At 48.9% G+C, this 70,590-nt stretch overlaps 2 protein-coding genes across 2 annotated transcripts; both read right to left on the reverse strand.

Moving 5' to 3' along the window:
- Positions 1-13,364: 13,364 nt before the first annotated feature.
- Positions 13,365-17,010, reverse strand: Cfc1b (cripto, FRL-1, cryptic family 1B). The gene is made up of 6 exons (XM_045148652.1): positions 16,942-17,010; positions 16,728-16,777; positions 16,475-16,627; positions 15,799-15,898; positions 15,565-15,674; positions 13,365-13,646 (listed from the first exon to the last, which is right to left on the reverse strand). Exons 1-6 carry the CDS (start codon positions 16,962-16,964, stop codon positions 13,540-13,542), a joined length of 543 nt encoding a protein of 180 aa, XP_045004587.1. The 5' UTR covers positions 16,965-17,010; the 3' UTR covers positions 13,365-13,539.
- A 17,891-nt stretch (positions 17,011-34,901) lies between these two features.
- LOC101599608 (serine protease 40-like) lies at positions 34,902-50,559 on the reverse strand. The gene is made up of 5 exons (XM_004668147.2): positions 50,347-50,559; positions 49,539-49,701; positions 47,109-47,383; positions 43,848-44,017; positions 34,902-36,276 (listed from the first exon to the last, which is right to left on the reverse strand). The coding sequence occupies exons 1-5, from the start codon at positions 50,543-50,545 to the stop codon at positions 35,908-35,910; spliced, it is 1,176 nt and encodes a 391-aa protein (XP_004668204.2). The 5' UTR covers positions 50,546-50,559; the 3' UTR covers positions 34,902-35,907.
- Between the last annotated feature and the right edge of the window lie 20,031 nt (positions 50,560-70,590).

Here is a 70,590-nt window from a genome sequence, read left to right on the forward strand (position 1 = left end):
TGGACTGGAGAATCAAACCGGGATCCTTAGGCTTTGCACGCAAATGCTTTAACCACTAAGCCATTTCCCCAGCCCCTATTTTTTCCCCTTATTTATTAGAGACAAAGAGAGATATATATAGAGAGAGAATTGGCGTGCTAGGGCCTCTAGGAACTGCAAAGCAACTTCAGACACATGAGCCACCATGTGCATCTGGCTTATGTGGGACCTGGAGACTCAAACCTGGGTCCTTGGGCTTCACAGGCAAGCACCTCAACTGCTGAGCCATCTCTCCAGCCCCATGAACATGTTTTAGTAAACTTTAAGAACATAGAGCATTTGTTAGTGCACACGAGTGGCCTGCACCTGAGTTTCTGATAGAGCGGTAAGAAACTAGCTGCCGCTTGAAGGGTACTTAAACAAAGGCGCATTTGGGCCGTCAGGAGACCCAGCTACCAGGATATAGCTTCAGTTTCCCTGGTTACCACCATCTGATTCCCTGCCTATCCGGTCTCACTATCTATTATCCATAGCCCGCATCAGCCTGCCATTCCTTGCCTCACCCAGGACACCATAAGAAAGACTCTGGAGCTCACTTCCTCTTTGCTCCTGTTACCACCACCTGAGCAAACACACCACTTCCTACTGTGCTGTGCCTTGTGTGACGCGGTCCCTCCCACCACCACCACCACACCCACACTCCTGGAAAGGGAAGGAATAAAGAGCTTTCAGTGGCATTAGCATCTGTGTGCCACCTCATTGCTCAGCCACATCCACAAAGAAAGAACCCAGCAGGAGTATTTTAACTGTCTGAAGGCCACCTGGCTGGACATTGAGGAAAAGCCCACAGTGCACGCACTCGTCCAGGAGCAGCAGAAGTCCTTTTCGCCCATAGGAAATCAAGATTTCATTCTGTTAAGGCCTTCAACTGATGTAGGGAGACTTGCCCCATTCAGGAGAGAACTCCACTTTACTCAAAGTCTATCAATGTACAAGTTAATTTCACCTAAAAAAAAAAAAATACCCGCCAGGTGTGATGGTGCGCACCTTTAATCCCAGCACTCAGGAGGCAGAGGTAGGAGGATTGCCATGAGGTTGAGGCCACCCTGAGACTACATAGTGAATTCCAGGTCAGCCTGGGCCAGAGAGAGACCCTACCTCGAAAAACCAAAAAAATCAAAACATACCCTCACTGACACATCCGTGGTAATGTTTGACCCAATGTCGGGCACCTCGTCATGCAGTCAAGCTGACGCAGATGTGAGCATCTCGGCAGTTTTGTGGGGAGACACTCCCCACGGTGACCCCAGGGAGCTCCACCCTCAGGGTGAGAGCATTCTATCATGGCATGCCCTCTGAAGGAAGGCTGCCCCCAGCAGAAGAGGAGGAGGCAGAAAACGATGGAAACTCACACTTAAGGTAGGACTGGTCAGGGTGGAGGCAGGGCTGGGGTCAGCAGGCAACCTTAAATTGTGAATGTGGTCTCAGGTGACCTCACATCCACAGGCACCTCAAACCCCGGGCAGAAACCAGACCCAAGCAGCTCTAGGGGAGGGTGCATTCGTTCTAGGTTCCAGGGAATCCACAAAGAGTAATTGGCTTTTCCATGGAGAAGAATAACCACCAAGGGCTGAAGAGATGGCTTAGCAGTTAAGTGCTTGCCTGTGAAGCCTAAGGACCCTGGTTCGAGGCTCGATTCCCCAGGACCCACGTTAGTCAGATGCACAAGGAGGCGCATGAGTCTGGAGTTCATTTGCAGTGGCTGGAGGCCCTGGAACGCCCATTCTCTCTATCTGCCTCTTTCTCTGTCTGTAGCTCTCAAATAAATAAAAATGAACAAAATAATTTTTTTAACTTAAAAAAAATGAATAACCACCAAAACATGGGAAGAAAATAAGCAAGAACCAGAAGAAAGCTGAGCATGGTGGTATACACCTGGATGCCCAGCATTCTCCATGCTAAGGCAGAATTGGGAGTCTCAGGCCAGCCTACACTGTATAGCAAGATCATGCTTCAAAAACAAACAGCAGAAAGCCGGGCGTGGTGGCGCCACCTTTAATCCCAGCACTCGGGAGGCAGAGGTAGGAGGATCTCCGAGACCACCCTGAGACTACATAGTAAATTCCAGGTCCTCCTGGGCTAGAGTGAGACTCTACCTCAAAAAAAAAAAAAAAAAAAAAAAAAGAGAGAGAGAGAGAGAGGCAGAAGAGAAAGTAGAAACAGGCAGTATTTCAAGTTTGTAGATGCCAGTGACTAAAACTCCCCTGCTTATCTCCTTCGTTTATTGTTTTTTACTAAATTAGAACCCCTGGCTAGAAGCTGGGCTTGGAGGCATATACCTTTAGTAGTCCCAGCACTTGGGAGGGTGAGGTAGGAGGGTCATCATGAGTCTATGTCCAGCCTGGAGCTACAGAGTGAGCTTCGAGGCAGCCTGGACTGAAGTGAGAGACTGCTTGGGAGGAGGAGGAGGACTCCTGGCTAGGAGTGTCTCTTCCAGCACAGCTCTCTGGATCCACTGCCAGAGAACATGAAAAAAACTAAAAGCTACATGTGTAAAAAGCTGAAGTTGGTCTGGAGAGATGGCTTTGCAGTTAATATATTTGCCTGCAAAGCCTAATGACCTGGGTTGGATTCCCCAGTGCCCACGTAAAGCCAGTGCACAAAGTGGCATGTGTCTGGAGTTTGTTTGCAGCTGCTAGAGACCATGGTGTGTCCATTCTTTCTCTCTCTCTTTCTCTCTCTCCCCTCCAACAAATATGTAAATAAATAATTTTTTAAAAAGCTGAAGTTTCCCATAAACGGTCCTGGGAGCATACAAGTGAAAAAAAATTATTCAAGAAGAATTATTGGGCTGGAAAAGTTGCTTAAGTGGTTAAGGCACTTGCCTGTAAAGCCAAAGGACCCAGGTTCAATTCCCCAGGACCCACATAAGCAAGCTGCGCAAGGTGGTGCAGGCATCTGGAGTTCATTTGCAGCAGCTGGAGCTAGTGCCCCCATTCTCTCTCTCTCCCTCTCTCTCTCTCTCTCCCTCTCCCTCTCCCTCTTTCTCACTCTCAAATAAATAAATAAAAATAAAACATTTTTTTAAATTATTAATTTGCTGGGCATGGTGGCACCTTTAATCCCAGCACTTACGAGGCAGAGATAGAGGATCACTGTGAATTCAAGGTCATCCCGGGATTACATAGTGAATTCTAGGTCAGCTTAGGCTACAGTGAGGCCCTACCTTGAAAAACCAAAAAAATTGAAATAAAATTAATTGGTTGGGGATGTAACTTGATGGTATAGCTCTAGCCCAGCATTTATGAGGCCCTAAGTTCAATTCCCACCATAGTAAAGTGTAAAGGAAGGAAATAGGAAGGAAGGAGGGGAGAGCGGAAGGAAAGGAAGAAGGAAGGGAAGAGGAAGCAAGGACCTTGTAAAACTTGGAACTTCTTGTCCATGGAATAGGAAGCTTCCATCCTTGCAGCAGTGGGCTAGCTCCTCACATAAAAAGCTAGCCTGGGGCTGGAGAGATGGCATAGCGGTTAAGCGCTTGCCTGTGAAGCCTAAGGACCCCGGTTCGAGGCTCGGTTCCCCAGGTCCCAAGTTAGCCAGATGCACAAGGGGGTGCACGCATCTGGAGTTCGTTTGCAGAGGCTGGAAGCCCTGGCATGCCCATTCTCTCTCTCTCCCTCTATCTGTCTTTCTCTCTGTGTCTGTCGCTCTCAAATAAATAAATAAAAATAAAAAAAATTTTTTAAAAAGCTAGCCTGTCCTTCCATGCCTCTCGCCTCTTCTCCCCTTAGAGATCCCGTGTGTGTGTGTGTGTGTGTGTGTGTGCGCACTGTATGCATGTGTGTGGAAGCCAGAATAGAAAGTCAAATATTCTCCTCTATTGCCTTAGTTTTTGCTTCCTTGAGATGGAATCTCTCACTGAACCTGGAGCTGCTGTTTTTTAGCGACACTAGCTGGCCAGCAAGAACCAGTGATTCTCCCATTTCTGCTTCCCTCCTTAGCAGTGGGGCTACAGGTGATGGTACTAGGGGTTGGACTTGGGTCCAATGCTTGTGCAGCAAGCAAGGCCAGTCATGGGTCAATAAAGTTCTGTTCAATTGCTGAGCCAGGTTCAATTCCCTAGTCCCCATGTAAAGCCAGATGCACAAGGCAGTGACTGAAGTTTTATTTGCAACAGCAAAAGGCTCTAGCTCACCCATCTTCTCTCTCTCTCTCTCTCTCTCTCTCTCTCTCTCTTTCTCTCTCTCTCTTTCTCTCTCTCTCTGTCTTTGCAAATAAATAAAAAAAATTAAATTTTTTGTCTATTTTTATTTATTTGAAAGTGAAGGACAGAGAGAGAGGGAGAAAGAGGCAGATAGAGAGAGAGGACAGGATGGACACGTGTGCGCCCCCTTGTGCATCTGGCTAACGTGGGTCCTGGAGAATCAAGCCTCGAACTGGGGTCCTTAGGCTTTATAGGCAAGCACTTAATCACTAAGCCATCTCTCCAGCCCTCTACCTTCATTTTGTATAGATCTCCTTGATTTTTTTAAAAAATGTATTTTAAAATATTTTATTTATTTATTTGAGAGAGAAAGAAAGAGTATTGGTACACCAGGGCCACTGCAAATGAAGTCCAGATGCATGTGTCACTTTGGGCATCTGGCATTGTGTAGGTACTGGGGAGTTGAACCCTGGCCATCAGACTTTGTAAGCAAGTGCCCTTAACCACTAAGCCATCTTCCCAGCCACCACTCCCCCGCAAAAAAAAATAAGTTTCTTTGCAAGCAGAGAAAGAATAGGTGTCTTAGCCGGGCATGGTGGCGCATGCCTTTAATCCCAGCACTCACTCGGGAGGCAGAGGTAGGAGGATTGCCTTGAGTTCAAAGCCACCCTGAGACTCCACAGTGAATTCCAGGTCAGCCTGGGCTACACTGAGACCCTACCTCGAAAAACCAAAAAAAAAAAAAAAAAAAAAAAAAAAGAATAGGTGTGAAAATGCCACTGTGTATATCTGGATTTACACAGGTACTAGGGAATCATACCCAGTGTGGTTGGTGGTGCAATCAAGTGCCTTTACCTGCTGAACCATCTCCCCAGCCTCAGATCTCCTTTATTGCTTAAATTTTTGGTCAGATTCCTGCAGAGTTCTGCATGTAGGCAAGCTAATCACTTTAGGAGTGAAAGAATGTTTGCCTCCAAACTGGCAAGACAGGTCTGATCAACCCAGAACTTACCTATCCTATGTTACCTTTTCTCAAGTGTGAAGACACAAAGATAAGCGTAACCAGGGAACTTGCTGTATATTATCAACTGACAGCTTTTACAATATCCTGTTCCTTCACCCTCACCCCTTCCAGCAGCACCCAAAAACTTCCAGCCAGTACTCCAAACCTACTGGAAACAGTGAGCCTTGCAGTCAGACCAGCCCAGGGTTTCAGTCCTCCTAAATGGGAGGGACTACCTCAGGATGGGACCCCTGAAGGACCCCCCACTTCCAGAAACAGTCTTTGATAGAGGAACATCTGGGGAAGCAAATGAACATTGCCATGAGCAGAAGCAATTTCCTTGACGCAGGTAAGTCTCTCTGTGGTCAATCCCAGAATGAGGATCAACTGATCAGCCTGGCCAGAGCTGCTGAGCTGCACCCACCTCTCACCCCAACCTAGGGGAACCCTGCTTAAACCTAAAGCTCATGTTGGTACCCCCAGACTGGCCTGAGGATGCTGGCTTCCCAGTGTGACTCTACATATAGTAAGTTCCTTTTCTAATCTCACCAAAACGTGTGCTTACATTCTTGGAAGCGAGTGATGCGACCTGATCGATGGGGACTCCTCAAAGTCAGGCCCCCTATCTATGGCTTGGGCTCCTGGTGACAGTGCCCTCCTCTCCTTCCTCTGAACCTTTTCCAAGTTTGAATATGGACCCCCACCTCGGCCACCAATGCCTCTCTCCCACAGAGTCCACTGGTGTTATCTCTTAAATTCTTCTTGTTTGTTTGTTTGTTTGTTTTTGCTTTTGCTTTTGTTTTTCAAGATAGGGTCTCACTCTAGCCTAGGCTGACCTGGAACTCACTATGCAGTCTCAGGGTGGCCTCAAACTCACGGAGATCCTCCTACCTCCGCCTCCCGAGGGCTGGGATTACAGCCGCCGCGCCCGGCTCCTCTGAAATTCTTAGCGCGTCCTATCTACGGGTGTCGCCTGCTTTCACATTTCATCAGTGACAGCAAGAACAGAGCGGGATTTCTGGGACAAGCAGCTCATGGGCAGGGAGTGCTAAAGCAAATGAGGGACAGGTTTTTGTGTTGTTTGTGGGGAAAATATTAAAACCCAGAGGACAAACCACATCTATTGAAAGTACCGTGCTTTACACAATTCACAAACTCAAGCCGTAAATTCGCTCATGTGACTAATTTGAAAGCCTTAAAAGTAGCCAAGGCTGACTGTTCTCCAGGCTTCACACGTTCCTTCCTGCAATAAAGGTTCTTGCCATGCTCTGGGACTGCTTGAGACCTCGCTTCCATCCCAGCATCACATGTCTCACTGCGTCTGATTCCAACAGTCCCAGGACCATCAGCAAACAAACTACTGCATTAAAAAAGACATTCAGGGCTGGAGAAATGGCTTAGGGGTTAAGCGCTTGCCTGTGAAGCCTAAGGACCCCGGTTCGAGGCTCGGTTCCCCAGGTCCCACGTTAGCCAGATGCACAAGGGGGCGCACGTGTCTGGAGTTCGTTTGCAGAGGCCGGAAGCCCTGGCGCGCCCATTCTCCCTCTCTCCCTTTATCTGTCTTTCTCTCTGTGTCTGTCGCTCTCAAATAAATAAATAAATAAAAATTTAAAAAAAAAAGACATTCATAAACTGGGCGTGGTGGCACACGCCTTTAATCCCAGCACTTGGGAGGCAGAGGTAGGAGGATCACCGTGAGTTCAAGGCCTCCCTGAGAATACAGAGTTAATTCCAGGTCACCTGGACCAGAGTGAGACCCTACCTTGAAAAAACAAAACACAAAATTTTTTTTTTTTAAAGTCATTCATGAGCCCGAGAGATAACTAAGCGGTTAAGGCACTTGCCTAGAAAGTCTAACCACCTAAGTTCAATGCCCCAATATCCATGTAAAGCCAGATGCACAAAGAGATGCATGCATCTGGAGTTCATTTACAGCAGCTAGAAGCCCTGGTGCACCCATTCTCTCTGTCTGTCTCTCTTCTATCTCTCTCTGCTTGCAAATAAATAAATAAATAAAATATTTTTTAATTTTTTGTTTATTTTTATTTATTTGCTTTATTCACAGAGAGAGAAAGAGGCATAGAGAGAAAGAGAGAGATAATGGGCGCGCCCTCCAGCCACTGCAAATGAACTCCAGATGCGTGCGCCCCCTTGTGCATCTGGCTAACGTGAGTCCTGGGGAATCAAGCCTAGAACTGGGGTCCTTAGGCTTCACAGGCAAGCACTTAACTGCTAAGCCATCTCTCCAACCCAATAAAATATTTTTTTTAAAGTCATTCATGAGTCCAGAGTGAAGTTGCCCAGTAGGTAGTGCAAAGGCCATGTAGGATAATTAACATCACTTGTATGGGAATTGGAAGCAGATTACCAGTAGATCATGCATTAGATTGAATGACAATAAACTTCTTGAGGAAGAGCCAGTGAGCTGGAATGAAACTCCACGTGTGTAATTAGGATCACATAAAAACTTCAGGGTGGAGGATGGAGCACGGTAGTGCACCCCAGTAACCCAGCACTCTGGGGAGGCTGGCCCAAGAGGATGTTGAGTTGAGGCCAACTGGGTGATTTGGCAAGACCCCTTCTCAATAACAAACAGCTGTCGATTGGATGTGGACATGAGGCTTGACAGAAATGACCATGAGCAAGCTAGGTGTGCAGCACAGCACATGCTCAGCACACTGAGGCTCTGGGCTCCATCTCCAACATGCCTTCCCCTGAGAACCAGCATGGAATCTACAAAAAGAAGTGCCACATATTTCATTATTACTTAAATTCTGCCCATGGTAAAAAATAATGCAGTCTCTGACTTTGCAGTCGTGCAGAAAGGACGGGCACTCGGTAGAAGCCACATTCTGAACTCTGCATTTAGCCCTGTTCCCAGGCTACCAGTGTGGGTCACACCCCTCCCTCAACTCCCTACCAGCCCCACAATCATGAGAGAAGCACCTGGCACCCTGCAGTGCCCTGTGTGACTAAGCTATTGTTTCACAGGTTAGGTGTCTTATAGGCATCTTTTAAGAAGGTATTTTATTTACCTGAGAGAGAGACAAAGAAAATGCAGACAGAGATTGAGTACAGATGGACGCACCCATCAGCCACTGAAAACAATCCCCAGATGTGCGTGCCACTTAGTGCATCTGGCTTTACACGGGCACTGGGGAACTGAATCTGGGCCATCAGGCCTTGCAAGTAAGTGTCTTCAACTGCTGAGCCATCTCTCCAGCCTGTTTTACAGGCATTCTAGCTTGTGACCTTTTCAACCCCACAGCAAGTTGGGTAGTTTTTGTGTAAACATTATACTAATAATATTGATCAGACACTGGTGCAGGCCTGGAGAGATGGCTCAGTGTCAGGTGTACTTGCTGCGCAAGCATGAGGGTCTGCAAAGATCCCACGTAAAATATCTGGGCATGGCCATGTGGGCCTGTAATCACAATTTCGCAGGGGGGGGCCCACAAGCTCTGGAATTAATAAAAGGAGACGCAGGTTCAAAACAATTCCAGGCAGCAGTAGAGAGATGGAATAGGACATTCATCATTCCATTCCAGCCATGAGCCTACCCACCCCCATCACACACACACACAAACCACACATCACGTTACACACACAAACACAAATACACACGAATAAAGATATAAATAGAAACATCAATCAATCAATAAAAACACTGATGCAGACAAACATGTGACACCCTCCTGCCCTTCAGTGTATGGCTCTGGTGGAAGTGCCACAGGTCTCTCCAAGCCCAGCTCCACCCCTCCCCCATGTTCAGCTAGGCAAGGTTCAGCTTGCAGTATCCATCTATCCCTGACACCATGAGAGCTGGCAACCACAGAGGGCTAGAGCCTCACCTTCTGAACACTGTCAAGACAGCACCTTGTTTTTCTTTCCAGTAGCAGACCAAGTGAGATGGCAAAGCTCTGTGTCTGTAAAGCCTGTTGGATTCACCTTTCAATATTCAAAGCTGGATTCCATGGCTGGAAGCGCTTCTCCATGGTAGAGTTCTTGCTTAGAAATGCCAGGTTATTACACAAGACCATCCATCATAAGAGGAAGAAAAGATCATGACATCAAAAGTAAAAGAGAGGGCTGGAGAGATGGCTTAACAGTTAAGCGCTTGCCTGCGAAGCCTAAGGACCCCGGTTCGAGGCTATATTCCCCAGGACCCACGTTAGCCAGATGCACAAGGGGGCGCACGCGTCTGGAGTTTGTTTGCAGTAGCTGGAAGCTCTGACGTACCCATTCTCTCTCTCTTCTCCTCCTCTCTGTCTGTCACTCTCAAATAAAATAAAAATAAACAATAAACAATAAATTTTAAAAAGAGAGACTGATTGAGATGGGGAGGGGGTATGATGGAGAGTGGAGTTTCAAAGGGGTAAGTGGGGGGAGAGAGGGTATCACCATGAGGTATTTTTTATAATCATGGAAGTTGTTAATAAAAAAATTTTTTAAAAAAAAGAAATGCCAGGTTATGGGTTCTGTCCCCAGCACTGCAAAACGCAAAAGCAGCAATAGAAAAAGGAAAAACAAGGCTGAATTCCACGTAAGATCAGTCTAAAACCTTCGGTCCATGTACTGAAAAGATGTATGTGTTTGTGTGGCCTTTGAAGGCTCCCAGCCAGAGTCCACTTGCAACCAGGCTGGGGGAGAAATGGAGGGTCCCCTCAGCTCTTAGGCCTTTGCTGGGGCTCTGAGGTCAACTCAAATACAGGATCAGGCTGCTCTTGTCACTGGTGCAAACCGTTTCTTCGCTCTGCGTCTCCATGCGGGCGTGCGTAGGCTCACAGCAACACAACCTACTTTGCCAGGGTATGCTGGGATAGGCAAAGCTGGCCAGGTAAGCCTTCTTCTATCAACGGCGTAGCTGGACAGAGCTCTGAGCAGGCCCCTGCTGTGACACGATAGTGGGCTGGTAGGGCGGCCCGTCTGCTCCCAACAGCAGAGGACAGAGATGGGGCCACATGCATGTGATGGTTCTGTGAGGCCCAGAGCTGTGTTCACTCCCAAGGACTTCTTCCTTTCCAGTGAATTTTAGAACCAAGTGCTTAGCTGGTTAGTGGATAAGTGGATGGGTGGATAGGTACTTCAAGAATACACTTTTTTTCTTATAATAAAGAACTATGGGCTAGAAATATGGCTCAGTGGTAGAGCATTTGCCTAGAATGTGGGAAGCCTTGTACAAAGACACACTAGAGAGAGAGAGAGAAAGAAAGAGACTGTGATTCCTCTATAGGGATCCATAATCACAGGCCCTAATGTTCTATTTAAATGTGAACAAGTGCTTTAACCCTACATCACGCTGACACTGGACAGCTCTTGGTTTTCTGTTTACCACAATTGCAGCCTCGCTGTCCCTCCAATGTGGAACGTCTTTAGGTCTGTTCCCTGAGGGAACCTATTAAAACTGAGACAGGGCTAGAGAAAAGGCTCAATGGCTAAGACGCCTGCCTGTGAAGCCTAGGGGCCCAGTTTTGACTCCCCAGAACCCATGTAAACCAGATGCGCAAGGTGGCGCATGCAGCAAGGTGGTGCACATGTCTGGACTTCATTTGCATTGGCTAAGGCCCTGGTTTGCTAATTCTCTCTCATACTCTGGCTCTCTCTCTCCCTCATAAATTAAAAAAATGAGACATTGTTTGTTTTTGCCTACCAACTTTTTTCTTTTTCTTTTTCTCTCAATTTTTATTAACATTTTCCAAGATTATAAAAAATATCCCATGGTAATACCCTCCCTCCCCCTATCACTTTCCCCTTTGAAACTCCATTTTCCATCATATCTCCTCCCCATCTCAATCAGTCTCTCTTTCATTTTGATGTCGTGATCTTTTCCTCCTCTTATGATGGTCTTGTGTAGGTAGTGTCAGGCACGGTGAGGTCATGGATATCCAGGCCATTTTGTGTCTGGAGGAGCATGTTGTAAGGGGTCCTACCCTTCCTTTGGCTCTTACAATCTTTATTTGTTTGCAAGCACAAAAAGACCAAGTGAGCGAGAGAGAAAATGGGCCTCTAGACACTGCGAATGAACTCCAGATGCACACACCATTATATGCACCTGGCTTTATGTGGGTACTGGGGAATTGAACCCCAAGTTGTTAGGCTTTGCAGGCAAGCACTATTGAGCCATCTCTCCAGCCCTCTACCAATGTTTGCTTAAGTACATTTTCAACTGTGCACCAAAAATTTTATAAACATGAATTTTGTACATAGCACAAACATATATTCATGTTAGTTCTTAGGATACATTTGCGAAGTTTGTCAGTTTTTTTTCTGTTATTAAACTGCTCAGAAGATACTTGTAAATATTTGAACTAATTTTGAGATGAGAAATTATTTGTTGCCTAAAAATATTTATATATCAAAACTTGCATAATTATTTTATCTTAAGTCAATTAAGAGGGCTAGGGAAATGGCGCAGTTGGGATTCCCAGTACCCACGTAAGTGCCAGGCATGGCTGTGTCTGAAACTGCAGCATGCAGAGATGGGAGATCTCTAGGGAAAGCTGGCTAGCTAGACCAGCCAAATTAGAAAACTCGGGGTTCAAGCAAGAGACTCTCATTGCAACAAATACACTCATGTGCATGTGTGAACACGAGCATACCCATGCACACATGTGTGCACAGCACATACAAACACATGCAAGAGAGAAAGAAAAAGGGAGGAAGGGAGGGAGGAAGAACGAAAGGAAGGGAGAGAGGGAGAGAGAGAGGAAAAAAAGAGATAACGCCAAGTCATCTCTATTCTACTCTACCTTTCTTTGACCCCACTGGAACATTCCATTCAATGCTTAGTTTCAAAAACAATGGTTGAAAACACCAGCAAACTAATTCACTATAAACTTAGAAAACACCTGTGGCATTCAGGCTTAGGCACTAAAGCCATATGAGGAGCTGAACAGCTCAGTGGAGTTCTGCACAGCAAGCCTGGACCTTTCAGAGCATCTAGTTTCGTGCGAGCTTCTGTGTGTGATGCTGATGGTGTAACCCACAAGCTCTCACATGCTGCCCCCATGCCCAGTGCCAGCTTTGAATGGTCAAAATGATGTTTATAATGTCTGTCAAATATCAACCTTGATCAATTAACTTTTCCGTTCAGGCTGTATGGTGTATTCCAGAGAGTTTCTTTTTAAAAAAATAAATTTTATTTTTATTTATTTGAGAGAGAGAGAGAGGCATTTAGAGAGAATGGGTGCACCAGGGCCTCCAGCCACTGCAAACAAACTCCAGACACTTGCACCACCTTGTGCATCTGGCTGACATGGGCCATGGAGAATTGAACCTGGGTCTTTTGGCTTTGCAAGCAAGCGCCTTAACGGCTAAGCCATCTCTCCAGCCCCTCCAGCCATTTTTATACATGCTAGGTTCCAGGTCAGGGTTCAAACTGAGCAGCGGCCTGCCACAGGTAGGCAGGGGTCTGGAGATGAGGGAGCTGCCTTGGATCTCTTCAGATAAAAACAAACATCCCCTACCCTCCTGGTCTCCTTGTTTCTGTCTGACGCTGGAAGACACTTTGCTTTCTGTGGAGCTGCTGTGACTGCCCCAGGAAAGAGCTAAATGCTGCTGGAGAGGAGGAGGTAGGTGCCAGAAGAGTCTGTCGTTCCTCGACAGACCCAGAGCAGTGTTCAGGGGCAGGGCACCTGCTCTTCTATGGGCTCAGAGACTGTGGATAACTTAGGGTGTTGTTGGCTCGGCTACGGTGACAGGGGTTAGGCCCACACTGTTCAAGGTGGCCATGACCTAGGAGGGCCACATCCATTGTGCGGCTGGAAAGTAAAAGACACATGTGTTCAGTGCTCAATTCCCCAGCTGGTGATGCTGTTCCCGTAGCTTGTGGAACCTTTAGCAAGTGGAGTCTTACTGGAAAGCAGCACCAGATCAGGCCTTAAGGTGTTACAGGCCATGACAGCTTGCTCTCTCCAAACTTCCTCCCAGTTTCCTGCTCAGGTCTGCCATTCCTTCTCCACCACAGGGAACACTTCCTCTCGTAACTATAATCCAAAAATATACCTTTTCCTACCTAAAGCTGCTTCTGGTTAGGTAGTTTTCCCAGAAACAAGTAAGGGCTTGCTCAGTGCATACTCTGAGCCATCAGAGAGGAATTTAGAGTTGAACAGGTTGAGCCTCTAGGATCAGTCATGTCTCCATTGGAAATCTTACAAATGAGGCTCACGAGACAAGAAAGGCTCATGGTTGAAAATGCTTATTACATGACACGGGGATTTATCTGATATTTCAGTTCATGACAGAACAAGCAACTCCATTAATCTACAACATGGAAACTGAGAGCAGATGCCCAAGTCCTGGGTTTCCAGCTGGCATGCCACGGTGCCTTCTGGAGTCAAGGGCGGAGGAGGCTCTGTCAGTTGACTGTGACCTGCAGGAAGGCGCAGGGCAGCAGGAAGAGAAAACGCAGGGCTCCCTGCCTGCTCAGTCCACTGGAACCGGCGGGGAGAAAGGCTCTGGGGTCTGCAAGAGAACATGGGGATGTGTGAGATCCACTGTGAGAGGTTAGGCTCTAACGAGTAGAGCCATGTCTGTTCCCATCCTAAGACCCTCCCTGTCTTGGTCTGAGCAGAGCTCCTCTCTGCCAGGGACCTCCCAAGGCTGTGCTCACAGCTGCTGACAGGAAAGGCGCCGCTTTCTCTCAGCCTCTGTCTTCATCCTTTACAGGACTCGGTGGTAGAGTACTTGCCTAGCGTGTGCAAGGTCCTGGCTTTGAAACCAGCATTGATTGAACGAACAAACATCCAGTAACAAAAAAGTTCTGTTCTCTACACCGAGGGATACCTGGAGTTTTGTGGAACAGAAAGAGCCGAAGGGGAATAGCTGTGTTGTTTTCAGAGCCTTTCTAGTTCAGCTACGCAGAGCAAGGTGGCCTACCGGAGTATTCTATGTCACCTGACCATGGCAAATGATTTGAACTGGAACAATAAAAAAAAAACAAAACAGAAAACAAAAAAACAAAAGGCAGAAGTGGTGGTACACGCCTTTAATCCCAGCACTTGGGAGGCAAAGGCAAGAGGATCGCCTTGAGTTCGAGGCCACCCTGAGACTATAGAGTAAATTCCAGGTCAGTCTGAGCTAGAGTGAAACCCTACCCTGGAAAAATAAATAAATAAACATAATAAAAAATTAAAAAACAAAGGCCGGGCGTAGTGGCGCACGCCTTTAATCCCAGCACTCGGGAGGCAGAGGTAGGAGGATCGCCATGAGTTCAAGGCCACCCTGAGACTACAGAGTTAATTCCAGGTCAGCCTGGACCAGAGTGAGACCCTACCTCGAAAAACCAAAAAATAAAAATAAAAATAAAAAAATAAAAACCAGATTGCAGCCATCTGTTTCACAGACAGCCTGTCGTTCCCCACATTAGTCCTGACACTATGCTCTGACTTGGGACAGCGTATTAACCAGGCGGCAGTGGCCATCCCTGAAGCTCCGTGCATCGCAGCATTTCAGGAGCACGGAGTCTGGCCCTCGCATTGACGTACGACGCTATCCTCATGCGTGGTGACAAGGTAGTTTGAGGATGTTCCCTACCCAGTGGAAACAGGCTTGAGCACGAACAAAATCTCCATTTATTCCCTCTTTTCACTAACCTACAAGGCTGATGCATGTAACCGCATTGGGGTCTAACGCCTTGACTGTTTTAGTCAACCCTGACACGGCTCTTCAAGCTGGTTCCTCGAATTGGAACCTTGTGCACCTCTGGGTGACCTCCCAGGCTTTCCAGACCATGCCTGGTTCTTACAGCCGGGTGTGGTGGTGCACGCCTTTCATCCCAGCCCTGGAGCAGGGGCAGGACGGTCAGTGCGAGAAGAGGAGGGACAGCGGGCAGAGGACTGTCCCTGCCCAGACTCGGTCCTCCCGTGTCCTTAGTAAGGCTGTCTGGGACAAGGGGATAGAAGAGGGTTGGAGGAGCTGTGTCAGTAACCGTCCTGTCCCCTGTCCCCTGGAGAGGTGTCCAGGGCTGCCTGCAGTGAGAGGGGGCAGGACGGTGGCTGAGGGCTTCTCCCGGGCAGTGCTCCCTGGACGCCTGGCCCACCGGCGCAGGCCGGTTCCTGCGGACGAGGGGAGGCCTTGAGAACAGGGGGCCTGACCCTGAAGGGACCCGTCCTGCCCCAGGGCCACCTGGTCCAGGGTAGGCGGCGCGGGCCGGGCTGGGCATCTCCGCGCGCAGACTCGGCTAACGTGCCTCCCGAGCAACTCCGTCGTCGGCCCCCGCAACTGCAGTGGCCCGGCTGGGACGGTACGCGGAGCTCCTAAGCCCAGAGATGCGGGCAGCAGGACCTCGGCAGACAGTTATTCTAGAGCATGCGCGACGCGCTTCGGGAGCGACACCGGCCCTGCCCTGCCCTGCCCGGCTCAGGGGCGGCGGCGCGCTTACCGCAGCGGCCCGGCGTCTGGCGCGGGAGGCAGCGCAGCGCCGCGAACGCGCAGCGGCACAGGCGGCAGCCGCGCCACGTCCAGGCTCCGTGTCCCACGGCGCCGCAGTCCCTGCGGGGAGACGGCGTGAGCGCGCGTGCCCGCGGGGTCCCGCCCCCCCCGCGCGCCCCCGACCCTTCCCCGTGCGCGCCCCCGCCGCTCCCGCCGCGCGCCCCCCGCCCCCGCGCCCGCGCACCTGCGCCTCCGGTCGTGCTCGCAGCGGCGGCCCGTGAAGTGCGCGGGGCACACGCAGAAGCTGCCCAGCACGCACGTGCCCCCGTTCCGGCAGCAGCGCGCTGCGAGGCCCGCACCTGCGGGTCACCGGCCTCAGCTCCGCTCCGCCCCGACCACGCGGCGCCGCGGCGGGATCGGAACCCAGCGCCCGGGACGGGCGGGGCGGGGCGGGCAGCCTCCCTCCTCCAGGCTGTTCATGGGCTCACGTCTCGGGGCCCCGCTGGACGGTGATGACCCCCCAGGCCTCCCAGGCGGGACCACCCGCGGCTGTGTGCCGCCGACCCCCGGGGACTCCTGGGGCGCGGCTGGGTCGTCTCACTCCAGGCGCTGGCATCTCTGCATCGGGTCACCGGACGGACAAGCAGGTCCTGCCCTCCGCCTGAGACGGTCTGGGAGCGCAAGTCCGCCCCGCCGGCGGCCCAGGGCAGATGCACAGGGGCTTGTTAATGAGATCGTTTCGGACCCAGCGCCTCACTGGAGGTTTTCAGACTCTTTAACCTCGTCACGTGGCGCGTGGCTTGGCCACGCTCTCCGAGTTTTCGTTTGGGCCCCCGTTTCCCCCGCTTTGCTTTTCCTGACCTTGCTCCCCGGGCCCGGTGACCTGGGCCCGCGAACCGGGCTGCGCTGCGGGGACTTACCCTCTCCCGAGGCGTAGGGCCACCTCCAGCCTTCCCCGCGCCCGCTGTCCCTGCTCAAGTCGCTCAGAGTCCTGCTCAGTGCTGTCGCCTGCAGCTTTGGAGCTGCCATTTCGCTGCCTTCTCTGTCACCTGGGTGCTTCTGTCTCTGACAGCCTGTGAAGGACGCCAGGACCCCAAAGAACGTGAGACTGAGAAGACCAAGGCGCGGGTGTCTTATCCCGCGGAATCTGAGCCTGAATCAAACGCTTCTTACCGCTTCCCAAACGAACGATCTGCAATGTCAGAGCGATCACACGCAGAAGCCTAGAGTAGTTAAAGAGAATCAATCATTTCACTATGGATTTATACAGATTTATAAAATATTTAGCATTTAAGATGCGATCATTTTGGAACTTGTACAATTTTCCCAGACATTGCAATTTTCCCTGATAATGTTAAAGCCCCACCTGGATAACTTTTGTCCTTACCTCACGTGCTGCCTCCAGGTCATTTTGACACTGACACCTAGTGTTGGTGCAGCTCTCTGTCTCTCTCCCTCTCTCTCTCACTTTCTTTCTTCCTTTCTCTCTCTCATAGGAACATGAAGTTCAGTGTCCACAGAGCTCTCTGGGTTGTCTCACTCCAGGCGCTGGCATCTCTGCATAGGGTCACAGGACAGACAAGCAGGTCCTGCCCTCCGCCTGGGTCAGAACACAGTGAGGGAGATCCTGGAGTCCCCCTGAGACCGCCCTTGGCTAGGCCTGCTGGGCCATCTAGGAGCTTGAAGGGCTGTCCTCCAGTGGGTCCTGTTGGAGAGGAGATGGGGACAGGGGACAGCCTGACTGCCTCCCCAGCTCTATTTACAGAGCTGACAGCAGCAGGGTGGCCAATCCCTGATGTCAAACATTGCTGACCAAGACAAGAGCCTTCCTTACCCTCACTGAAAAACAAACAGACTTCAAAGATTCAAAGCCCAATGTGAACTCTTACAAAAAGGCTTCTTAGGCAAGTGGCGGTTTTCTGTGGTGCCCTGCCTGTGCTGGGAGGTGATGGCTCAGCGGATAAAGTGCTTTCCATGCAAACGTGAGGACCTGGGCGCACGCGCACGCTCTCTCTCTCTTCTTGTCTTTGTCTCTAATAAATAAAAAATAAAAGTAAATTAAAAAAATAAAATCATGCATAAACTGAAGGAGTGTAACTTTTGTATAAATGGTCTAAAACTGTTTTTAGAGAATGCTATATAAATCATAGCTTCCTTATACTTTTTAAAAACATTTTATTTTTATGTATTTATATGAAAGAGAGAGATGGAGAGGCAGGCACAGATGCAGACAGACAAACAGACAGAATGAATGAATGAGTGGGCACACCAGGGCCTCCAGCCGCTGCAAACAAACTCCAGACGCATGCACCACCTTGTGCATCTGGCTTAACCTGGACCCTGGGGAATCAAACCTTGGTCCTTTGGCTTTGCAGGCAAGCACCTTTCCTGCTTTCTGATAATATTAAGTTTTAAAAGGAATATCTAAAATCAAACCTCTCCCACACAATTCCATGCATTAAATTTTCAGCGTTTACCCTTCCAAGCATGCACAGAAGCTGACAGAATAATCCAGTGAATTCAGATTCTGCAGTTATTTGTCATCTTTGCAGTTTGACTTCCTCCTCACCCATTTCCATGGAGTTTCAAAGGGCCGGTTGCAGGCATGTGATATCACAGGTGTCTAATAAGTGTGTTTATTGCACTTTGCTTGCTGATTGTAGTAGCAGGGGCTGATCCGGGGCCTTGTGCATGCTAGGACGGCGCTCTGCCCCTGAGCCACACCCCAGCCCCTCAAGTGAGGTTTTCAAAAGCCGTGCTTTATTAATGGAATCTGTAGGGAAAGGAAAGGAAGGAAATGCCTTGTGTGTGAGGCAGGGTTGAGAGACAAGGAACAGACAGGAGATGTCCCCTCTCTGGCTGATGGCCTAAGAGCTAATCAGCTCTGAGGAGCATCAGAGGTGAGGGCCTGGGGTGAGAGATGCTGATAAAGGGTGTCACCCTACTGCCACTGGCTCCAGCAGGCCTTTGTGGCCCAAGCTGGGCCATTACTCCCTGTGAAGGTTTCTGCATTCACCTCTATTTCCAGTCTTGCTGGTGAGGAGGCCAACAGGCAGGGGTTGCCTGGCTGTGGCTGCCGTGGGGGCGGGGAGCAGCCCCTGTCTTATTATCAGCTGTAAAGAGATAAGACTGGAGCCACCAAGCCAGCTTCTGCTGCACATTCTAAGTCATAAAATGTGTGGGAACTGGGACACCCCTTGCCCGACACAGGCTCCAATGCTGTCCCCCGCCCCCGGTCATGTCCTCGGCTTTCTAATCAATCACCCAGGGAGATGCTGGGTTGCAAATCAGCTATGAAGGAATTCTCTAGAATGGTTTTGAAGCCAGGATCAGTCCAAATGGCTGCACATGTGCATGTGCTGGGGATGCAGTGTGGCTTCCTTCAAACCCCAGGCGCATTTGGGGAGCCACCTCCTGTTCCACGGAATACTGCTCTCCTGGATGTCTCCTGTGAGGATTGTCCTTTTCTTTCTGCCAAGAGCTGAGCCCAGGGCCTCGTGTGCCAGCTAGTGCTCTGTCGTTTTTGGCTGATTTTCAATAGCAGAGTGTTGGAGGCTGATCTGACATCTGCGGATGAACTTGTGGTCTTGTCTGTCTTCTGCAGAGCTCAGTAGGACGACAGCCAGTTGAGGGAGACCTCCAGAGAAACCAAATCTGCCCAACACTTTGGACAAGGACTTCCTGCCTCCAACCTGAGAGGAAATAAATTCTTGTGAAAGTGGAATAATATATGAGGCTTTCCCATTAAAAACAACAAAAAACAGTTTTTGGTGCTGGGGGTTAGGTTCATGGCCTGGCGGAGATTAACCTGTGCTGTGCGCCTAGCGACACACTGTGTGCCTCCCACCACTGTGAAATATTAGCAGCTTAGCACGTTTCGGCAAGTCTAGAGTTGCTTTTCTCCACAGCTTGCCGAGAAGTTGAGAGCGCATCTTTACTTGGGGGTCTTCCACGGACATTTCACTAACAGAATCTTGCTGATTCTTTCATCGGCACCGCCATCAGCCTCCTGACACTCTCCATTTTATTTTTGAAGGAAGCCCAACAGACTGGCCTTTTAAAAAATATTACTTATTTTGAAAGAGGGAGAGAATGGGCCTGCCAGGGCCTTCAGCTGCTCCTTGAACTCCAGACGTGTGCCCCTCCCTGTGCACATGTGCGCACACTTGTGTCGCTGTGTGTCTGGATGCATGGAACCTGGAGATTTGAGGCTCGGGGGAGATGAAGCTTGAAGTTGCCTGAATAAACTGCTGTAAGAAGAACTGGTGGTTGTGTCTTCCTTGCTGGTCGAGGCGGACGCGACAAGTGGTGGCCTGTACGGGGATTCCTTATAAGCACACTCACTCCGCCCAATCACTCCAGGCCACGCAACCCCTCCAGACGAGCATCAGAAACCAATGAGCGGCAGAGATGGCAAACTCCTCCAAATATGGACTTGTTTGTCCCAAGCACTGAACTTCCGTCAGGCGCCATCTTTAGGGCTTGGCCAGGGGTACTCTCCCCATAGGCCTTGGCCATGTGGGCCAAGGGGCTCCCCACATGCTGCTACAAATGAACTCCAGACACGTGTGCCCCTTGTGTGCATGTGTGACACTGTGTGCTTGCATCACTGTGCGTCTGGCTTAGGTGGGACCCAGAGGGTCAAACATGAGTTCTTGGGCTTTTCGGGCAAGTGCCTTAACCGCTAGGCCATCTCTCCAGCCCTCTGACATTCTCTAAATCAAATGGTGAATTCAGATTATTGTAGGGGTGACCTTCCAGGCTCCCCAAGGAGTCTGAGACTTTTAAATCAGTGACCAGGCAATAACCAACTCAAGTGACAGAAAAAGTTGTCTTCCCAGAGTTTTCTCTGACCCTGGCCATGTCAGGATGGGCCTTGGGAGGGGCAGCCCCCCTTTCTCACCAGGGGCACACACCCTGTGCTTGCTGGCCTCTCCCGTCCCCCAGCCCTTTGGATACCTGTTCCACCCTTGTAAGTGATGACTTTGGTCTTGTTGCTTTCCAGCTGAAGTCAGCCACCTTCCCGCTGCCGGCCACAGCTAATGTGGCCCAGGACAGTACTGAGGCAAAGCCAGGTCTTTCACAGCTCTGGCTCATCTGAAAGAGAGCCTTTTACTTGCAATTTCTTCCCTGTCTTTTGCTCTTGCCAAATTCACTGGTCTTGAGAACAATGTTGAGCTTCAGCCTGGTGCAAAATGGACATTGCTGTGATTGGTGCAAATGCAATACTGCGTTTGCATTGAAGTCAGCTGTGATTGGATAAACACTGTCTTTGGAGTCTGTAAGCAGGCTCTTTGCCTTATTATGAGCTGCAGGTCCTGTGCTGGACCATGTGTTGTTGTCCTTATGGCTTTAAATGTTGAGATGAGATGCAAGGCAAAAGCCACTGAGGCAAATCCTGTCCCTTAAACTGGGGAACATCCTGTCAGACCAAAAATAAGGTTAACGACTCTGGTGTTGCAATATTTGATCCAATGAAAAGCTTCTCTTGGGCTGGAGAAATGGCTTAAAAACGCTTGTTTGTGAAGCCTAAGGATCCCTGTTTGAGGCTCGATTCCCCAGAACCCATGTTAGCCAGATGCACAAGGGGGTGCACGCATCTGTAGTTTGTTTGCAGTGGCTGGAGGCCCTGGCACGCCCATTATCTCTTTCTCTCCGTGTGTCTGTTGCTCTCAAACAAATAAATAAAAATAAACTTTTTTTTTTTTCAAAAAGAAAAGCTTCTCTTGATTGGAGGCACATGCTTACAAATCCTGATGTCCTGGGTTCACTTCCCCAGTAACCAAGTAAAGCCAGATGCACAAAGTTGTGCCTGCATCTGGAGTTCATTTGCAGTAACAAGAGGCCCTGGCTTGCCCATTCTCTCTCTTTCTCCCTCCCTCCTTCCTTTTCTCCCTCATTCTCTCCCTCTCTCCCTTCCTCTTTCCTTCCTTCTCTTGTTGCAAATAAATAAATTTTTAAAAGTTCTGTCCAATTGCCTTTTTCTGCTTACTTTTGATTTTGATCCTCAGTAGATCATGCTGACTTGCTAATCATTGAAAAGAAGCCTTGGCAGCAATGACCCCACCAGTAGGAGCCTCAGTGGGCATTTTTTGTTTGTTTGTTTGTTTGCTGGTTCATTTTTTCAATGTAGGGTCTCACTCTAGCCCAGGCTGACCTGTAATTCACTCTGCATTCTCAGAATGACCTCAAAGTCATAGCAATCCCCCTACCTCTGCCTCCCGAGTGCTGGGATTAAAGGCGTGCACCACCACGCCAAGCTTAGTGGGCATTTTTAAAATTTAGTTATTGATTTAGTCAGTTATCATCACCATCCTCTGTATAATACAGGGGCAATCATTACATGCTTTTAAAAAAGAAAGAACTCAGCCTGGCGTGGTGGCACACGTCTTTAATCCCAGCACTCAAGAACCAGAGGTAGGAGGATCACCATGAGTTCGAAGCCACCCTGAGACTACATAGTGGGTTGCAGGTCAGCCTGGGCTAAAGCGAGACCATACTTCAGGAAAAGAGGAGGACAACAGGGAGCAGCTGCTAGCATCTCCTGAATTTCAAGGGCAGACTTTAGAAATGAAAAGGACAAACACAGAAAGGTGCTGGTAACTGAAGCCCAATGCTATCACACCAAACACGAGAACAGTCCTCCAATACCTACATAAAGCCAAATGCACAATGTAGCACATGTGTCTGGAATACCCTTGCAGCCAATTCTCTCTCTCTCAAATAAATAAAAGTGAATAAAAATAAAAAAGAAGGGCTGGAGAGATGGCTTACTGGTTAAGGCACTTTCCTCCAAAGCCTAAGGACCCAGGTTTGATACCCCAGGGCCCACCTAAGCCAGATGCACAAGGTGGCAGACGTGTCTGGAGTTTGCAGTGGCTGGAGGCCCTGGTGTTCCCATTCCCTTTCTATTTCCCTCCACATAAATAAATTTAAAATATTTTTTAAAAATTAAAAGCTTTAAAAAATCACTCGTGGCTTTAAAAAAAAAAAAGCTTTAAAAATAAAATACAAAAAAAAAGATATATGGCCAGGAAAGAGATATGTATACTAATTGTCACAGCAGGCCTTTGGGCAAATAGAGGATGGGATTGCATTTCAGGGAAGGTCTGGCACAGCCTGTTTGAAAGTTTGAAAGAGTCATCCTGGAGCTACCCATGTCTGAGCATTTAGCAACAAGTGATGGCCACTCTCTTGCAGCTTCCTCAGGGCCTGTATAGGGCATTCATCGTGGGAAATGCTGGCATAAGGGGAGTCTGTCTGTCTATCTGATTAACAGTTCTTGCTCTAAGGCACAGCCCAACCATGGAGAGGTAAACAGTTGTCAATTAGACACAATTTGCCCCAACTTTTCTGTGGATTTACAGGAAAACAAACATCAGAGAGAGTGCTGACAATAAGAACTCATTAAGACTCATATTAATGCCTTGTCATATGTGTGTTTGTATGTGTGGGGGCGCACGTGTACACGCAGGGGCTTGTGTGCATGTGTGTGTAGAGGCCAGAGGCTGATGTTGGATTTCCTCCTCCGTTCTCCAGTTTATGCTTCGAGGCAGGGTCTCTCACTGAAGCTCGCGCTCACTGATTTGGCCACAGTAGCAGCCAGTGGGTCCTGGGTCGCTTCCCGACACCACTTCTCCAGCACTGGGGTGGTAGGTGCCACACTGCCAGGCGTGGCTCTTTCTTTTCTTTCTTTCTTTCTTTTCCTTTTCTTGTTTGAGGTAGGGTCTCCCTCTAGTCCAGGCTGACCTGGAATTCACTATGGAGTCTCAGGGTGGCCTTGAACTCACAGTGATCCTCCTTCCTCTGCCTCCCAGTGCTGGGATTAAAGGTGTGCGCCACCACATCCAGCTTGGTTTGGCTTTTTGTTACATGGGTTCTAGAGATCCAAACTAGGTCCCCGTGTTTGGGCAGCACTTTACCCACAAAGCTGATCCCTAGTCCCAAGATTAATGTTATTTTATTTTTTTTTTTTGAGGTAGGGTCTCACTCTAGCTCAGAATGACCTGGAACTCACTCTATACTTCCAGGCTGGCCTCAAGCTCAGTGATCCTCCTACCTCTGGCTCCTTAGTACTGGGATTAAAGGCATATGCCACCATATCCAGCTAATATTAATTTTTAATCTCATTTAATGGTGCTTGTCACACTGTTCAACACCTGCTCAGTGCCCCGTGGAGAGCTGGGCCCTTTCACCTGTCTTGTTGAGAGTGAGGATGGGCCACCAGCATGGGGCAGGAGGAAGCCCATCTCTATATGCATGCTTCCTGTCTTTGGTATATCTTTGCCATAGGTCATGACACGATTGTAGGCAAGCAGGAGCTGGTTGAGAATTTCTCTCCCTAGTTTTGGCCAAAACTGTAAATATACTTATTTTTTTCCATTTCTCTGTTTGTGATACCATTTTATCTTAATGCTGGTAAGATATTGGATCCAAGAGCCAGACCATAAGGCTGAGGACTCCAATAACAAGAGGATAGAAAGTGCCAATAAACTTAACTAAATGTGGCTCCAATGTCTTGTAAGATTTATCAAAGATATCTATGTGGTTCCAAATACAATTACTTTCTCAGTACAAAAATTTCTCATTGAATTGGCCATCTTGGAGTCTTTTATGTGTTTTTTTTTTTAAATTGTTAGAGAGAGGGGGAGAGAGAGGGGAATGGACACTACAGAGACTACAGAGCCGCCAGCCACTGCAAATGAACTCCAGATGCATGCACCACCTTGTGCCTCTGGCTGACATGGGTACTGGGGAATCAGACCTGGGTCCTTAGGCTTCACAGGCAAGCACCTTAACCTCTAAGCCATCTCTCCTCTTGGACTGTTTTGAAATCACTGATCTAGATGTTCTTCGATTCTCATAAGTAAGGGTTGGAGAAAAAGCAGAACTTTGTGTTGCATAGGCAGCTTTTTATTTTTTTCAGGTCTGATGTTTTGAGGTTACATGGTGTTAAGAATACATGCACTGTAAGAAGAAAGAACACTGTCCCCTAGAAATTATTATTCCATATTAATCCATAGCATAAGGCTACATTTCATTTTTAAAAACATTTTACTTATTTATTTGACAGAGAATGAGAGAGAGAGAGAGAGAGAGAATGACTAGATCTTAAACCAACAGCCAGGGCCTGTAGTCTCTGCAAACAAACTCCAGATGTATGTGCCACCTTGTCCATCTGGCTTTATGTGGGTACTGGGGAATCGAACTCGGGTCCTTAGGCTTTGCAGGCAAGCGCCTTAACCATTGAGCTATCTCTCCAACCCCTAAAGCTACATTTCTAAATGACAGAGTTAATAATACTACTCACAAAACATGAATGGAGCTGGGCATGGTGTCACATGCATCTATTTCCACTTGCCCTTAATAGCATTTGTCTGGCCCATGTCTGAGTTCTGACTGTCTGTGAGGTCAGTTTTCTATTGCTATCATTCCTGAGATAGCCAGCTGACAAATACAGTAATTTGGCTCACAGCTTTATGTGTCCCAGTTGTTAGAAATGAGTCTAGGGTTCGGGAATGACCACATAGTCCAAAGCATGTTGGCAAGGCAATGTTCACTTCTGCAGAAGGATGCATTGGTTTTCAAAGAGTTCCGGCCAGCCAGCACGCCAGCAGGAAATCTGTTGCAATTTTATTGTTGTTGAAATTCTTTTGCTTAATGCAAAGCGAGGGTCCCTCGCCTCACTCTGCCTGATCGTGGTGTGTGTGAGACTGCAAGCACTGCCCAGTCTCCTCATGCGGAGCATGGAGGTGGGTAGTGAAAGCTGGCTGCTTGGAGACATGACTTTTTGGTCACTTGATTTTCTGTCATTGGAGTTGTGTACTGAGGTAAGCGTCTCAGACTCTGCTGGACCTTTTTTTTTTTTTGGTTCTCTGAGGTAAGGTCTTGCTCTAGTCCAGGCTGACCTGACATTCAGGGTGGATTCAACCCACAGTGATCCTTCTACCTCTGTCCCCCGAGTGCTGCACTAAAGGTGTGCACCACCATGCCCAGCTGGAGCTCTTTTTATTTATTTATTTAAGAGAGGAAAAGGGAGAGAGAGAGAGAAGGGGGGCGGGGAATGGATGTGCCAGGGCCTCCAACCACTGCAAACGAACTCCAGACGCATGCATCCCCTTGTACATCTGGCTAACATGGGTCCTGGGGAATCAAGCCTTGAACCAGGGTCCTTAGGCTTCACAGGCAAGTGCTTAACTGCTAAGCCATCTCTCCAGCCCTTTTTTTTAAATTGACAACTTTAATATATGAACATAATGAAAATTGATCGTGTTCCCATCTGTTAAACAGTGCTGGACCTCCTGATAGGAACAGAAAGCCACACCAACATCAGTCTTGATTCACCATTTGACTTAACGAACATCAAAGGCCAATGCCAATGCCTATGAGAGGGTCAGCAAAGTTCTTTCTTTCTTTCTTTCTTTCTTTGTTTTTTGTGGTAGGGTCTCAATCTAGCCGAGGCTGACCTGGAATTCACTATGTAGTCACATGCTGGCTTTGAACTCAAAGCAGTCCTCCTACCTCAGCCTCCTAAATGCTGGGATTAAAAGCGTGCACCACTGTGCCTGTCAAGGTTCTAATTATTAATGAAATGTATAGAAGGACCCCAGGTAAAATTGCTTTCTGAACTTGAAAGAAATCTATGGAGAGAAATAAATCTAGAGTTGCCAAAAATTGCTAAGCTACATACTATGTCACAGTGGCGGGAGGCACCGATGCTGTGTTGCCAGGCGTGTGGCACGGGGTTGGCTTTTGCCAGGCCCCGAGCTTAAACCCTAGCAACAAAAACAATTTTTTTAATGGAAAATCTAAAACCTCTTCTGTTTTCCTTTCTTACTGCCACAACAAGATATTACAGATGAGGTGTCTTAAGAAGCCATATTTATTTTCTCAGCAGAAATATATTTCCAAAGGTTGGAGACAGAGCATTCTTGTCTAAAGCAAGAGCAGACAGGGTATCTCCCAAAGACTCTCACTGGCTTGTCCAAAGCTCTCCTCCTCCTGTGTTCTCCATCTGGCTTGGTGGCTCCAGTCTTATCTCTTTACAGCTGATAATAAGACAGGGGCTGCTCCCCGCCCCCACGGCAGCCACGGCCAGGCAACCCCTGCCTGTTGGCCTCCTCACCAGCAAGACTGGAAATAGAGGTGAATGCAGAAACCTTCACAGGGAGTAATGGCCCAGCTTGGGCCACAAAGGCCTGCTGGAGCCAGTGACAGTAGGGTGACACCCATTATCAGCATCTCTCACCCCAGGCCCTCACCTCTGATGCTCCTCAGAGCTGATTAGCTCTTAGGCCATCAGCCAGAGAGGGGACATCTCCTGTCTGTTCCTTGTCTCTCAACCCTGCCTCACACACAAGGCATTTCCTTCCTTTCCTTTCCCTACAGATTCCATTAATAAAGCACGGCTTTTGAAAACCTCGCTTGAGGGGCTGGGGTGTGGCTCAGGGGCAGAGCGCCGTCCTAGCATGCGCAAGGCCCCGGATCAGCCCCTGCTACTACAATCAGCAAGCAAAGTGCAATAAACACACTTATTAGACACCTGTGATATCACATGCCTGCAACCGGCCCTTTGAAAATAGGTGAAGAGGAAGTCAAACTGCAAAGATGACAAATAACTGGTGAATTTGAATCTACTGGATTATTCTGTCAGCTTCTGTGCATGCTTGGAAGGGTAAACTCCGAAAATTTAATGCAATGAACTGGAGAGACAGCTTAGCCAAGGGCTCAGCCACTCAAGCCTCACTTTCCTCACCTTGTACACGGTAAGAACGGCCTCTGCGCCGCAGGGTTGGAGCAGTAAAACGGGGTAGGGGCTCCATATGGCAGAATATTGTCCCTCATGGTGCAGGCCTGCAATGGCCCCTCTGCCTTCAGGCTCAGCATGAAGGAGGTTAGACCCTGGGGGCTTGGGGATCAGTGAGGCTCCCTCTCTAGCTGGGCCCCTCAGTACCTCCCAGCACAAGCAATGCACACAGAAATCCTCCACTTGCCAAGAAAGGATTTTTAAAAGTTCACATTGGGCCAGGCTTGGTGGCCCTTTAATCTCAGCACTCAGAAGGCAGTGGTAGGAGGATCACTATGAGTTCCAGGCCACCCTGAGATTACATAGTGAATTCCCGGTCAGCCTGGGCTACAGGGAAGACCCTACCTCAGAAAAACAAAACAAAACAAAAAGTTCACAATGGGCTTTGAATCTTTGAAGTTTGTTTGTTTTTCAGTGGGGGTAAGGAGGGCTCTTATCTTGGTCAGCAATGTTTGACATCAGGGATTGGCCACCCTGATGTTGTTAGCTCTGAAAATAGAGCTGTGAGGCAGTCAGGCTGTCCCCTGTCCCCACCCCCTTTCCAGCAGGACCCACTGGAGGACAGCCCTTCAAGCTCCTAGATGGCCCAGAAGGCCTGGCCAAGAGCCATCTCAGGGGGACTCAAGGACCTCCCTCACTGTGTTCTGACCCAGGCGGAGGGCAGGACCTGCAGGTGCCTCCCTGCTTGTCCTTCCTGTGACCAGATGCCAGCACCTGGAGTGAGGCAACCCACACAGCTCTGTGGACACTGAACTTCGTGTTCCAATGAGAGAGAGAGTGAGAGAGCGCGAGAGCTCACACCAACACTAGGTGTCAGTGGCAAAATGACCTGGAGGCAGCACGTGAGGTAACGACAAAAGTCATGCAGACCTTACATCCAGGATGGGGCTTTAAAATTCTCAGGGAAAATTGCAATGTCTGGGCCACCCTTCCTGCTTATTGACCAAATGTACACTGTCCACTTCCAAACTTACCTAAGCTGTAACAGCATTGGGGAAAGTGTACAAGTCCCAAAATGATTGCATCTTAGTTGCTAAATAATTTATAAATCATTATATCACGATTGGGCGGTATTTTGAATGTACGACGGATGCCCTGCTAGTAATTTTTATATTTCCATAGTGAAATGACTGATTCTGTTTAACTACTCTAGGCTTCTGCGTGTGATCGCTCTGACATTGCAGATCGTTCGTTTGGGAAGCGGTAAGAAGCGTTTGATTCAGGCTCAGATTCCGCGGGATAAGACACCCGCGCCTTGGTCTTCTCAGTCTCACGTTCTTTGGGGTCCTGGCGTCCTTCACAGGCTGTCAGAGACAGAAGCACCCAGGTGACAGAGAAGGCAGCGAAATGGCAGCTCCAAAGCTGCAGGCGACAGCACTGAGCAGGACTCTGAGCGACTTGAGCCGGGACAGCGGGCGCGGGGAAGGCTGGAGGTGGCCCTACGCCTCGGGAGAGGGTAAGTCCCCGCAGCGCAGCCCGGTTCGCGGGCCCAGGTCACCAGGCCCGGGGGGCAAGGTCAGGAAAAGCAAAGCGGGGGAAACGGGGGCCCAAACGAAAACTCGGAGAGCGTGGCCAAGCCACGCGCCACGTGACGAGGTTAAAGAGTCTGAAAACCTCCAGTGAGGCGCTGGGTCCGAAACGATCTCATTAACAAGCCCCTGTGCATCTGCCCTGGGCCGCCGGCGGGGCGGACTTGCGCTCCCAGACCGTCTCAGGCGGAGGGCAGGACCTGCTTGTCCGTCCGGTGACCCGATGCAGAGATGCCAGCGCCTGGAGTGAGACGACCCAGCCGCGCCCCAGGAGTCCCCGGGGGTCGGCGGCACACAGCCGCGGGTGGTCCCGCCTGGGAGGCCTGGGGGGTCATCACCGTCCAGCGGGGCCCCGAGACGTGAGCCCATGAACGGCCTGGAGGAGGGAGGCTGCCCGCCCCGCCCCGCCCGTCCCGGGCGCTGGGTTCCGACCCGCCGCGGCGCCGCGTGGTCGGGGCGGAGCGGAGCTGAGGCCGGTGACCCGCAGGTGCGGGCCTCGCAGCGCGCTGCTGCCGGAACGGGGGCACGTGCGTGCTGGGCAGCTTCTGCGTGTGCCCCGCGCACTTCACGGGCCGCCGCTGCGAGCACGACCGGAGGCGCAGGTGCGCGGGCGCGGGCGCGGGGGCGCGCGGCGGGAGCGGCGGGGGCGCGCACGGGGAAGGGTCGGGGGCGCGCGGGGGGGCGGGACCCCGCGGGCACGCGCGCTCACGCCGTCTCCCCGCAGGGACTGCGGCGCCGTGGGACACGGAGCCTGGACGTGGCGCGGCTGCCGCCTGTGCCGCTGCGCGTTCGCGGCGCTGCGCTGCCTCCCGCGCCAGACGCCGGGCCGCTGCGGTAAGCGCGCCGCCGCCCCTGAGCCGGGCAGGGCAGGGCAGGGCCGGTGTCGCTCCCGAAGCGCGTCGCGCATGCTCTAGAATAACTGTCTGCCGAGGTCCTGCTGCCCGCATCTCTGGGCTTAGGAGCTCCGCGTACCGTCCCAGCCGGGCCACTGCAGTTGCGGGGGCCGACGACGGAGTTGCTCGGGAGGCACGTTAGCCGAGTCTGCGCGCGGAGATGCCCAGCCCGGCCCGCGCCGCCTACCCTGGACCAGGTGGCCCTGGGGCAGGACGGGCCCCTTCAGGGTCAGGCCCCCTGTTCTCAAGGCCTCCCCTCGTCCGCAGGAACCGGCCTGCGCCGGTGGGTCAGGCGTCCAGGGAGCACTGCCCGGGAGAAGCCCTCAGCCACCGTCCTGCCCCCTCTCACTGCAGGCAGCCCTGGACACCTCTCCAGGGGACAGGGGACAGGACGGTTACTGACACAGCTCCTCCAACCCTCTTCTATCCCCTTGTCCCAGACAGCCTTACTAAGGACACGGGAGGACCGAGTCTGGGCAGGGACAGCCCTCTGCCCGCTGTCCCTCTTCTTCTCGCACTGACCGTCCTGCCTCTGCTCCAGGGCTGGGATGAAAGGCGTGCACCACCACACCCGGCTGTAAGAACCAGGCATGGTCTGGAACAGCCTGTGAAGTCACCCAGAGGTGCACAAGGTTCCAATTCGAGGAACCAGCTTTAAGAGCAGTTTCAGGGTTGACTAAAATAGTCAAGGCGTTTGACCCCAATGGGGTCACATGCATCAGCCTTGTAGGTTAGTGAAAAGGAAGAATAAATGGAGATTTTGTTCGTGCTCACGCCTGTTTCCACTGGGTAGGGAACATTCTCAAACTACCTTGTCACCACGCATGAGGATAGCGTCGTACGTCAATGCGAGGGCCGGACTCATGCTCCTGAAACGCTGCGATGCACGGAGCTTCAGGGATGGCCACTGCCGCCTGGTTAATACGCTGTCCCAAGTCAGAGCAATAGTGTCAGGACTAATGTGGGGAACGACAGGCTGTCTGTGAAACAGATGGCTGCAATCTGTTTTTTTTTTTAATTTTTTATTATGTATTTATTTATTTATTTTTCCAGGGTAGGGTTTCACTCTAGCTCAGACTGACCTGGAATTTACTCTATAGTCTCAGGGTGGCCTCGAACTCATGGCGATCCTCTTGCCTTTGCCTCCCGAGTGCTGGGATTAAAGGCGTGTGCCACCACTTCTGCCTTTTGTTTTTTTGTTTTCTGTTTTTTTTTTTTTTTATTGTTCCAGTTCAAATCATTTGCTATGGTCAGGTGACATAGAATACTCGGGTAGGCCACCTTGCTCTGCGTAGCTGAACTAGAAAGGCTCTGAAAACAACACAGCTATTCCCCTTCGGCTCTTTCTGTTCCACAAAACTCCAGGTATCCCTCGGTGTAGAGAACAGAACTTTTTTGTTACTGGATGTTTGTTCGTTCAATCAATGCTGGTTTCAAAGCCAGGACCTTGCACACGCTAGGCAAGTACTCTACCACCGAGTCCTGTAAAGGATGAAGACAGAGGCTGAGAGAAAGCGGCGCCTTTCCTGTCAGCAGCTGTGAGCACAGCCTTGGGAGGTCCCTGGCAGAGAGGAGCTCTGCTCAGACCAAGACAGGGAGGGTCTTAGGATGGGAACAGACATGGCTCTACTCGTTAGAGCCTAACCTCTCACAGTGGATCTCACACATCCCCATGTTCTCTTGCAGACCCCAGAGCCTTTCTCCCCGCCGGTTCCAGTGGACTGAGCAGGCAGGGAGCCCTGCGTTTTCTCTTCCTGCTGCCCTGCGCCTTCCTGCAGGTCACAGTCAACTGACAGAGCCTCCTCCGCCCTTGACTCCAGAAGGCACCGTGGCATGCCAGCTGGAAACCCAGGACTTGGGCATCTGCTCTCATTTTCCATGTTGTAGATTAATGGAGTTGCTTGTTCTGTCATGAACTAAAACTTCAGATAAATCCCCGTGTCGTGTAATAAGCATTTTCAGCCATCATCCTGCTTCCCAAGCCTCATTATAAGGAATCCAAAGCAGTGTTTGAACACTCGAAGCCAATCCTGTTCCACCCTGTATTCCTCTCTGATGGGTCTGAGGGGGCACTGGGCACACTTGAGTGACCTCAGAAGATAGGCCCCTGCCACATCACAGTCATCCAGCAACGTGGACCCCTACCCCCAGCTCTGCCAAATCTAAACCCAGGTCAGAAACCAAGCTTATATAAAGAATGATTGAAAACTGCCCAGTAAGCACTTCTCTTAATGTTCATACCCATGTATTAATGCTACCCTCACCTTTGGTTAGAGAAGCTTCTGTTTTTGGATGTCGTTGACCTTGGGATGACTCAGAAATCACCATGATGCTGAGAAGTGACAGAAGAAGTGACAGCACTGAGACATCTCTATCACACCTTCCAAGGCTCAGGGTCCATTGCAGAAGAGGAGGTGGAAAGAATGTAAGAGCCAAAGGAAGGGTGGGCAGAAGCAGGAGCAAGGAGGAAGCTTGCCTCCTTTTTTCTGGTTTCCTGGGTGATGTCAGTGACATTCACGGGCTTGGGTGACAGTAAGGCCAGATGGATAAGGAATCAGATGGTGGTAACCAAGGAAACTATGGCTTATCCTGGTAGCTATGTCTTCTGATTGTCAAAATACCCTCTTTCAAAAAAAAAAAAACACTTGTGATTGATGACACAGACAATATACCATAACTGTAATCCCCTCCCCCACCCCCTTTCTGCCCTCACTACACGACCTCCATTGATTCCCTTCTAACTACTCTCTTCTATTTTTTTAATTTTTATTTATTTTTATTTATTTATTTGAGAGTGACAAAGAAAGAGGCAGAATGGGCATGCCGGGGCCTCTAGCCACTGCAAACGAACCCCAGATGCGTGCACCCCTTTGTGCATCTGGCCAACGTGGGTCCTGGGGAATCAAGCCTCAAACTGGGGTCCTTAGGCTTCACAGGCAAGCGCTTAACCACTAAGCCATCTCTCCAGCCCTATTCTCTCTTCTATTTTGATATCATCCATTTTCCCTTTATATTGTGCAGGATTTGTGTAAGTAGTGTCAGCCACTGAGAGGTCATGAATACCATGATCACTTTGTATCGGGAAGGCAGCATTGCAAAGCACTCACTCCTTCCCTTACTTTGGCATATACCTGAAATCTTTAAAGTGTACATTTTAGAACCTGATACTTCTTTGGTCAGCTAGCTCCCATCTCAGCGGGGGGAGTACAATCACTTTGCTCAATAAACTGCTGCTTACATTACCTGTGTCTTTGGGTTGAATTCTTTCTTTCAAGAAGATAAGAACAGGGATGGAGAGATGGCTCAGTGGTTAAGGCACTTGCCTGCAAAGCCCAGGCTCAGTCCACCAGTACCCACCTGTAGCCAGATGCACAAAGTGACACACGCATCTGGAGTTTCTTTGCAGTGGCTGGAGGCCCTGCAACACTCATTTTCTCTGTATCTCTTCTATCTCTACTTAGAAATAAATTTAAATTTTTTTTAAGATAAGAATAAGCTGGGCATAGTGGTGCATGCCTTTAATTCTAGCACTCAGGAGACAGAGGTAGGAGGATTGCTGTGAGTTTGAGACCAACCTGGGACTGGGATAAAGGGAGACCCTACTTTGAAAACTTCAAAGAAACAAAAAAGGCTGGAGAGATGGCACAGAGGTTTAGGTGCTGGCTTGCAAAGTCTAACAAACGTCCAGAGTTCAATTCCCCAGGACCCACATAAAGTCAGATGCACAGTGTGGATCATACATTTGGAGTTCATTTGCAGTGGCTAGAGGCCCTGGTGTGCCCATTCTCTGTCTTCGGTCTCCCTCTGCTTGCAAATAAATAAATATATTTTTAAAAATGAAATGAATAAATAAATAAAAATTTGTATAGTAAAAAAGAACTGGAGACTGGCTAGAGTTACTGGGCTTGGAGCTACAGTTTGGTGTTTGCCCGTTTGAATCATGTATTACTTGAGTATTTCTTTGCTATGTCCAATGCCTTATTTTACAGATGTTTATTCTGTGCCATTATGGGTTTTTTGGAGTTTGTTTGTTTGGTATTATGGCTCGGTTAGAAGATCTTGGACTATGTAAATGTGTGAACATCATTGGAATTGATAAAAATTATAGGGACTTTTTAAGTTGGATGAATGTACTCCATTTTATATCATGTATGGTTATCAGTTTGTGGGGACCAGAGACAGAATACAGTGGTGTGATTCAGGTGTCCCCTATAAACTTGTTGGGGATGGACTTACGGGTATTATAGCAAGTTTGCCCACGCCAGTGTTTGGCCCACTCTCATGTTGCTATTGTCCACGTATGTTGGCCAGGGAGTGATGGCCACCCTCTGCTCATGCCATCATTTCCCCTGCCATCATGGAGCTTCCCCTTGAGCCTGTAAGCCAAAATAAATCTTTTTCCCACATGCACAAAAGCACTGGAGAGATGGCTTAGCAGTTAAGGCACTTGCCTGAAAAGCCAAAGGACTTGAGTTTGATTATCTAGTCCAGTACCCACATAAAGCCAGATGCACAGTATTTTTTATTTTTTAGTTTAGTTTTTCAAGGTAGGGTCTCACTGTAGCTCAGGCTGACCTGAAATTCTCAGGGTGAAAGGTTTGGTGACAAGCCTGTGGCTCTGAGAGGTGGTGGAACTTTTAGAAGGCAGGGCCTAGTGGGAGAAAGTTCTGTCATTGAGGGACTGTCCTTAAAGGGAACATCAGGCTCTCAAACCCTTCCTCTTCCTTTTTGTTGCTTCCTGGCCACCACGAGGTGAACATACCTCATCTGCCACTTGCTAGTGCCATGGTATCCTGTGCCACCCCACTTGAGGGCCACAGGGCCAACAGACCACAGACTGAACCTTTTGAAAGCATGAGCCAAAATCAACCTTAGTTCCTTCAGCAATGAAGTCCTCAAGCATTTTGTCACAGGGATGGAACCTTGATGTCATAGGAGCAGATACCCATACACAGCCATAGACTAGGCAGAGGAAACAAAACTGAAGGGATGAGGGAGGAAGCAAGGGGAGGCACCTGGAAAAGAGTCTTCACACTGGCAGCGGAGGGCTGTGAACCAGGCACAGTGCTCTGATTATGCACCCAGGAGTTGGTGTCTTCTCACCTGCTGGTCTGGAGATTTGGGTGCAAATGGGTGCAAGAACAATTTTTTTTGGGGGGGGTTCATGGTAGGGTCTCACTCTGGCCTAGGCTGACCTGGAATTCGCTATGTAGTTTCAGAATGGCCTCAAACTCACGATGATCCTCCTACCTCTGCCTCCTAAGAGCTGGGATTAAAGGCGTCCGCCACCATGCCCGGCTGACATTTGTGATTTTTGTGTGTGTGTGAGAATAATTTGCTCAAGGCATCTGAATTTTTCTTATATCCCCCTGGGCCTGCAGGGACCCCAGATGCTCCCTTACCCACAGTTCCTGTTGGAGGGTGGGGCTGTGGTCAGAGCCCTTCCCAGTGACTAGTTAGGCTGCGGTGACACACAGTTTGCAGGGTCAGCTGGGCACTGAGCCAGCAGTTCTTGGCTCTGCCAAGCTTCTGCCCACAGGGATTGGGAGGCAGGCTGCTGCTGACCAGGATGGTGGGCCTTAGGGTGGGGGGCAGCATCAGGAAGCAGAGCCCTGGAGAAGAGCTCTAGGGAGCATGGGAAGCCCTCAGAGCGCAGGGCCCTTCACAGTCTATTTTCAACTTCTCCAGAAGAGCTTCAGTGACCTGTGGGCCCAAGAGATGCTCCTTCAGGCCACCTGCGGGCTTGCACCAGGGGCCCTGGCTTCTCCCTCCATGTGGTGAGGCAATGGCCCCAGCACTGGGTCTCATTCTGAAAGAGCACACACCCATGGGTGCAGGAATGGGGCCCTATCTGCAGAATGGAATCCACCTGCCCAACAGCAGAGACTCGGCTCCTAGCTGGGCAGCCTGACTTCCCAATTAACTCCTCCACTGTCCCTGGGCAGGAAGGAGGGAGACCTTCTGACACTGCAGGGGTGAACTGGGGACCGCATGAGGAGCGGCGCTGACGGGTCGGAGAAAGGAGTCACCAGCGTCTCCAGTTGTTTTTATTTTGCCAGGCCTGGAGCCGAAGTGACGTCACACGGACACTAAGTCCCACCGGTGTAAGTGTGGCAGGCCTGTGCTCAGTGAGGAGCGTGGTGAGATGGGCTGGAAGGCAGGCTGCTGTGGGCCCATGGCAGACTCCTGTACCAAGTCAGCTGCAGGAGGAGGGTCTGAGAAGACAGCAGGGCTGTGAGCAGGGTGGGTGTGAGGACAGTGGCCGCACTTCTCCAGCCTGTCAGAGCAGGGGGCTTTTCCTCTTGAGGCGCCATGGAAGGGTCAGGATCAGGCGTGGCTTGCTGGTGATCCTTGATCCACTTGGAGAAGAATGAGACCTTGGTGTAGATGCTGGGCACGGTGACCGGGTACAGACATGCCGAGTGCCAGCTGGCCAACCCCTCCACGTACCAAGTGTCATTCACTCTGCAGACGAGGGGACCCCCAGAATCTCCCTGAGGAGAGAGAGAGAACATGGGGAGTGGGTCCAAGGCAGAAGAGGACGCACTGCCCAGGATGGAGATGGGTGCCAGAGTCTCTGTTGTCTGACTGGTGTTAATCGGCACCTCACGGGCAATTACACAGTCTATGCATGGGAGGCCCAAGGCTCAATATCCTTAGGTCAGGGACCAAAACACCCACTCCACGAAGATGCCAAGAGGACCCCAGGCCCCACCTAGCTGTGAGCACAGTCCAGACTGACAGGGGGAGAGACTTCTAGGAGTCAAACATCTGCCCCATGCCCGCCACCTGAGGTCAAGATGCCTCTGAGGCTCCACAGCTTGGCTTGCTGGGCTACCACCCGTATACGTTGTCTGTGGGCTTTGGTGAATGTTTGGCTCAGCCCAGCATCGCACCTGGGTCTTAGGTGAGATGGCTCAGTGGTTGAAGGCACTTGCTTGAAAAGCCTGATGGCCCGGGTTCAATTCCCCAGTGCCCACACAAGGCCAAATGCAAAGCAGTGCATGCATCTGGAGTCAGTTCACAGGGACAAGAGGCCCTGATGCACTCACTCATAGATATTCATTCTCTCTCTCTCAATTTCTCCTTGCAAATAATGTTTAAGTGGGTCTCAAGGGAACATGCCCCCCACGCCTCCAACCATGTGTTGAGTGACACAGTTGAGCAGCCGCTGTCCACAGCATGCTCCGGAGAGGAGGTGGCACATCCGTGTGGGCACACACCTGCATACACGCATGTTCATGGGGTGCACGGCTGACAGAGGAGCCCTGGAAGGGCTGCACTGTCTGCGCCATCAGAGGGCTTCTCTGAGCCAAGACTGGAGGGAGGGGGCCCTGAGGCCTGACCATGCCAGCCATGCCACAGACACGGGGAGCTTGGCAGAGAGGCGAGGTGTGCTGGTGCAGGTTGTGAACATGTGTTCTGGGGATCCGGTGGAAAGGTCATGCCACAGCTCCAGGAGTATCATAACAGGTTACAGTTGGCAGGGGTCAGCTGGAATTCGTCAGCACACAGGACATGCCATGCCTGGCCCTTCTTTTCCATTCAAAACGTTAGGCATGTTGGATGCAGCATGCCTGTGATCTCAGTACTCCAGGGACAAAGACAGGAGGATCACACGTTCAAGACCGGCCTGTGCTGCACAGTGAAATTATGTCACGAAGGAGGAGGCATCTTGGGAGATAACTCAGTTGGTAAAGTGACTACTGCACAAACATGAGACCTGAGTTTAGATCCTCAGAATCCTCAAAAAAATCTAGGTGTGCCAGCCCTTGTCTGTAACCCCAGCCCTTGGTGGCAGATCCCTGAAGCTCACCAACCAGTCTTGCTGAATCAATGAGCTCTGGGTCAGGCAAGAGATCCAATCTCACAAAATCAGATGGAAAGTGACCAAGGGAGACACCTGAATCTAACCTGTGGCCGCCAGCACATAGGTTGCAAACATCTCCACAGGCATCTGCATGCACATGTACACACATATGCACAAATACATACATCACACGCACACAAATCAAACAATAACCAAAAAAAAAAAAATTTAAGGCAAATAAGTAAGTGGTGGACTGTGGCATCAGGATGAGAAGCGACAAGAACAAGGGCAGGAGCCAGCTGCTACCTCTGCTGAGGGCAAGCCCAGAGGCCGGAAGGAGGCTGCTTGAGGGTGAGAGTCAGGAAGGCAACTGGGCAGCACGTGCAGGGCCCTTGGGTGAGCCCCGCTGGGAAGGAAGTCTGAGACTGCAGGCAGTGTGCACACAGGCGTTACGTAACGGGGACAGTCCAAAGCCTGTGGGCGTCCTGAAATCTCCCCACAGGTAGAATAAACATGAACACAACCATATCAGAGAGCTGCTTGGAGTTAGACACAAGAGCTGGACGTGCTTATCTCATCCTGGCAGGGCAATTCCACTGCCAGTGTGACCCCAACCGAAACATGAAGCTCTGTGCACTGAAACACCATTTCTCAAAATTCATAAAGAAGGGGCCGGGCGTGGTGGCACACGGCTTTAATCACAGCACTCAGGAGACAGAGGTAGGAGGATTGCCTTGAGTTCAAGGCCACCCTGAGACTATATAGTAAATTCCAGGTCATCCTGACCTAGAGTGAAACCCTACCTCAAAAAAAAAAAAAAAAATTCATATAGAAGAACAGGCCTCAGATAGCCAAAAATATTCTCAACAACAGAAACAGGTCCAGAAGTATCACCATACCTGATTTCAAGATATACTACCACATATTATAGTAACTAAAGCAGCACGGTACTGACACAAAAACAGACACACAGATCAGTGGACTAGAATAGAAGACCCATCTCTAAATCCAAGCAACTACAGCTGTCTGACCTTCGACAAAAAAGCCAAAGATGCACAATGGAGAAAAGACAGAGTCTTCAACAAATGGTGCTGGAGAACTTGGACAACCACGTGTACACAAATAAAATTAGACCCATTTCTCTCACTCTGCACAAAAGTCAACTCTAAGTGGAAAAAGACCTCACTATATGGCCCGAAACTCTAACTCAACTAGAAGAAAAAGCAAGGAGAACACTCCCCAATATAGGCATAGGGAAAGACTTCCTGAATAAGACCCCAGTGACACAGGAAATTAGACCAGTACTCAACCACTGGGACCTCATGAAACTAAAAAGCCACTTTACAGACAAGCCATTAACAGAGTCAATAAACATCCCACAGAATAGGAGAAAATCTTCACCAGTGTACCTCCCACAAAGGCCTAATACCTAGAATCTATAAAGAACTCAAGGATTGGAGGCTTGCCTACAAAGTCTAAGGAATCAATTCCCCAGTACCCACATAAGCCACAAGCACAAGGTGATACATGCATCTGGAGTTCATTTGCAGCAGCTAGAGGTTCTGGTGTATAAATTCATTCTCTCCCCCAGCCTGCCTCAAATAAATAAATAAAATATTGCTGGACATGGTAGCATACAACTTTAATCCCAGAGCTTGGGAAGCAGAGGTAGGAGAATCCCTGAGAGTTCAAGGCCACCCTAAGACTACATAGTAAATTCCAAATCAGCCTGGGCTAGAGTGAGACCTTGCCTCAAAAAACAAAAACAAAAAAAAACAAAAAACCAAACACTCAAAAAATTAAACAATGGGCTGGAGAGATGGCTTAGCGGTTAAGCGCTTGCCTGTGAAGCCAAAGGACCCCGGTTCGAGGCTCGGTTCCCCAGGACCCACGTTAGCCAGATGCACAAGGGGGCGCATGCGTCTGGAGTTCATTTGCAGAGGCTGGAAGCCCTGGCGTGCCCATTCTCTCTCTCTCCCTCTATCTGTCTTTCTCTCTGTGTCTGTCACTCTCAAATAAATAAATAAATAAATAAAGACTGAAGCTTATGAATAAAACAATAATATTAAAAAAAATTAAACAATAAAAAAGTCAAACAACCTAATCAAAAATGGGCGGAGGGTCTGAAGAGACAGATGGCTTAGAGACTAAGACACTTGCTTGCAAAGCCTAAGGACCCAGGTTTGATTACTCATTTCCTACATAAGCCAAATACACAAGGTGACACATGTGTCTGGAGTTCATTTGCCATGGCTAGAGGCCCTGGTGCACCCATTCTCTCTATATATGACTCTCTCTCTCTCTCAATCTCTATAAGTAAATAAATAAAATATTTTTTAAAAAAGAAAGAAAATGGGGTGGAGAACTAAACAGAGGATTCTCAGAGGAAGAAATACAATTGGCTACTTACTACACACTTAGAGAGATCAACATCTTTAGTCATCAGTGAAATGCAAATTGAAACAACTCTGAGATTTCATCTCACCCCAGTTAGGATGGCCTTCGTCAAAACCTCGAATGAGGGCTGGGGAGATGGCTCAGTGGTTAAGGTGCTTGTCTGCAAAGCCTAATGACCCTGGTTTGATCCCCAGGACCTGATGCACAGAGAAGCGCCCGCATCTGGACTTTTTTTGCAGTGGCTAGAGAACCTGTTGCACTTTTCTCTTTCTCTATCTCTGTCTCTCTTCCTCTTCCTCTCCCCCCCACCTTCTGCTTGCAAATAAATAAAATAAAAATATTTCAAAAAAAATCAAATGCAAGCTGGGCATGGTGGTGCACACCTTTAATCCCTGCAGAGGCAGAGGTGGGAGGATCACTGTGAGTTCAAGGCCACCCTGAGACTAAAGAGTGAATTCCAGCCTGAGCTAGAGAGAGGCCCTGCCTTAAAAAAAAAAAAAAAATCAATACTGGCAAGGCTTTGGGTAAAATGGAACCCTTACCCCACTGCTGGTGGGAGTGCAAATTGGAACAACCACTACGTAAATCAGAATTGGAGGCACTTGAAAAAGATGAAAATGGGGGCTGGAGAGATGGCATAGTGGTTAAGGCGCTTGCCTGCAAAGCCTAAGAGCCATTTTCAACTCCCCAGATCCCACTCAAGCCAACGCATAAAGGGATGCACACATCTGGAGTTCACTTACAGTGGCTGGAGGCCGTGGTACACCAATTCTCTCCCTCCCTCTCCCTTTCCCTTTCCATCTCCCTCTCCCTCTCTCTCATAAAAATATACTTAAAGGGGCTGGAGAGATGGCTCAGCGGTTAAGCACTTGCCTGTGAAGCCTAAGGACCCCAGTTCGAGGCTCAGTTCCCCAGGTCCCACGTTAGCCAGATGCACAAGGGGCGCACGCGTCTGGAGTTCGTTTGCAGTGGCTGGAAGCCCTGGCGCGCCCATTCTCTCTCTCTCCCTCTATCTGTCTTTCTCTCTATGTCTGTTGCTGTCAAATAAATAAATAAAAAATGAACAAAAAAAAATTAAAAAAAAAAATACTTAAAGAGCTGGGTGTGGTGGCTCATGCCTTTAATCCCAGCACTTGGGAGGCAGTGGTGGGAGGATCACCATGAGTCCAAGGCACCCTGAGACTACATAGTGAATTCCAGGTCAGCCTGAGCTAGAGTGAAACCCTACCGCGAAAAAACAAAAAATAAAATAAATAAATAAAGTTAAAGATGAAAATAGATCGACCACTCCTGAGCACACCCCTAAAGCCTCCACTCTATACCGAGATACTTGCTCGAGTATGCTGCTGCTCTATACACAGGAGCTGGGAACTAGAACCAGCCCAGATGCCCATCAACTGAAGAGCATACAACCAAGATGTGGTACATGTGCACAGGGGAAGTCTACTCAGCAGTCAGGAGAGATGAAATAATGAAAGCTGCGGAAAAACGGGGTTGGGAAAAAAGCATTCTAAGTGAGGTCACGCAGGCACAGAAAGACAAACACTCCATGTCCTCTCTCATCAGTGGTTCCTAACAGGGGTAAATTGGAAAGGAGTGCAAATGGCGGTAAGTAACAGGAATATAAGCAATATAAAACTAAAATGAGGCCAAGAGAAGTAAGAAATGAGAGAGGAGGAGTTATCTGACAGGTTTAGGAGAGGAAAAGAACATCAGGGGAGGGGCTTAGAGGGTAGTGGGTAGGGACGATGGGGAAGGAATTACCAAAAAGTTAAGACAACATGAATCAGCCCCATAGAAACCCTCATTCTGGCTAGCATTCTACAAGATATAACCACCCATAAAGGGAGAGAAGTATCATCCATTTCATTTAGGAAGATGTAAAATATTAAACATTGTGACAGAGTAAAAATAAAAAAGTGAGGGCTGGAGAGATGGCTTAGCGGCTAAGGCACTTGCCTGCAAAGCCAAAGGACCTCGGTTTGATTCCCCAAGACCCATGTAAGCCAGATGCACGAGGTGGCATATACATATGGAGTTTGTTTGGAGTGGCTGTAGGCTCTGGCATGCCCATTTTTCCTCTGTCTGTCTGTTTCCCCGCCCCTCCCTCTACCTCTCTCTCTCTCTCTCTCAAATAAATAAATAAAAATACTTTAAAAAAAAAAAAAGAGTGAGGGGGGCAGTCCAGACATAAGGTGGTAAAAGCTTAATTTAAAATTATGGACTCTGGCTGGTAAATCCTCAGGCCCAGAATTGGGCTGCCCCCCACAGTGATCAATGGCCTGGGATATCCATGAGGTCCCCAAACAATGCAAGGAAGACACTTGATTACCTGCCAGAGCTAAAAGGTAAGGTCCTAATGAGTAAGACACCACAGGCCGTGGCCAGAGGACGTCGGAATACTGAAAAGGAAACTAGCTCCCTCCTGGCCAGCCCTCCTAGTGCTGAAGAGCCCTGTGGGAGCTGCTGGAGGACAGCGGTCACCAGTAGCATGAACAAGCGGGGGACCCTGCCGACTACAAAATCCACCAGCTGGTCAAGAAGTGCACACTGGTGCAATATGGCCCACCTCTGCAGGTGACCAACTCTGATGGGACATGAAGGACCCCTAGTGGGAAAGAACTCATGCCTAATACGAGAAACCAAGTCAGAATCCTGTTGCCAGGAAACTCAAGAGACTCTAGAGAGAAGCCCTCACTGCTCTCTGGAAAAGAGTGGGCTTGCACACCAAAAAAAAAAACAAAAAAAAAAACAAAAAAAAAAAAAAAAAAACAAAAAACCTCTCTCAAATTTGCAAACCCCCTTAACTCAAGCTGCTCTCACTCTTGTTTGGAAAATCTGCTTTCTTGTACAGATGGCAGAGAAAACTGAGGAGAACCAAGATCTATCAATAAGACAAGAGGTTAGCAGACTGCCCACCATGAGATATGCCAGCTCTACCACATCTGCCACGGCCCGGGAGAAACTGCAGGGGAAGTGATGACGTGAACACTGCTCTCACTGCTAGCCTGACAGCTAGCCCTGGGTTGATGGTAACAAACATGGTGATCAATCAAAACCTATCAAAACAGAAATCCAGAGGCTACAGAGAACTCAACACTAAATGAGACTGTCAAAGGCCTGCCATGGCTCAGGGAACATTGTAGAAGAGGGAGATGAAAGACTGTAAGAGTCACAGAGTGGGGAGGAATGTCCTGAGGCATGGTCTCCTACTATATCACAGGGACTGACTAAAGCCTTCATGACCCCACAGTGAAAACCATAATGCCACTGAGGAGGGGCTCCAGAGTAAGGGGAGCAGAGATGAGGGGATAAGAGAGAATAACCTGTTATGATTAATATAAAATAAAAAATATTAAAAAAACACACCATTTGCAATGACCTCTCAGGGAAACCATGCAAATGCTCAGCATACTGTGGTGCATCCACATGGTGGGACGGACAAATCTCATGAACACACTGCGTGGGGAAGACCAGCCCAGAGTGTGGCCTGTCTGGTGTGCATTCAAGTGAAGTCCCAGCATGAAAGCCCATCAGTGCTGTAGACATGAGGTGGGGCTCCTCTGGGAGAGTCGGGACAGGAAGGGGATCCCTTGGGTGCTGGTCTCATGTTTCTAAGACTTCCTCAAGCAGAACCACCCATGACATTTGCTTTGTGGGCTGTACTGCAACACGGGTGAAAGCAACAGTGGAGCCCAGCGGATGGGCTCATGCCCTTTAGGGGCGCTGACACCCCGGGCTGTGTGGTCAGCGATGAAGAGGAAGATGTGGCTGGGGGAGGGTCCAGAGGAGACTGACAGTCCTGGAGCAGAGAGGTGTCCCAGCCCGGGTGGGCCTTCTGCATAGGGTCCCACTTACTCGGCACATTGACTTTCTGTTAGTGACATCCATGGCGCACAGCATATCCTCCTTGACAGCACTAGGCTGGCCTCTGTTGGGGTCTGGAAGCTGGAAAAATTCTTGACATCGCTGATTTTCTATGAGGGAGACTTGTGCTTCCTGGAGATGGAAGGGCGCGGGCAGGAATGCTGTGGGAGAAGGGTTCGATGTGAGACACAGCCCAGCTCCGGAGAGGCCAGCCCTCCCTCCAGGCTGGCTGCTGATGGAGGACGGCCACTCTAGGCCACAGGGACAGGAAAGGCCTCCTGCAGGCATGCAAAACCCAGGGGGAACAGTGTTCAAGAAACAGGGTGAGGGCTGTGGGAGACAATACCAGGCAGGAGGTCAATTTGACTGCCATAATCTAAAAGTGAGAGCTAAAATGTTTTAGGCATAGGCTGGGACTATAAATCACAATGATAGAGTGGTCATCTTTCATCTTTCATATGTGAGGCCATAAGTTAAATTCCAGCTACAGGAGAGATGGCTTTGCGGTTAAGCCCTTGCTTGTAAAGCCTAACAACCCTGGTTCAAGGCTTGATTCCCCAGGACCTGCATAAGCCAGATGCACAAGGGGGAGCATGCATCTGGAGTTTGTTTGCAGTGGCTGGAGGCCCTGGCGCACCCATTCTCTCTCTTTATCTGAGTCTCTCTCTCTCTCTCTCTCTCTCTCTCTCTCTTGCTCTGAAATAAATAAATAAAAATGAACAATTTTTTTAAATTCCAGCTACAAATAATCAAAAGAAAAAAAGCTAACAAAACAAAACAAACAAAAAAAAATGAGACAGAATCCTAGCAGGACCCCAGCGGCACAGTCTCCTTGCCAGGTTATGGGATTGGACTTTATCTTAAAGACAAAGGGTTCTTATGTTTTAAAAACTTTGACTAGGGCTGAGCTGGGCATGGTGGCGCACACCTTTAATCTCAGCACTCAGTAGGCAGAAGTAGGAGGATAGACGTGAGTTCAAGGCCACCCTGAGACTTCACAGTGAATATAGGGAATTCCAGGTCAGCGAGACCCTACCTCCAAAGACAAAAACAAGAAAAAACTTTGGCTAGGACTGGAGAGATCTGGAGAGATGGCTTAGGGCACTTGACTGCAAAGCCAAGAGACCCAGATTTGATTCCCCAGGACCCACGTTAGCCAGATGCACAAGGTAGCACATGCATCTGGAGTTCGTTTGCAGCAGCTGGAGGCTCTGGCACACCCATTCTCTCCTATCTGCCTCTTTCTCTCAAATAAATAAAAATTGAAAAAAGAAATTAAAAACAAATCTTTGGTTTAACTGTGGAGCCCGAGTTAGGCGGGTAGAGTCTGGCAGCATGGCTGGGATGAGGCAGAGACATATGACACAGGGGCCAGGGAGCCTGGGAGCAAGACAAGAGCACTGGCCCAGTCTCAAGGAGCAACCAGACCTGAAGACTTGGACTGTGTTTCCAGTGCCTCTCACTCATCTGACCTGGGTTCCCTAAAAGGTGGCAGTGAACAGGAGAAGTGCTCTGTCCTGTGCAAGGCCCGTGTTTACACATCCCTCATGAGTGGGCAGGGGTTTCAGGACCCAGCAGTGTGTGTACCTCCTGGACAGGCAAAGGCTGCAGGGTCCACAGTGCATGTTCCACCGTGAGTGGGCAGGGGCTGCCTGCATGTAGCAGACTCCAAGCCTGGTTTGAGTCCCAGCAACCATGGTCAGAGGAGGACATGGGAGAGGACAACCATAAGGCTATTTCTCATGGAGGGCAGCATCTCTTTGCCCTGGCTATTGCCCCAACCCATGAATTCCCATAGTGTTCCAACTCTGATCCTCTGGCCTATCTTTAATACCCTACCTGCCCTGCCAGAGGTTCTTAGAAAGATCCTTATAAAAATGTTGGTGAGCAGCTGTTCTAATGACTAGGCTGTATGAATTACACTTAAGAGGTCTGGAGCAGGAATGGAGTCTCTGGCCCTGACCTCAACAAAACTCCTATTGCAAATGCCTCCTGGGGCTGCCCTGCTAGATGGTAACCCTACAACTAATGACAAATTTACATTCATTTTATTTCACTCGCCATTATTTTCCTAAATCAAAAACATTCAGCTGGGCATGGTGGCACACGCCTTTAACCCCAGCACTGAGGAGGCAGAGGTAGGAGGATCACTGTGAGTTCAAGGCCAGCCTAAGACCACATAGTGAATTCCAGGTCAGCCAGGGATAGAGCAAGACCCTACCTTGAAAAACAAAACAAACAAACAAAAACCCATTCAGCCTTCTGCAAAAATTTTTGTGCAATAATTCTGTAGTCTCAATCTAAAAATGTGCAGTTGTCCCTTGTTATCCATAGGTGCTTGTCCTAACCTAGGATGCCAAACCCAAGCACTGAAGTCCTTTATAAAAATGCCATTTGGGAGCTGGGGCAATGGCTTAAAGGTGCTTGCTTGCAAAGCCTGATGGACTGGGTTCATTTCCACAGTACCCATGTAAAGCCAGATGCACAAAGTGGCAATACATCTGGAGTTTTTGTAGCAGCAGGAGGCCCTAGCCTGTGCCTATCTCTCTCTCCCTCCCCCCCCCCCCCTCTCTCTCTCTCTCTCTCTCTCTCTCTCTGTGTGTGTGTGTGTGTGTGTGTGTGTGTGTTTCTCAAGTAAATAAAATATTTTTTTGAAAATAGCATTGTATTTACAAAGAACCTGTGGACATCCTTCCATATTCTTGGAATCATCCCTAGATGGTGTACAATACATGACAGAAAGGAATGATCACTATACTCTATCATCTACACAATAATGACAAAGAGAAGTGTGTATCGCTCCCCTATCCCAAATGCTTTTGGTCCACAGTTGATTGAAACTGAGGATTCAGAGCCCACATGTACACGGGGCCAACTATAGAAACGGACACAATGGGCTGAGCCTTAACTTGCATTAAGGGATGAAGAATCAGGTTCACAGAGACAAATGCTCTTCATCCACACACACCGCAACTGGCCTCAGGCCAGACGGCAGCCTGCTCTCATTTCCTCAAGCACACCCAGGTCCTTTCCTGGCCAGGGAAGACGGAGCAGTGTTTGGTGGGAGCCTTGTCACCTGCAGGGATCAATTGCGTTCAGAGCCCTGCATGTTGAATGGCTCCATGTCAAAGAACCCAAACTTCAGATGTGAAAGCTAAGATTGATGCTGAACCACGACTGAGGCTCAACAGGACTGCAAGGGCCTCCGCTGCCTCTCACCCCTCACCCTCTGGGCCTGCCCTGTGTACTCACTATCCTCACTGAGCATCCCCCAGCCACTTATCCAGCAGGGACTATCAAGGGGCACCTTCGTGGTGTTCTCCGGGATGCAGGCCGGGAGGATGTGGGAGTTAAACTCCACAGGAATGTGCAGTTGCAGCAGGGCGATGTCATTTCTCTGGTAGTGGAACCTGTTATAGTTTTCTTGGACAATGACCTTGTTCACTGTCATATGTCGGCTGTAGTTGCTGGGATTGCTCAGCTGGCTGTACCCTAGCAGAACGCGGTAGTCAGATGGGCGGCGGGACCTAGCGGGAAACAGCACCATGGACGAGTGAGCCAGCACCGTCCCCCTGGCTGCCCACCTACACCGCAAGCAACCAGACCTGGTCTCCCCGGCTTTTCAGCTGTACCTTCTCCTTTCCTAGTACTGAGCTGGTCCTTGTGGGGGTCAGAATGGACACCTAAGACCTGAGGTCGTACCCGGAATCCAAGCGGCAGTGAACCTCATGGCTGGTAAGAGACACTTGGAACACACTGACCCACGCCCAGCAGGTTTGGAGGAAAACATCTGCTCACTTCCGGCCCTGACCAGACTCTTCTCCCGTCTGCCTGCCCTTTCTTCTCAAAGACCCCACTTCCTGACTGGCATGGTCCACACCCCAGCTCTCACATGTCATCTCTCTGAAGGGTGTCTCCCCACCTGGGCACAAGAGCTCAACAGGAAGAAATGGAAGAGCATGGAAACACTGTTTCTGGAACACGTGCGACATTCCAGCCCCCTTGTCTTGCCTGTGTGGACCCTGTATGCCCTGTTCACAGGCCTGGATTCTTCATGCTTCAAGCCCCTCCAACTCCAGGCCCCACTGTGATGGGCCATCTCCCCGGCCTGCCTTCGTGGGTGACCATGGCAGATCCACCTCACTTACATCCCGCTTCCCTGACAGGTTGAGAAGTTCCAAGGTGCCCCCCACCCCTCAATATGGGCCTTGTGTGGAGCCTGCACTCATGTGAGCTAACTGTATGTCTCACAGTGGACAAGGTATCTTCCTCACCCCCGCCCCCGGGAACAGATGGGGCCAGGACACAGCTAAGAGGCGCCCAGGCTTCTGTCTGATACACCGTGCTAGGACAGAAACCATTTGCTTCTTCCCTTGCTCTGGGGACAGCAGAGACTGGGCTGTTCCTAGACACACTGTCCTACAGGAGGGACAGTCGCGGGATGCCTCTGGAGCAGAATGTGGAGTGTGCAGGTGGCCTGAGCCCTGAGGAGCCTCTAGGAGGAGAGCCCTGGGTGTCCTGGGAAGGCTCTGGTTTGGTGGAGGCAGGCTGCTGCTTTACAGGGCCCACCCTGGGAATGGGGTTTGGGGACTGTCACTTTGAGGTAACCCTAGAGCTTGTGCTGTGTACGGCCAGGTCAAGGCACGCTCACAACCATGTGTACAGGAGGGTCCAGGCCTTCCTTCTGCTATCTCCAGGGACTGTCCTGGGGTGAGTGGGACCCAGATATTGACATCCTCTAGAGTAGAGTGGGAGTTCGATTCCTAATGCCATGGAAGAGAAAGAGAGGCCTGGGGGTGGCCACTTTGGAACTGAAGTCTGTTTTCCAATGCCTATTGATAATCGCAACAGGCATAATTCCAGTGAGCTCATTAAAAGTAATGTGCATGAGTCTGTGACAGTATCACAACCCTGGTGGGCCCTGGGAAGGGGCAAAGGGCATGTCCCTGGTGAGAGAGGAGGTGGAAATCCTGAGAGGTAGACTCAGATGGGCAGGAGATGAGGGCAGACGAGGGGCAGCACCACTGGGCCAAGGGCAGGGCTGCGGGCAGCACGCCATCGCAGAGCCAAGCCTGCCAGGAAGAGGCTTCTCGGTGCCCTTCCCTTCCCTCCTTCCTGCCAGGAAGAGGCTTCTCGATGCCCTTCCCTTCCCTCCTTCCTGCCAGGAAGAGGCTTCTCGATGCCCTTCCCTTCCCTCCTTCCTGCCAGGAAGAGGCTTCTCGATGCCCTTCCCTTCCCTCTTTCCTGCCAGGAAGAGGCTTCTCGATGCCCTTCCCTTCCCTCCTTCCTGCCAGGAAGAGGCTTCTCGATGCCCTTCCCTTCCCTCCTTCCTGCCAGGAAGAGGCTTCTCGATGCCCTTCCCTTCCCTCCTTCCTGCCAGGAAGAGGCTTCTCGATGCCCTTCCCTTCCCTCTTTCCTGCCAGGAAGAGGCTTCTCGATGCCCTTCCCCTCCCTCTTTCCTGCCAGGAAGAGGCTTCTCGATGCCCTTCCCTTCCCTCCTTCCTGCCAGGAAGAGGCTTCTCGATGCCCTTCCCTTCCCTCCTTCCTGCCAGGAAGAGGCTTCTCGATGCCCTTCCCCTTCCCTCTTTCCTGCCAGGAAGAGGCTTCTCGATGCCCTTCCCCTTCCCTCTTTCCGCCTAGTGCCTGTCTCCCAGCCGCTGGCCCTGCACAGGGAATGCGCACCTTTGGAAGCAGTGGGCAGCGCTGGCTACCCAGTAGTTGTCGATGAGAACCCCTCCACAGATGTGCACGCCTTTCCACAGCAGACTGGCCTGCCATGGCCACCGCCCGGGGCCTGCCTTCTGACCACCAAAGATCTTCCCAGCGAACGTGGTCTTGCCACATGCTGTGGAGACAATCAATCACAGCCACGAGGCACCTGCACTCAGGATGCACCTGCATTCAGGATGCACGTGCTCGGTGCCCCAAATGTCAGCATCAGCGGCAGTTTGGGGACACAGGGGACCCTCCTCTCCCTTCCCAGATGAGCATCTCCAAAGTCCAGGAAAGAATGGCCTGGCTCATGGGACATACAAGCCTCCTGGAGGGCAGGGAGAGGGAGAAGATCAGTGAGAGGCTGCGTCAGAAATGTCCAGATAGAACAGAGGTGCATGGGCGAGGTGGGTCCCAGCAAGTTCTTGTCAGACCTCCTCCTCCAGCCCTGTTTGCAGGAGCAGATGCCGAGAGGGGCAGAAGACCTTATTGGTCATGGTCATGGGCATGTGAGTGGGTGTGCCCTCCCACCTCAACGCAACGAAGACAGTGTGTGACAGTTCAGCCCTGAAGATGTTCTAGTGCGCGACCTTGACCCTGAATGAGGAGGTCTGAGGTCACAAGGAAGCACCAGCAGGAGGGACATCCCATGTACCCAAGCCCATCTCCAGGGTAAATGCCCCTCGCCTCACTGACTTCTTCAGAGGTGGCAGCAGAGAAAAAGCCCACGGGGAACCTGCCTGCTGCTCTGGAAGCCATGGTTGGCCTGTCCACTCACCCTTCGACAGAGATTGCCTGGTGGGCGTGGGTCCCGAGGGCAGGGTAGACACTGAGGGCAGCAGCGAGGGTTGTATCGTCTGCTCGTTCTTGGCGTCCTGGGCGCGCACAGGCAGCATGCTCAGCCACACAAGCAGAGCGGTCCACACGCAGGCCCGGTGCCCGCCTGGGCCTGACTGCTGGGCCCTGGCGCCCTGCATCCCCGGCTGCTCGTCTTCCGGGTCCCATGGGCCATCCGCCGGGGGCGCGTGCGCGCAGACAACTGCTGGGGCCGGCAACCGCCCGGAACGTGCTGGTGCAAACAGACCTGCGCGGGAGCTGCGCGGGGAGACGCGTGCGCCGCGGCGCCAGGCCCGCGGGGTCGGGCATCCCTCGAAGCCAGGCTGTCCTCAAGCCCCTCTCTCTGGACCCTAAGGACCCGTGCTCTCTCCAGATGCAAAAGTTGGATCCCCAAGTTTCCCAGTCTCCTACCATTACAGCATCCACTCGAAACGCACCGTCTCTTTATCGCTAGCTCATCCTCTCAGAGTCCAAGAACTCAGCGTCTGAATCGTCTCAGTGGGCTGTGGATGGGGTCTTTACGAAATACTGCTGTCTACCTTGCCCACCCTTCCTTTTCTTATTATTCCTCACCCTTCCTTTTTTTAAGTAATATTTTTCATCTAATTACTTGTAAAGAGAGAGGAGGAGGAGGAGAACGCAGAGATGAGAATTGGGGGCCAGGGTCTTCAGACACTGCAAAAGAACTCCAGACTCATGCACCACCGTGTGCATCTGGCTTATGTGGGTCCTTGGCCTTCGCAGGCAAGTGCCTTAACCCCTAAGCCATCTCCCCAGCCCCACCCTTCCTTCCTTTTTTATGTAAAGTAACACATATTTGCATCTGAGAGCACCTGTCACTTTGCTCCCTGCCTGTAGAACCCCAGCAGTTGGCACCATCCTGCCGTCCTTAGGTTCCTTCTGCCAGGCAACAAGCGCTGGGGCTACTTGCTGCCATGTGTTAAGAACTTTGTGATCCTTGCTTTCATCCAGTTTCACCTTATTAAACAAGATGATATATCTTCCAGATACTTAAAAAAAATAAAACTCGGCAGCTGCAGAGGTGGCTTAGCAGTTAAGCCTAAGGACTCCAGTCCTACGTAAGCCAGATGCACAAGGGGGCGCACGCGTCTGGAGTTCGTTTGCAGTGGCTCGAGGCCCTGGTGCGCCCTTTCTCACTCTTTCTCTATCTCTTTCTCTCTCTGTCTCAAATAAGTAATAAAATGGGGGGGGGGGGAACTCCCTCCTCTGCCATGGCCACCACCAGAGACAACAGAGAGACAGTGCCCTTAGGTGTCCTGTAGAACCTTGGCCATGGAAACCTGTGAGGAGGGCTTGGAGTCTATAACAGACAGTAGGAAACTACTTTTCCTAGACAGCACTGACGCACTGAGCCTACATGGTACCTGCTGAAGCAAGGCTTGGCTCTTGTTCTAAAGGGAATAAGGGAGTTTACTCTGAAAAGAATATGAATGATCACGGCCCAAGAACTTGGATTCAGGTTGCCCTAAATGACATGTTCCATGATAGGGAAGTTTCCATTGAACACGTTCCATGATAGAGTTTACATTGAACATGTTCCATGATAGAGAAGTTTCCATTGAACACGTTCCATGATAGAGAAGTTTCCATTGAACATGCTCCATGATAGAAGAGTTTACATTCACCTTTCACAGTCACAAAACACAATCAACTCATAGATCAATGCATTTACCAAATACATTGATGAGATTATGGGTGTGAACTGAGTGGTGTAAAAGACTCTACAAGGCTGACTGATTAGAGCTTCTGTGATAGTGGACAAATGGAATGTTATAGGTCTCTCGCTCTGGCCTGGAGTTCACTATGTAGTCTCAGGCTGGCCTGGAACTCATGGTGATCCTCCTACCTCTGCCTCCCAAGTGTTGGGATTAAAGATGTGCACCAGCATGCCCAGCTTTGTAATAGGTCTTTGTAACAAATATCTTTAGGGTTGGAAAGATGGCTTAGTGGTTACCGTGCTTGCCTGTGAAGCCTAAGGTTTGATTCTCCAGGTACCACATAAGCCAGATGCACAAGGTGGCACGTGTGTCTGGAGTTTGTTTGCAGTGGCTAGGGACTCTGGTGTACCAATTCTCTGTGTGTGTGTGTCTCTCTCTGTGTCTCTCTCTGTCTCTCTCTCTCTCTCCTTCTGTCTGTCTCAATAAAAATAAAATATTTTTTAAATCTTTATCTATTGGGCTGGAGAGACAGCTTAGTGGCTAAGCACTTGCCTGTGAAGCCTAAGGATCCTGGTTCGAAGCTCAATTCCCCAGTACCCACGTTAGCCAGATGCACAAGATGGTGCATACAACTGGATTCGTTCGCAGTGGCTGGAGGCCCTGTTGTGCCCATTCTTTCTCTCTCGGTCTCTTTCTCTCCTTCTTTCTCTGTCTGCCTGTCACTCTCAAATAAATAAGTAAAAATTTAAAAAATATTTTTAAAAATCTTAATTTATTTACTTGAGAGAATCATAGAAAAAGACAGAGAGTGTGTGTATCGGTTCACCAGGGCCCTCTGGCCACTGCCAACTCCAGACGCATGTGTCACTTTGTGTGTCGAGCTTTACATGAGTGCTGAGGTCACCAGGCTTTGTAAGCAAGCGCTTTCAGCGGCTAAGCCAGCTCTCCAGCCCTCGTCTTGGGCTACGCTATCTTGGGCGATCTTAAACAGCCATTCTCAGTGCACCTCTTCATGTCATCAAACATCCTTGTGACTGTTAGATAAATCATTTTGGATGTACTAACAGATCACACCAGCTTCTACCAGCCAAAAGGCTAAGAATGCTGTCGGCATCCTGAAAGCTTGTAAGAGAGATCTCCCTACTTTGCTGTGACCCTCCTACCTGATATTCCTACCAATATAGTTGAAAGTGCCTTTATTTATTTATTTATTGTTCCATATATATATATTTGGAAGAGGGAGAGAGAGAGTGCTCTGGTGCACCAGGGCCTCCTGCCACTGCAAACAAACTCCAGACACATGCACCACTTTCTGCATATGTGGGTACAGGGGAATTGAACCCAGGCCATCAGGCTTTGCAATCAAATGCAGTTAATCATTGAGCCATCTCTCCAATCCTTTGTTAAGTTTTAGATATGATTTGATGACATTCTTAGCTTTTGGGCTGGTGGACAAAATGGTCTGCCAAGCTAAAACATTTTGGAAGACCCACATAACAGTCACAAGGATGTTAGTTCAGATAAAGAGGTTGCAAACAAATGGCTATAAAAGAGACCCCCACATATATTCAAACATGCACACACCCATGCATGTACACAACATACACATGCAATAAAATAAACCCTGTATCCTTTCCTCAGGTCTCCACTTCATTCTTTGGGAAGGTGCTTTCTGGCAGGTGGACTTAACCTTAGGCCACTTTACACAAAATGATTTTCCACTTTTCTTACTAATGGACCCAAATAAGGAGTCAGTAGCCAAAAATGGTTTATAAGAGACTGTTAAATGAATGATTAAAAGTTTAGGGAAAGCCACGCATGTTGGTGCACACCTTTCATCCCATCACTCAGGAAGCAGAGGTAGGAGTATTGGCGTGAGTTCGAGACCACTCTGAGACTACACAGTGAATTTTAGGTCAGCCTGGGTTTCAGCGAGACCCTACCTCAAAAAACTACGAAGAAAAACAAAACGTAGGGAAAGTACTGAGGAAGGCAAGAGTTTCTGCCTGCTCAGTTATATTTGGGTAGCAGAGGAGAAAAATTTTATATGATAAGCAACATTTTATTTTTTGTTTTCTATTTTTGACACTTTCATACATATATGCAAAACATTTTGTTCTAATTTCCCTCTTTCACTCTCCCTCCCACTAAAACCCCCTGTCTTCTCATTAGATCGCTATTCTACTTTCATGCATTATTTTTCAGTCACTTGTTTGTTTTTGGTCCAGTGAGTTAAATTAGGGTCATGTTCATGATCACGGGTGAGAGGTTATTGACTAGAGAATGGCTAATCCATCAGTGGCTGCTCCACTAAAGGACATGACACCCTGTCACCAAGCAGTCATCAGCTGCCCCTATTTATTCTGGGGAGGGGAGCTCCTCACTCCTCTCTGATGAAATGTTAACGTGCTCATTCTTGCACAGGAGACTATCTACTGTGGGTGCACGAGTATCGCACATTGGTGGTATCCAGAACACAGAATTCTGCAACTCCACTTGCCATTCTCATGCTCTCACGTTCTTTCTGCCTCCTTTTCCAGGAAGTGAGGAGAATCAAGTTTGGAAATGTACAGAGCCCGAAGTGTGAAGTTTCCTTAACAAAAAATTGCACCTGTGGTGAGGATTCTGCAGAATATCCAACTGGTTAGACATTGTGGAGAGATGGCAGGTTGCATTCAAGAAGCTCAAGCTGGGCTCTCTACTCATCTTAATACGCATTCATCACCCACCTCTCTATCTGGCCTAAAACAATGGTGACTACTAAGTGAAATTTTGGGATATATTAACATAGCAAATGATTCCTTCCACCAACCCAAAAGCTAAGAACTAATCAGTTATCACCTGAAAACCATACAAAGATTGCTTTGGTAAAACCTACCTATGATGCCCCACCAATGAATTTCATAAATGCTTTATGATGTCTTTTGTCCTGTGAGTATAAAAGTTCGTGTACCCTCCTGTAGCAAACAGCTTCAGGTTCGCTGAGATGAACTTCCAGACCAGGCACAGTTATGGAGGAAGGGATATTTATTGAAGCTCACAGATCCAGGGGAAGTTCCATAATGGCAGAAGCTGGCCTACTTTCACAGGACCAAACACAGACAGAGAGAAGTACAGGCCAAAAATAAAAAACCACACAGCACAGCACACTTCAGGAACTCTAGCTAGGCACAATTTGCGTATCTTTACATTGGAATCTTAAACCCACCACCATACTTTAAGATCCACCCAGTGACACCACCTCCAGCCAGGTGGCTGCATATGCAAACTACAAACTAATAAAACACTGAATATATTGTGGGCCATCTATTCAAACTACCACACCTCCCCTACAGTGAAATATTCTATTGTGGGCAGCCTGAATCCATGTTCCCATGTCTTAGCCAGTGATGTGTGGCTCAGAATAAGCCATCTCTTCTTGTCTTTGGACAAGAGCTATATTTTGCTGGGTGTGGTGGCACACACCTTTAATCCCAGTGCTTGGGAGTCAGAGGTGGGAGGATCGCAGTTAGTTTGAGGCCACCCTGAGACTACATAGTAAATTCCAGGTCAGCCTGTGCTATAGCAAACCCCTACCTTGAGAAAACAAACAAAAAACAGAGCTGTATTTTGCACAGGCACAAACTAGTGTATGGGTACTATTATAGAAATGTATGTAAAGTAATGAGTAAAATTGGCTGAATGGATATATTATGACCACAAACTTTCCCTCTAAATATTTATGTTTATGCCCATATATTGTTTAGATTGTTCAGAAAATTTTATTAACTTGTTAGAAAACCTTCTGTAAACAAATTCATATTGAGTTTAGAAATAAAATAGCAAAGTAGAGGCCCCGGTAAGTTTGTAGTTTTGATAAGAACTCTAAGTGGAATTTAAACTGAGGTTTTTCCTTTCTTTCATGAGACTATGTACATAATTTTCAAGTCAGTGGATAGATGGATTCATTTTCCACTTTGCCTGGCATGTTGACAGAATGTCAACTCTCTAGCAGGTCCTAATGACTTATTTATCTGCTCTGTCATCATCGGAGGACAAAAGGAAGTGATGTGGGAATGCAAGAGGTTATAGCCCTAAAACTTGAAATCTCTACATTGTTTTGGTATTTTTCAGGCTTAATGGGGAAAGAAAAGTGATCTTACTCCAACTTTTTAAAGAAAGGGATATTTCAGGCTAGAAAGATGACTTAGCTATTAAGGCACTTGCCTGTGAAGCCTAAGGACAAAGGTTCGATTCCCCAGTACCCACGTAAGCCAGATGCACAAGGTGATGCATGTGTCTGGAATTTGTTTGCAGTGGCTAGAGGGTCTGGAGTGTGTATTCTCCCTCCCCTGCCCCTCAAATAAATAAGTAAATAAATTTGAGAAAAAAAGGGGGGGGGCATTTATACTTTCGAATGCACCAGGCAGTGAGATACAGCAAATGTGAGCTCATCTCATCTGTATAAACTGAATTCAGCAATTAGAAATGAAAACTTGTGTACATATTGCCATTTTTCTTTTTTATATTAATTTTTATTTTATATTAATTGTAACAGGTTATTCTCTTTTATCCCCTTTGCCCCAGCTCCCAATTGCCTGGAGACCCTCCTCAGTGGGGTTATGGTATTCACTGTGGGGTCATGAAGGCCTCAGTCGGTCCCTGTGGTGGAGCAGGGGACTGTGCCTCAGAATATTCCTCCCCAGTCTGTGGTTCCTACAATCTTTCAGCCCGCTCTTCAACAATGTTCTCTGAGCCATGGCAGGCCTGTTGACAGTCTAACTCAGTGTTGAGTTCTCTGTAGCTTCTGGATTTCTGTTTTGATAGGGTTTGATTGATCACCATGTTTGTTACCATCAACCCAGGGCTAGCTGTCAGGCTAGCAGTGAGAGCAGTGTTCACGTCATCACTTCCCCTGCAGTTTCTCCCGGGCCATGGCAGATGTGGTAGAGGTGGCACATCTCATGGTGGGCAGTCAGGTAACTTCTTGTCTTATTGATGGATCTTGGTTCTCCTCAGTTTTCACTGTCATCTGTACAAGAAAGCAGATTCTCCAAACAAGAGTGAGAGCAGCTTGAGTTAAGGGGATTGGAAATTTGAGAGATTTTTGTTGTTGTTGTTATTGTTGCATAAGCTCACTCATCTTTTCCAGAGAGCAGTGGGGGCTTCTCTCTAGAGTCTCTGAGTTTCCTAACAATGGGATTCTGACTTGGTTTCTAGTACCAGATATGAGTCCTCTCCCACTGAGCAGGTCTCATGTCCAATCAGAGAACAGTTGGTTACTCACAGAAGTGGGCCATCATTGCACACCTGTTCACTTCTTCACTGGCTGGTTGACGTCGTGGTCTGTAGGGTCCCCTGCTTATTCATGCTGGTGGTGAGCATGCTCCTCCAGCAGCTCCCACAGGCTCTCCAGCACTATGCAGGCTGGCCAGGTGGGAGCTTGATGCCCATATATCAATGCTGCCTTCACTTTTGGACAAGAGAAGCTTCTCTTTTCAGATGGTGGTGACTACTGGGGAGACTCAAAACTTGTCAAAGTGTTGAGAATAACAGTGGAGCGTTAAACACTGAGACATCTCTTTCGCACCCTCCAAGGCTCCAGGACCATTGCAGAAAAGGTGGAAAGAATATAAGACCCAAATGATACACAGGAGAATTTTAAGATGTTGTCTTCAAGACACAAAGTGACGGCTGCATTTAGGACCTTACAGGCTCTGTCACTATCTGTACAAGACCTGCATAATATGAGAGCCGAAAAATGACATCAAAACAGGAGACCTAAAGAGATTGCTTAGCGGTTAAGGTACTTGTCTGAGAAGCCTAACGACCCAGGTTCGACTCCTCAGAACCCATGTAAGCCAGATGCACAAGGTGATGCATGCGTCTAAAATTTGTTTTCAGTGGCTAGAAGCCATGGTGTGCACATTCTTTCTCTCCCTCTCTCTTTCCCTCAATTTTTTGTTTGTTTGTCAAGGTAGAGTCTCACTGTAGCCCAGGCTGACCTGGAATTCACTATGGTGTCTCAGGGAGGCCTTAAACTCACGGTGATCCTCCTACCTCTGCCTCCCTCCCAAGTGCTGAGATTAAAAGCATGCACCACCATGCCCGGCCTAAATAAAATATTTTTAAAAATAGAAGAGGGTAGTTGGGTGTGGTGACACATGTCTTTAGTTCCAGCACTAGGGAGCCTGACGTAGCCAAATTGCCATGAGTTCAAGGACAGCCTGAGCCTACAGAGTGAGTTCCAGGTCAACCTGGGCTACAGTGACTCTATCTCCAAAAAAAAAAAAAAGGAGAAGAGGGTGTACTTGGAAAGAAGCAGGGGTTTGGTGGAGGAAATAGGGGAGGGGGACAAAGAAGGGGAAGAGGATTATGATCAGGGTACATAGTGTATATATAAAGGAGATTGTCAATAAAAAGCTGAAAACAAGAAGTAATGAGTAAAAATGGATCACATTGCTACAGTGTATCATTTGGGATTTTTGTTTCTATGTAAGTAATGATTTACTTAAAAATCCAATATAGGTCTGAAGAGATAGCTTAGTGGTTAAGGTGCTTGCCTGTAAAGCCTAAGGACCCAGGTTCAATTCCCCAGTACCTACATAAAGTCAGATGTACAAGGTGGCACATGCATTTGGAATTCATTTGCAGTGGCTAGAGGTCCTGGGTGTGCCCATTCTCTCTTTTTTTTTAAATTTGATTTATTAGGTTTTTTTTTTCATCAAATACAGGCAGTTTGGTACCATTCTATCTGTCTCTCTCTCTCTCTCTCTCTCTCTCTCTCTCTCTCTCTCTTTCTCTGTCTCAAATAAATAAATGCAAAAGATTAAAAACAATGTAGCCCAGAGTGGTTGTGCATGCCTTTAATTCCAGCACTTGGGGGGCTGAGGCAGGAGAATGGCTGGGAATTCGAGGCCAACCTGAGAGTACATAGTGAATTCCAGGTCAGCCTGGGCTAGAGAGAGACCAAAAAAACCAAAAACAAAAACTCCAATATAACTAACTGCTCTCTGATTGGACTTAAGGCCTGCTCTATGGGATGGAATTCCTACATGGTACTGAAAACATAATGAAAAAGCCTATGGCTTGGGAGGTCATGAGCCCTGGCCTGGAGGGAGGGGGGTACGATTTTACCATCGTCTGGTTAAATAGATAAATTATGCCCAACCAAACTGTCCTTTAAACACTTATGTTTACGCCCATATATCAAAGCTACTCTCACTTTTTGTTAGAGAAGCCTCTCCTTTCAGATGTTGGTGAACACCAGGTGACTTAAAACAAAGTGGTAAGAATTGACAGTGGAGTGTCAGCACTAAATAAGACACCTCCAGGGCTCAGGGACCACTGTGAGAGAGGTGGCAGAAAGAACGGAACAGCCAACGGAAGGGGAGAAGGGCCTGCACTCCTGTCTTCCACACACGAAGCAGCCTTGATACTCACGACCTCACAGCGGCGACCCTACCTACCCAAGACCTGCATGACTGGAGGGGGTGATGACGTCCAAACAGGAGACGATTGGAAGGGTTCAGTGGAGGGGGACTCGGGAAGGTGGAGGGAGGGGATATGACCATGCTATATCGTTTATATGTATGAAAGTTATCAAAAAAGTGGTGAATGGGGGCTGGAGAGATGGCTTAGCGGTTAAGCGCTTGCCTGTGAAGCCTAAGGACCCCGGTTCGAGGCTCGGTTCCCCAGGTCCCACGTTAGCCAGATGCACAAGGGGGCGCACGCGTCTGGAGTTCGTTTGCAGAGGCTGGAGGCCCTGGCGCGCCCATTCTCTCTCTCTCCCTCTATCTGTCTTTCTCTCTGTGTCTGTCGCTCTCAAATAAAAATAAAAAATAAAAAAAAAGTGGTGAATGAGAATGAGTCTGCTCCTTTAAAAGCCGCACAGCCCCTTGTTAACGGTGCTTTTCAACCCTGCTCTCAGCTAGGTTAAACAGATGCACTTAGCAATGTTATCGGTGTCCTGCAAGTGAAAGTTTTCATGAGCTGTTCTGGCTATCATTTTTCCCCTGAAAGTTGCTTCTATTTTTATTATAATGCAGCATTTGATATGGGGAACTGCCCTGTACTTCCTGAAATTAGGTCTTATGATTATCAGAGAGGCTTTTTTTTCAACTTTGTGGGGGGGGGGGTGTGTGTGGGTGTGGGTGTGTGTGAGGTAGGGTCTCGCTCTAGCCCGGGCTGACCTAGAATTCACTATGCAGTCTCAGGGTGGCCTCGAACCCATAGCAATCATAGCAATCCTCCTACCTCTACCTCCCAAGTGTTGGGATTAAAGACATGCACCACCATACCCAGCTTTCAACTTTTTATTTTATTTGTTTGAGAGAGAGAGGAAGAGGTAAATAGAGAGAGAACGGGCGCACCAGGGCCTTCAGCTGCTGCAAACAAATTCCAGATACACGCGCCACCTTGTGCATCTGTCTTACAGGGGTCCTGGGGAATTGAACCTAGGTCCTTTGGCAAGTGCCTTAACCACTAAGACCCTGGAGACAGTTCTTTTATGAATGTCCTCTGTATGAGAACTTCAGGGCAAGTCCCAAGGGCAGAAACCTGCCTCCAGCAAGATGGGGGTTCAGGGTGGGTGGGGGGTGGGAGTTGTTAGTCAAGTGGTTTCTCCTTGGGCTCAGTTCTGCTGCGCTGAGGTGCTGTCTCTTTCTCACGGAGGGTCCAGGAAGAATCCTTGATTGAGAACACTGAAACCTGGACCCCGGAGAGGATTTGGGGAGCCAAGCAACAGCTCTAGAAGAGGCGCTGGGCGCCAGTGCTGAGCTCCAGAGTGGGCTGGATGTGCTGTTTGCCGAAGGCCACACTTGTGGATGGGCTCACGGGGCAGCTCCCCAAGCCTGAAGACTCAACACAGTGAAGCCAGGGGAGGAAGTTCATCCTGCTGCATCCCACGCCCCCCCCAACAAGCTTTGCGGGTGGTGTCTCAGGTTTTTCCACTGTACTTCCTCTTTCCCTTTGCAACATCAGCTCAGCTAGGCTCCTCAAACACCCGCCAGCACCCGCCCTCAGCTCAAGTGGTCTTGCCGCAAGCGCTGGGAGCTGGGAGAGTCAGGTGCTGTCACTGCCCATGAGCAGCGCACACAGGGAGACCACCCGCTGCAGCAGCAGGCGCCCCCCCCCCCCCCCCCGCACAGGCACAGCTTGCACTCTGGGAGGAGAGAGGGGTAGATGGGCTAGGATTGCTAGCGGAGGTCTCTGCGGTCTTGCCATCCCCTGCACCCAGTCTGAGCTGAGCAGGCTGAGGGCACTGGGATGTTGCGGGGATATGGAGGGGACAACTTGGCATCGGCAGGGCAGGGCAGGGCAGATGGGTTCAACTATGCAAGGGGTGGGTCGTGGAGGAGGTTGACTACATGTTTAGGAAGACACCCAGCTGGTGCAATGTGCGGTAGGTAGTTCACAGCCCATAAGGCAGTATCTGAACAGCTCCTCGGATTCCGGGACAAATACCCTTGCACCTCTACTACCCACCAACCACCAGACAGCCTCCTGGCCAGACAGACTCAGACGGACAGACAGAATCCCAGGAACGCAAACTCCCTGGAGAGCCAGTCAAATGGTCAGACTCAGATAGATGGGGAGACAGATACATCTGGGGCCAGAGAGGAGTATACATCCTTCCTTTCCTCGCCTACTGGAAGACTGATTCTAGTCAAGTGGAAGGCAGAGCGCCTTGCCCAGGTAGACTGGATACATCCAACCACCCAGTCAGCCTTCCACCAGTAGGACAGACTTAGCCTATGAGAAGGACACCCTCTGTGGGATCCCACCCTCTGCACAGTAGACCCCATTAGGCTTCCTCAGTTGGTCAGGTTCTCAGCCCCTACTTGGACAGATCTCCAGCCAGCAAGGCAGAGACGCTAGTCAGTGAATCAGTCTTCCTGCTCGCTTATCATCTGAGCTGCCCCTCTGATCACCTACTGTCCAGTGACCACTGCCTCCTTCTATATCTACCATGGTTCCAGAGACCTTTCATGATGTCTTCATGACTCCCCTACACACGCTGGCATTCCCTAGTCTAGAGGGACTACCATTAGCAACCTCAGGGTACACATACCTCACATGACTCCCCAAGAAGCCCATGCTTTCTCTAAGCTCCTAGATCCTTCTATAATCCATCTCCCTGATTCTCCAACAAGTCATGCCCACCCACTAAGCAGCAACAATTGCACTGATGCTCACTTCCAGAGCCAAGGAAAGGTTCTTAGTCACTGCTCTAGCTTCTGCCTCCTCTGGTGCTTTCAAGTTCTTTCACTAGTACCTTGTTCCAGGGGACAGCGACCTCCCAGTCACTCCCTGCCAAAACATCCACTATCACTGTTCACTCTTAATGATCGCTACTGCCCCCCTGAAGACATGGAGGGATCCACAGTGACTACTGTACTGTACTGATCCTCACTTTGATCTTTCAATCACCAAACTAGTCTGTAGGATTCCCCCACCCCCACCAACATACACACACGCACACAATCTGTGTGATATTGGTAATATTTCTTCTTCCCTGGTGAGTCAACCCACATGTTTTGCTTTGAAATAAAGTGGTATAAGATCACGCTCGGGGCATACATCCCATCTGTGTGCTATGAAATGTTTCCGTTTGCTCCAGGCAGGGACAGTCGTTCTAGTGCTGATCTCAGGGCCAGAATGCCCACACTCTCTTTTCTTTGCAGTTTTCGTCTCTTCTCAATCACCCATGCTTGCCCTGACCTCTCACCAGAACAACTCTATTTATTTATTTTCTTTTTGTTTTTTTAATTTTATTTATTTGAGAAAGAATGAGGCAGAAGGAAGACAGAGAAGGAGAGAGAAAGCACACCAGGGCCTCCAGCCACTGCAAATGAGCTCCAGATGCGTGCATTAGGTTATACATCTGGCTTACGTGGGTCCTGGGGAATTGAACCGAGGTCCTTTGACTTTGCAGGGTAGTGCCTTAACCACTAAGCCATTTCTCCAGCCCAACTCTATACTCCTTTTGGGAAAGAAGTTTTGAGGGAACTTCCCCAACCAATACCAACACACAGATACCTTTTGCTGTTTGAGTTTATGCTCTTCAAGCAGAAAGAGGAACCCTTTCTTTCTATTTATTTATTTATTTGAGAGCAGCAGACAGAGAAAGAAGCAAAGAGAATGGGCACACTAGGGCCTCCAGCCACTGCAAATGAACTCCAGATGCATGCACCACCTTGTGCTTCTGGCTTATGTGGGTCCTGGGGAATTGAGCCTCAAACAGGGATCCTTAGGCTTCACAGGCAAGCGCTTAACCACTAAGCAATCTCTCCAGCCCTTGTTTTTATTTTATTAAATATTTTATTTTTATCTATTTGACAGAGAGAGAGAGAGAGAATGGGCACGCCAGGGCCTCCAGCCACTGCAAATGAACTCCAGACGCGTGTGCCCCCTTGTGCATCTGGCGAACGTGGGTCTTGGGAAATCAAACCTGGGTCCTTTGACTTTGCAGGCAAACACCTTAACTGCTAAGCCATCCCTCCAACCCTTGTTTTTATTTTTATTTTTATTTTATTTTATTTCTTTGAGAGTGACAGAGAAAGAGGCAGAAAGAGATAAGGAATGTCTATTGACCAGATTCACAAAATAGAGACATTTTGCATTGGTTCAGGCCTAGATACACAAAAGGAAAGGGTGGACAGTTTCAGCTGAAACCAACTGGCCATGCACAGGGCTTGATGCTGTTGGGGTCAGCACCCTGACAATGTGTAGCCTGGGCCTGGGAAGACTTGTTGCTGAGGGAACTGCACTGTTATTTTAATCAAAAAATCGTGCGGGAGGGGCTAAAGAGATGGCTCAGCCTAACTCCAGACACCTGTACCAAGTTATATATCTGGCTTTACATGGGTACTGGGGAATTTAACCAGGGCAGGCAAGGTTTGCAAGCACCTTTAAGCCATCTCTCCAGACCAGGAAACCAAATTTCTATGGGAAAAAATATTTGAAATAACCATGTGAAAATAGGAATGCATATTTATCACATGAAGATTTGATAAATGTTGTAGTAGATAAGTGTTCTAAGTGTCTTAGAAAAATGTAACCATGAGAAAAAGCTGTAACATTTGGAAGGAACGTTCCTAAAAAAAAACCACTACTGCTCACAAGCTTCAAGAGTTACAGAATGTCTATATTCTCTGCAGGCAGCCACTAAGAATGTCCCACAGCCACTGTTATCTCTCCTTAGCACATGTTCCCAAGGCAGGAACCAGCCTGGTTCTCAGGCACGGGAGAGTAGAAGTGGGGGCAACTTTTGGAAGAAGACACATTTCAAACTCATGACGAGGACTGGGGAGATTGCTCAGCAGTTAAAAGCACCTGTTTGCAAAGCCTGTCAGCCCTGGTTCAATTCCCAGTACCCACATAAAGCCAGAGGCACAAAGTGGCGTATGCATCTGGAGTTCATTTGCAGTGATGGGGGACCCTGGTCTGCCAATACACCTTTTTTTTCCAATTTCTTTTTCTTTTACATAAATCTTTTATCTCCCCTTCCCTGCTCCACATTTCCCTGAGGACCCTCTCAGTAGGGTTGTTGGTGTTCTAAAATGTCTCTCAAACTTCTATCCATACACTTTCTCTTTTTCACAAATAGTTTTTTTAAAAAACTGTGATAAGAGCTGGAGAGATAGTCTAGAGGTTAAGGCACCTGCTTGAGAAGCCTAAGGATCCAGGTTCAACTCCCCAGATCCCACATAAGCCAGAAACACATGGTGGCACATGTGCACAAGATGGTGCAAGCATCTGGAGTTCATTTGCAGTGGCTACAGCCCTAATGTGCCAGCTCTCTCCCTCTCTCTCTCTCTCTCTCTCTCTCTCTCGCTCGCTTTCTCATTAGTTAAAAAAAAAAAAAAAAGCAGGCTGGAGAGATGTCTTAGCATTAAGGTGCATGCCTGCGAAGCATAAGGACCCAGGTTCAAAACTCCAGGTCCCAAGTAAGCCACATAAAATGCACATGGTGGTGCATGCATCTGGAGTTAATTTGCAGTGGCTAGAGGCCCTGGCGTACCCATTCTCTCCCTATCTCTCTCCCTCTCTGATAAATAAATAAATAAACACACAAAAATAAATCTTAAAAAAACTCATGATGAATGAAAACTTCAGCCACAAACCTGTTTTTTTCCACAACGGAGATTAAAAGGAACTCACTGGAGCTAGGAGGTGACTCACTGGCTGGCTGGAGGTGCTTGCGACGGCCTGGGTATGATTCCCCACTACCCACAAAAACCATATGCAAAAGTGATACATGCACCTGGAGTTTGTTTGCAGTGGTGGGAGGCTCTACTGCACCTGTACCCCTCTTCTCTTTTGCTCTCTTCTTGCAAATAAATAAATTTTTTTTAAAGAAAGCAAGAAAGGTTTGGGGAGATGGTTCAGTGGTTGACGGTGCTTGCTTATGATGTCAGCTTCTCTGGGTTCAATTTCCCAGGACCCATATAAAGCCAGATGCACAATTTGGTCCATGCATCTGGAGTTCATTTGCAATTGAGGCCCTGGCATGCTCATGCTCTGTCTTCTGTCTGCTTCTCAAACAATACATAAATAAAAAAATATGGGAGGGGAGGGGCTGGAGGGATGGCCTAGCCATTAAGGCATTTGCCTGCAAAGCCAAAGGACCTCGGTTTGATTCCCCAGGACCCACGTAAACCAGATGCACAAGGTGATGCATCTGGACTTCGTTTGCAGTAGCAGGAAGCCCTGGTGCACCCATCCCCCCCTTTCTCTCAAATAAATAAATAAAAATAAAATATTAAAAGAAAAGTAGCTGGGCATGGTGTCATGCACCTTTAATCCCAGCACTCGGGAGGCAGAGGTAGGAGGATCAGGGCCACCCTGAAACTACATAGTGAATTCCAGGTCAGCGTGAACTAGAGTGAGACCCTATCTCAAAAAAAAAAAAAAAAAAAAAAAAAAATAAATAAAAATAAAAAGAAAGAGGGCTGGAGAGATGGCTTAGCGGTTAAGCGCTTGCCTGTAAAGCCTAAGGACCCCGGTTCGAGGCTCGGTTCCCCAGGTCCCACATTAGCCAGATGCACAAGGGGGTGCACACGTCTGGAGTTCGTTTGCAGTGGCTGGAGGCCCTGGCACGCCCATTCTCTCTTCCTCCATCTGTCTTTCTCTCTATGTCTGTCGCTCTCAAATAAATAAAAAATGAACAAAAAAAATTAAAAAGATAAATAAATAAAAAGAAAGAAAAGTGGGTTTATGTTTTTTAAAAGGCAAGCAAAAGAAGAAAGAAAGAAAGAAAGAAAGAAAGAAAGAAAGAAAGAAAGAAAGAAAGAAAGAAAGAAAGAAAGAAAGAAAGGGAGAAAGAAAGGGAGAAAGAAAGAAAGAGAAACAAAAGAAAAGAAAATGCCAGGCATGGTGGCACATGCCTTTAATCCCAGCACTTGGTAAGAGGATCCCCAAGGGTTCAAGGACAGCCTTGGATTATAGAGTGAGTGCCAGGTCAGCCTGGGCTAGAGTGAGACCCTTCCTCCAAGAAAAAATAAAAGGAGAATCCACTGCAAATAGGACCATACACGTTTGGGAGCAGAGGCAGAACCAACCCCCACAGATGTGGAGGAAGACTGTTTCTCTTCCAGGGTTTCTGGGAGGACTGGAGGAGAAAGTGTCAGTCTTAGCGACCCTCTAACTATCGGCCAAAGCCAATTTGCATACAGGGTCTGAGGTCTGGAAGACCAGAACACAGGAAACACCTCGCCTGGAGGGAGCCACAGGGCCTCAGCTCCACCCAGCCTTGGTTTCACTGTGCACAGGCCCATCCCCAGCGTGGGCAGAAGAGGATGTGGTCTTTGCAAACCATGAGCCTCCTGAGGTCAGCAGGGGTCCTCTTTCCTTCCCCCCAAGTCTCTGCTTCCTCACTTAGGCTGCCCAGCTACCACGCCAGGACAGCGACCTTCAAAACACAGATAAAAGGTTATAGCCTGTCCCTACCACCCTGTGAAGACCACCACCTAGGGCCCAGAGGAACTTTCACGGAGGGCCATTAGGCTGGGCTTCTCACTACATCTAAGAAAATCATCTCCGCATTCTGAGCCACCCAGCTTCAGCCTTACCTCCTTAGTATTTTTGTCAAGATCTTCTTCTGTTTCAAAATAAGAGTCTCATTCTAAACCGGGCAAGGTGGTGCACACTTTTAATCCCAGCACTTGGGAGGCAGAGGTAGGAGGATCGCCGTGAGTTCAAGGCCACCCTGAGACTACATGGTGAATTCCAGGTCAGCGTGAGCTACAGTGAAACCCTACCTCGAAAAACTGAAAAAAAGAGAGAGAGAGAGAGAGACTCAGTCTAGCCCAGTAGCCCAGGCAGATCTGGAATTCACTATGTAGAATCAGGCTGGTCTCGAGCTCTCATCACTACCTGTAGGTCATCCTGCCTCTGCCTCCCGAGTGCTGGGATTAAAGGCGTGCACCACCACCTTTATCAAGCTCTTTCTATGGGCACATGATCCAGATGTGTTTAGTCTAAGCTTGAAAATAGCTTAGCCAGTTAAAATGCCTCCTTACAAGCGTGAGGACCTGAATTTATTTAAAAAAAAAAAAAAAAAAAAAACTGAGCATGGTGGCACATGCTTGTAATCCTAACAGTGGATGAAGGGTTAATAGCCTTCCCTGAAAACTAGAGGGAACTAAAGTGTTAATAACTCTCTAAAACTAGCAGGCAATAAAGAAGTCCCAGAGATACAGCCTTGACAGGCCCCTCCTGATAGATAAACTTCCCTTAACTCAGAAAACCTTCAGGGAAGAGAGTCCATCTGGTGGGATATCCTCCCTAGACAATTTGGCAAAAAAAAAAAGCTTATTCTGAGCAATGACACAAATAACTACAGTTCCTTATCTACTTCCCTTGGGCCAGCAGCTGGCCAGTCCGTTTTCCTTAGGATCCTCCTTCGAAGCTTGCACCCCAGCCTGGGCCCGTGCTTCAGCCTTCACCCCACGAGAAGGCTGCTGCCCCTCGCTGTTTCTCTGTCTGTAGAGATCAAGTCTGGTGGCCTCTTTTGCTTTTCTCTTACACTTTCCTGGCAGTGGGGAGGTAAAGACAGACTTAGGGCGCCCTGGACAGCCACTTTAACTTAATTAGGCAGGTTACAAGTTGGTGAGAAATCCTGTCTGAAAAATAGGTGGCTGATGCCTGAGGAAGGACACTTAAATGTTGTCTTTCGTCTTCCATGTACATGTGTGCACACATTCATATGTACACAACACACAAGGCACACACAAGTACTCCAAGCCTAGCACAGGCAGCACCCTTGCAGTCAAGAGAGGCTGCAGAGGGGGCTCAGCAGCTATAGGCGCTTGATTACAAAGCCTGCCGCTGGGTTCAGTTCCCGAGCATCACATAAAGCCAGATGGAAAAAGCGACTCAAGGGGTGTGGTAAACCGGGAGTGGTGGCGCACGCCTTTTATCCCAACACTTGGGAGGCAGAGGTAGAAGGATCCAGGGTCAGCCTGGGCTACAGGTAGACCTACCTCAAAACAACAAGGGCTGGAGAGATGGCTTATAGAGGTTAAGGCACTTGCCTGCAAAGCCAAAGGACTAAGGTTTCCATTCCCCAGGACCCACGTAAGCCAGATGCACAAAGTGGCGCATGCATCTGGAGTTTGTTTGCAGCACCTGGAGGCCCTGGTGTGCCCATTCTCTCTCTCTCTCTCTCTCTCTAATAAATAAATAAAAATACAATATTTTAAAAAGCGACTAAAGCATCTGTTGTTTGTTTTCAGTGGCAAGAGAGCACAATGTATACACATACACTCAACTAAATAAAATCTCTTTGTGCATCTGGCTTTACTTGGGTACTGGGGAACCGAAACCCTGGCCATCAGACTTTGTAAGCAAGACCTTTAACTGCTGAGCCATCTCTCCATGCAAATAAAGAAAAAAAAAAATTAAAAAAGAGGAACTGAGATCTGTCTCCCGTCACGGTACATTTCTGGGAGAAAGCTGGGGGACGCCCACTTTCCAGTGTTACATCCTGGCAATGTTCTGGGGCACAGACCTTTGACATGTCCCCATCTGGAAAGACGGCCGCTCATTGCCTGTCTTACCCTAGAGGCTTTAACCTCAGAGTCTCATGGTTGGAGCTGGAGCCACCTGCTAGCCACAGACAGAAGTGAAATGTTATTCTTCCTGGATAAAGACACAGAACTGAGACAGAAGAGCACCTGGACTGCACTGCAGACTACGATGGACTACACCAAACACTGTGCAGGCATGGCTCTTAAGGGGAGAGGAAACGCCAGCAAACCTGAGAAGTTATACATGCCATGGTTAAAACTGGGGGTTGGGCCAGGTGTGGTGGCGCACGCCTTTAATCCCAGCACTCGGGAGGCAGAGGTAGGAGGATCGCCGTGAGTTCAAGGCCACCCTGAGACTACAGAGTTAATTCCAGGTCAGCCTGGACCAGAGTGAGACCCCACCTCAAAAAACAAAAAACAAAAAAAAAACAAAAAACTGGGGGTTGGGCTTAAAGCATCATGACAGCTGATAGGAGAGGATGTTATTTCTTTTTTTTTTTTTTCTACTTTATTTGTATTTATTTATTTGAGAGAGAAAAAGAGGCAGAGAGAGGGATGCCAGGTCCTTCAGCCACTGCAAACGAACTCCAAATTCATGCACCCCCTTGTGCATCTGGCTTACACATGGGTCCTGGGGAATCGAACCAAGTTCCTTTGGCTTTGCAGGCAAGCGCCTTAACCACTAAGCCATCTCTCCAGCCCTATTTCTTTCTTTTTTTTTTTTGATTCATTTTTTTTTAATTTGTAAGAGGAGAGAGAGAGAGATAAAATGGAGAGAATGGGTGCATAAAAACTCCACAGATGCATGCAGCAGTTTGTGCATCTGGCTTTACGTGAGTACTGAGGACTCAAACCTGGGTTGTTAAGTTTTGCAGACAAGTGCCTTAACCACTGAACCATCTCTCCAGCACAGGATGCTTTCTGACTGTTAATATCATCTGCACTGTGTGGTACTCACCTAAAGAGGTCTAAAAAAGATTAATTTTTGGATATGATTGTTAAACTAGCAAAGCCACTCATCTCATTTTCCATGTTCCACAGAGAGGATCCTGTTTCTGCCAGAACTTATTTTTCAGACAAATGCACCTTGGAGTTTGGTGGAGGAACCATTCTCACTGTCTCCATCTGCAGGTGAGGAAACTATCAGGGGGCTCAGGTGAATGCACGGGTGTCTGTCAGGACCAGCTCCCTTCCTGACCTGGGCCCATCTGCACACTTTGTGCATACTCTTGCTGGTGTCCTCTGTGACTCTATAAGGCTCCTGTGACTCCATCTAAAATCCTGAAATTGGGGCTGGAGAGATGGCTCAGCAGTTAGTAATACTTGCTTGCAAAACTTGATGGCCCAGGTTCAATTCCCCAGTACCCACATAAAGACAGATGCACAAAGTGGTGCATGAATCTGCAGTAGCAAGAGGCCCTAATACATCTGTATTCATTCTCTCTCCCTCTCACTCAAATAAAACTGTGTTTTGAAGAAGAAATAAGAGGGCTG

Source organism: Jaculus jaculus, chromosome 5 (assembly GCF_020740685.1).
Source record: "Jaculus jaculus isolate mJacJac1 chromosome 5, mJacJac1.mat.Y.cur, whole genome shotgun sequence".
NCBI lineage: Eukaryota > Metazoa > Chordata > Mammalia > Rodentia > Dipodidae > Jaculus > Jaculus jaculus.

Coding starts and splice junctions, on each gene's coding strand:
- Cfc1b (XM_045148652.1), bottom strand. CDS start 16,964: ATGACCTGGAGGCAGCACGTGAG. Junction 15,899..16,474: donor GCCCTACGCCTCGGGAGAGG/GTAAGTCCCCGC, acceptor CGGGCCTCGCAG/CGCGCTGCTGCCGGAACGGG. Junction 15,675..15,798: donor GAGCACGACCGGAGGCGCAG/GTGCGCGGGCGC, acceptor GTCTCCCCGCAG/GGACTGCGGCGCCGTGGGAC.
- LOC101599608 (XM_004668147.2), bottom strand. CDS start 50,545: ATGCAGGGCGCCAGGGCCCAGCAGTCAGGCCCAGGCGGGCACCGGGCC. Junction 47,384..49,538: donor GCTGCCCACTGCTTCCAAAG/GTGCGCATTCCC, acceptor GTTTCCCGCTAG/GTCCCGCCGCCCATCTGACT. Junction 36,277..43,847: donor ACAGAAAGTCAATGTGCCGA/GTAAGTGGGACC, acceptor CTCTCTCCTCAG/GGAGATTCTGGGGGTCCCCT.